At 43.2% G+C, this 71,827-nt stretch overlaps 1 protein-coding gene and 1 long non-coding RNA gene across 4 annotated transcripts; one reads left to right on the top strand and one right to left on the bottom strand.

The window, feature by feature from the left end:
- Nucleotides 1-42,911: 42,911 nt before the first annotated feature.
- On the top strand, nucleotides 42,912-62,831 carry PITX2 (paired like homeodomain 2). Of its 3 annotated transcripts, XM_063107872.1 has the most exons (5): nucleotides 42,912-43,194; nucleotides 46,976-47,031; nucleotides 47,485-47,625; nucleotides 58,958-59,163; nucleotides 61,570-62,831. In XM_063107872.1, exons 2-5 carry the CDS (start codon nucleotides 46,986-46,988, stop codon nucleotides 62,131-62,133), a joined length of 957 nt encoding a protein of 318 aa, XP_062963942.1. In that variant the 5' UTR covers nucleotides 42,912-43,194; nucleotides 46,976-46,985; the 3' UTR covers nucleotides 62,134-62,831. The 3 variants fall into 3 exon arrangements, with proteins under 3 accessions (XP_062963942.1, XP_062963943.1, XP_062963941.1); XM_063107873.1 differs by lacking the exon at nucleotides 47,485-47,625 and having other exon boundaries at nucleotides 42,920-43,194; XM_063107871.1 differs by lacking the exons at nucleotides 42,912-43,194; nucleotides 46,976-47,031; nucleotides 47,485-47,625 and adding an exon at nucleotides 57,163-58,064.
- A 3,929-nt stretch (nucleotides 62,832-66,760) lies between these two features.
- Nucleotides 66,761-69,606, bottom strand: LOC134385617 (uncharacterized). Its single transcript, XR_010024420.1, has 2 exons — nucleotides 69,194-69,606; nucleotides 66,761-68,072 (listed from the first exon to the last, which is right to left on the bottom strand). It is a non-coding gene; the product is annotated as an uncharacterized LOC134385617 (long non-coding RNA).
- Between the last annotated feature and the right edge of the window lie 2,221 nt (nucleotides 69,607-71,827).

Here is a 71,827-nt window from a genome sequence, read left to right as displayed (position 1 = left end):
GAATCTGAAGTGGGCGTGGGGGAGAGCTATGGGAAGAGCTGTTGAGGAAAGAAAGAAGGAAAAGAGGAAGAGAATGAGGAAGGAAGGAAAGAGGGAAGAAAAGAAGGAACAAAGAAAATGAAGGAGGAAGGAAAGGGGAGCAAACCACACAGATACCCTTACTAGAATAAAAGCTTTTGGTCCACTGAGATAACCAACTACTGAAAAACTTGCAGAGTGAAACACATAAAGAAAGGAACACATCCTTAGCCTGTACTTGGAAGTTTGTATGTCAGGCCCAAGAAAGATCTAAAAAGACATAGCACAGTCCTTTCTAACATAACTGAGTCATATGTTGATATTGGTTTCAAAACCAATAGCATCTAAAAGTAAAGAAAATAATGAATACCAGAAAGGGAGGGGGTCTTCAAAATACACCCTAGAACTTGAAAAGGGAGAGGGAGAAGATAAAGGTTGACTAGACATGAGTGGAGCCAAAAAATCACCTTTCCCTGCTTCAAAAGGCATCAGAGAAAGGAAAGGGGGATTGTACATTAATGGAAAAAAATCAACCACTCTGATTAAATGTTACATTTTTTTTTGACTCACTCAAATTTCAGGAGGCCAGGGGGAGGGACAGAAGGGTATGTTTTTTTATTAATGATTAATCTCTGTTTCCCCAGTTTCTCAACTTGGTGACATTGTTGAACTTGGGGGAGGGGAGCATGGAATTAAAGTAGCAAAAAGTATGTTTTCTCTGATTCTACAGGATATTATCCTCAATGAAAATTTCCCTTGATTGCTTACTTTTATGTACCTACTGAAATCTCTACTTGGGAGGGTTTTTCTTTTATGATTTGGCCCCTAAACATTCTTTGTCTACTTACTGTGAAGAGTCCTCAAATAAAGGAAGTTACAGAACAACATTATTATCCTAAAAGCAATTTATAATAGATAAGGCATTCTCAGTTTTGTCTGGCTTAAAAAAAAAAAAAGAGTAATGCTTCTGAGATGATCACTTGTTAAAACATTTGAGAAAGAGAATGTCATACTCTAAAAGAGTCCACTCTTCCCATATGACGGAGAAAAAAAAAAAAAAAAGCCTAAAGACCCAGCAGGAATAAATAATTCTCAGTGATTTATTTACAAAGCTGAAGTGTATGGTTCTGAACGAGATATTTCCCAGAGCTGCAGCAGCAAGCTTGACACAACAGCAGATCCGTTTCAATCTCCCAAACTACTTTTCCACAGACATTTACCTCTGTTTTCCATGCTGTATTTCCTGCTCCAAGGTCAGTAACTTCTTTCATTTATTTTTTCCTCTAACCCATATGCCTATTCTATCAACCTAAACCTCTGAGGTCTCATTATCAGAGTCTCGGTGCCATTTAATCACGAGTCAATCCAAACACTAATCTGTATTTCATCACTGACATACTGCCTGTCCCAGGTAAGCAACTTACCTTCATTCATTCATTCATTCATTCACTCAACATGTATGAAATGAGAAACTACCATATGCTTGGCATGGTGCTAAGTACTGGAGTGCAAAGGTTTACAGGACTCAGTTTCTGCTCCTCTTCAGTGTGAACCTTTAATGACAATACTGGTAGCAAGTAGTTATAAAAGAGGAAAATAGAAAGTAAGGGAGCAGAGAGGAAGGAGCGACCAACATTAACTAACCCCTTTCTCCAAAGGGAACATAAGTTTTCCTTCAAAGGAAAATAACTATTCTTAAGTCCAAAAATGACTATAATATTCTTATGTGTTATTGAATAAACATTTACACTCCTTAAGACCTGGGTCTATAAAATCAGCTTCTATAAGAGGTAACTTGAAGAAATTATCTAGATACCGAGACAGCTATTGGGGGAATGGAAGGAAGGGGATTACCTAGGGAAGAGAGTAAAGTATATAAATTACTGAGAGACTTACTTAAAGTGTCTGTGGACATGTAAGCCAAGTTCACATATGCAACTAAAAATTAACAAGCCTCCTTCACCAGAGGCCTGACAGAGCAAATTCATGGAGACCCTTCCTAACTTGCAGCAGTATAGTACTTAATGATTTTCAAGGCATTTTTCCCCCTCATTATCTCTACTCACCTAAGGATTAATCACAGAATAAGTAAATTGAGGCACTCAGAGAAAATGTTAAAATCCCAATCTGACTGGGAAAATTTAGGATCAGAGAGTCATACTAGTAAGTGGCACACCTGGGATGAGTTCTCAAATTTTCTGATTCCTGACCAGTACTCTTCCACTAAAACACTGCCTCTGGCGTGATACTATGTATAGAAGCAGAACAGAGGAATTAAAATCTAAATATGAAAACAGGCTTTCAGACAGATAGATAAGATATATGTGATTGCATTGCATAGATGTGATGCAAATAAATTTGATTTCTAATGCCTCCAACACCCCATGAGATATCTACAGTAGGTTCTTTGGTATGCTAGAACTCAGGCTGAGAAAGAGTGAACTTTGAAAAATGAGAATAGAAACAGAGCATCTTCTCTGAAGATATTAAAGATTTGGGAGGTCAGTACTTTCTACTGGAGTTTGAAGGAAGCTCAGGGGACCATGGGAGGGAAAAAAATCAATCTTGGAAGTGATTGTGAAATCCACTCAATATTAAAGATATTTGCCATGTAAATCTGCTCATTCCCTCTGTCTCAGACCATATGGGCTGCGATAGCAAAATACCTTAGACTGGGTAATTTATAAAGAGTAGAAATTTATTTTTTACAGTTCTAGAGGCTGGGAAGTCCAAGATCAAGGCACCCAGTGACCTGGTGAGGCCTTCTTCCTCTGTGTCCTCACATGGTGGAAGGGGCAAGGCAGCTTCCTTCAACCTTTTTTTGTAAGGGAACTAATTCCATTCAGTCAGCTCCAAAGCCCCACCTCCTAACACCAGTACAATGGGGATTTGGTTTCAACACGATTTTTTTTTTAGTTTTTTTATTGAAACATATTGATTATATATATTTGTGGGGCACAGTTATATTTCAATACATGTATACAATGTGTGGTGATCAAATTAGGGTAATTAGCAAATTCATCGCCTTAAAAATTTATTGTTTCTTTGCAATGACAACATTTAAATCTCCTCTCTTCTAGCCATTTGATAACATGCAGTAAATTATTCTCAATTATAGATGCCTAGCTCAACTGCACACCTATATAACTACTAAATCACTAATTTTGTCTTTGTAAACTTTATGAAGCAAGTTTCTTGGTGCTATCTTAAGATGTGAAACCCAAAATAAAATGATCGACTATAACTATCTGTACCTCAAAACCTCTACCTAAGCTTTTTTAAAAAAAAAAAATTAATGTTAATTGATAAGGAACAAATTTAACACAAAGATTAACATCCTTAATGAGAAAAGAACTCCTAGAAATGAATTAGAAAAATCTAAGAAGAAACTTGGTGAAGGACATGAGCAGATAAGTTACACGCCCCGTAGAAACACTCGTTTCTAATAAGTGCACTCTAAGCTGTTGTTGCAGGGAGGGTGGGAGGAAGAAAGCGGAGGCGAAGCTAAGGCCCTCAGCCCCCATCTCAGGATCCCAGGGGTGTCCGGCACCCGCTCCTCTGTGGTAGCCTGCCTGGATGCAGGTGGCGGTGGTCAGGGCTACGGCCACAGCTGTCATATCAGGACCGCGGGGGGAATTTTGGAAGGACACAAACATTCAGACCATAGCACCCTTCAATAACCTGTGAAGGTTTTTCCCTGGGTAGCAGTAGAAAATATGCATGGAGGCTAGGATTCACTTCCCACCCACAACTGAACAGGAAGAGGAAAAGATGCCTCCCTTGCTGCAAGTAGCTGGTGGTGGCGATGATGAAGTGAGTTCGGCTATCGCAGACGTAAATTGCATTGGGTACTGGACCAAAAGGATTGGGGGATGCACCAATGGAAGGAACTCTATCCCTGTATTTGTGGGATACCAGTCTGGCTTTTGTAGTAGACAAATCCAAAATAACAGTGTCTTAAACGAAATGGAAGTTTATCTCTCTCTCAAGTGGTAGTCCAAGCAGTCCCACAAGGAAAGGACGGCAGTTCTGTGGTGCCAGGAAGCCAGGCTCCTTATTTTTTGCTCAATCTGGCTGCTCCATCTCCAGGCCTCCCACCACATTCCAGTCAGCAGAGAGAGAAAGAGGAGAAAGAAAAGCACATCCTCTCCCTTTGAGGACGCAATCTAGAAGTTGAACAGAGCATCCCGTTGTTACGTTATTGACTAGAACTCCATCACATACATACACCTAGGTGCACAAGAGGCCCAGCTGAAAATTCTGCTTCCACAGAAACAGGAGAGGGAAGATATCAGAGGACAACCAGCTATGTCTGCCACAGACCCAACCCTAAAAAGTCATCTGTGACAAGGCTTCCCCTTCTTCCCTCAACTCAACTGCAACTATTTTGCAGCACTTTGCTGTAATTATGAGGCCCCTGTTCCACCTGAACTGCATCCCCATTTCTGAGGAACTAAGTCACTGGCCACTCCTGAGAGGGCAAGCCACACAAGCTGAAGAATTGCTTACAAAGACTCTGCTCCAAAGTGCATAGGCTCATGAATATATTACTGATATTTTTTAGCACTTACTGTCATCTTAAGACAAATGTAAGAACTAATTTGTAACTAAAAGAAACATTACCTATGAAATAGGGAAATATCAATGCATGAAAAACATATGGTCTCTGCCCTCTATTAGAAAAATCATGCGCTTTTTGGCATGGTAAGAATATTGTATCATTTTAATACTTGAGATACATTTTAAAAAATGATGAAAGTATTGCTGTCTGTTTTAAAAAAATAGTTTGAAAGTGATGGTTATGAGCACATTTCTCAATTCTCTCTTCATTTGCCTATTCTAAGCGGTCACAACATTACTAAAGGAAAATGAAACCAAATCGTAGACTAAAATGAATCATACCTGGTTCCAATCAAAATTGCCTTGAATGTATGCATGCAAGTACATTTGGTTTAATGCTACTCTCAGCAAAGTTACCAAGAAGGACACTCCGTGTGACAGGAAATTTGAGGTTCTCACCACTGTCCAGAGCATATATACATATCATCCAGTGGTTATGTTACATTGGAATGGTGCTCTCAAACATCTTGTATAAGGCAGCATTAAATATGGGTCTGGAAGTTACTTAGAAAATCCCTAAACTGAGTTTATTTGATGATTTAACAATATAAATTGCAGAAGAAGAGAGAATCTCCTGTAGAAACTCTTCCATGATGTAACGCTACAAACAGCCATCCAGAAACAAATTTTATCCATTGAGTAAGATCCCCTTGGCAGGCCATCTCCCAAGAGCGAGCTACAACGTCTGTAACATCTCCAACTCTGGGAGACAGATGACATTCTCCAAATCCTGGAGGAACTGTACTTTCCCCTGAATTTAGGGTAGAAAGCATCATCCTAAAGCACAGGCCTGCTCAGCTTCATTACCACTGCCAAACCTTGCAATCTCCCTTCCCACAAATATATGTACTACCTCACACACACACAGACACAACAATAACCATGAAGACCATTCATTTCTAATAAGAAGAATAATTATACTGCTCACTGATACTTTGGGGAGTCAAATAATTAAGGCTATCACTAGGAGTGATGAGAAACTTTACCTTTTGCCTTTCCACTGGAAAATGAAAAAGGCACCTGTGGCAGAGACTGGAAGCTGCTTTCCTTTGACATCCTTCTTGGCAGCAGAACTCTGATGTTTAGCTGGCTATATTGCCCCTCAAAATAAAAGATTACATTTCCTGGCCTCCTCTTAGCTAGGTGTGACCATGTGACAAAGTTCTGCCCTGTGAGAGGTTAAGTGGGTGATTTCCAGCAAAACTGTTTAAAGGAGATAGATGGGAGAGCTCTCTGTCCTTCTGCCTCCCAACTCCTGACTTGCAGAGTGGATCTGATGACTGGAGCTGCCAAACATGAGTGGCTCAAATAACCATTTTGGACTATGAGGTGATTTTGAGAATGTTAGTCATGCCTAGAATGATATCTTAATTAAGGTGAGCTAAGCTGCTGCAGCAAAGAGAATCCAGACTTGGTGACTTGGAAAACAGATTTCTTCTCTCTTATACAATAGGTCAAAGTAAGGGTTCCAGGTACTGGGTAGTTTTTCTCCAGTCATTCAAGGACTAAGGCTCTTGGTGACTCTGTCATCTTTGTCATGTGGCTTCCAAGGCCACGCTAGCTATCACCATCCAGCCAAAGCCAAAATGGAAAGAGTGAAGGGCTAGGACCAGAGATCTCCTCTTAGAAAAGTGAGGAGGAAGCTCCCCCATCATTTCTGCTCACATCCCATTGATGAAAGCTTCATTGCATGGCCACATCCAGCGGCAAGGGAGGCTGTGCGAAATTCAACTCCTAATTGGACAGCCTATTGCTATGGAAGAGGAGGAAAAACAAGTTTTAGCAAGCAGCTTGCAGTCTCTGGGCTGATAATAAGGCAGGATTATAGAACTCTGGGCCCCTGGTGGCACCTTGGAGTATCTACTGCCTACAACTGTATTTCTTTTGAGAGAAAAATAAATGTTTATGTTATGTAAGCCACTTTTATTTTGGCATTTTTTTGTTTCTTTGCAGGCAAACTTAATCCTAAAGGGTACAAATTATCAGATTTTACCTGTAAACATAGGAACATTTCGGCTTATGAGTATAAAATACATATTGGTCAATTAAATAACTATGATATTTAAACTGCGAAGGATTACTCTATCAAGACACTGGAGGTCATGATTATAATTTTCAGTTAGCTTTTAAAATGGAAATTTTCCTGATTTTCCATCATGTTATTGGTCCTTTACTGTGCAATACACCAGGTAATTTCTCAGTGACCTAAATATTAATAATATTGATGTAAAAACTGAGATTTATTTCGAACAAAGGAACAAACTCTAGACTTAGCAATCATCTGGTAGATGACACTTCTTTAATCCAAATTATATACCATCTACTCAATTCTCCATTTGAATTACAGTTTTAAAAATAAATCATTTATCTAACTGATAAAGTCATGTGTGAATTTTTTAAAAAGAAAAAAAAAGATAGAAAACAAGATACAGGTTTCCCATGTAGAAACATTTGTTAAGTAATTTCAAGTAATATATTTCATTTGATAATGCAGAACTTTTTTCCTAAGATTAATAAAAATAGCATTCAGATCTAAGGGAATCTCATGCTACCTTGGAATAGTTTTTTGTTGTGTTTTGTTTTTTTGCAATTTAATTGTCTCTATGTATCTTTATTGAGCTGTTTACACTTATTCTAACCATGTTTTATAAAGGAACATGTGTACATGTAAAAGTTTCATTTGGGAAATCATGAGTCCTTCTTAAATAAGAATTCATTAAATCAGATTCTCCTCAATATCTCAGTAATCATATTAACCCTTTGAAATGATTAGGGCTGCATTTAGCACCACACACCACAGCAATACAGAATTGAAATGACTTTCTGCTTCTTAACTTCATGGAGATTTTTAAGTATGGGAACCAGGAGACATGGGTTCTGGCCTTCCTGACTACAACTCGGCTCTCCAACCTTGAGCAAGTTCCTCAAATGCTTTTGACCTCATTTTTCTCATTTATTAAAGGGAACACTTAAATAATCTCAAAAATCTTATTCACTCTTCTAATTATTCTTCCAGTTCTAAAGTTCCCCTGACCCTGCGACTACAAGGCCAACCTTGTAGCAGGGACTGCAAATAATATACCCTCAGTAGTAAAACTTAGGAACATGGGAGTAGTCCTTGCATTAGTCAGAAATGATTACACAATTGTGTAAGGCATGAGGCTGTGTTTCACTCCCTCCATGACAGCTTCTAGTAAAACTGATAGTTACCTTTTACTGGGGGTTGATTATTTGACAGGCACTGTGCCAAGTGAATTACATACAATATTTCAGTTAATCCTCACGACAACCTATGAGGGTGATGATCTTATGCCCATTGCACAGATGAGGAATCAGAGGCTTAAAGCAATTAAATAATTTGCTTGAGCCACACAGAGTGTCGACCAGAACCCAGGGCTGCTCAGCTCCACGCATGGACTCTCCAGTACAGTGCAAGAGGCCTGCAGGCGGCCAGGTCTTCCTGGCAAACTGCTTGCCTGCCCCCACTCTTGGACATGCCCTCTGAGTCACCCATATTTAATTACACCATGAAGTCTCCATAGTAAACATTCTTTGTGTCCCTCCCGACTCCATTCCCTCACTTCTCCTAATAATAGATGCAAACATTAATTGAGCACTTGCCCCAGAGTTCTGCTCCTTAAATAGATTGTCTCATTTCATCTTCAAGACAAGCCTCTGAGGTACATACTGTTAGTTCCTCCATTTTACAGGGAAGGACACTGAGGCACAGAAAAGTTAAGTTTATTGCCCATGCTTCCCAGCCAATAAGTGAAAAATAAATGTTTGAACTTAGTTCTAATTCCAAAGTAAATAAAAATTTATAAATGCTGGTAACATTCTAAATTAACATGTGTTGAAACTTTACAATGTTCTGGGCCCTATGCTAAATGCTTCACATAAACTATCACACGTAATCCTCACAACAATCCTATAAGATAGGTATTATTTTTATTAATGTTGTTATTCAGATAACAAAACCAGGCAGTCTTGGGTAACTCACGAGAGAAAGTCAAGCAGAGATTGAGCTGAGTGATTACAAAGTCAGCCTTTAATATCAAACACATTGCTTGTTAGAACTACTAGTGTGTTCCCTTGACAAATTACTTAACCTCGCTCTACCTCAGTTTCCCCATCTGTGAAGAGCGTGTGTTATGAGGATTCAATGTGTGAATATATATAAGGTGTTTGGAACAGTCTCTGGCACAGAGTAAGAAGCATATGACTATTAAGACAAAATTAATGGAAGCCCAAACTTTGCCTTTTACTAACAAAGCTGCTATATCTCTCTGTGCCTTTGTTTCATCACTTGTAAAATATAAAAGATAACAGTACCTACTTTGTATTGCTATTTTGAGTAGGAAACAAGTAATTACACAGAGAGAGTACACTAATAGACATGCATTAGAACATAAGTGCACATAAGTTTTCAACAAATGTTAATTTTCATTGTTGTTATTATGACTATATCATTATTATTGTTTTGACCCTTTTCTCATTTACACAAAAAATCTTTCTCTGCCTTAGGAGTGATCAAGCCAGCCCTGCCTAAACCCTTTTTCCTCAAAGAAGCAGAAAGAATGTCTAAGGTGGTCAGCAATTCAGATCATTTCAGCCGAGCTGTACGTGCAGGTCAGAGAACACCTTTTTCCTCAGAACTCACTCCCAGGAGGGCAGGAATGATTGTCAGTATCTGGGTATGAATGGCACTCCCTGTCTTGAAATGTTTTCTAAGAATGCACCTGACTCGCATGACTGGAAGGCTCTCGGGGCAGGGCTTGACATCTACTGTTTTGATGACTCCTGCAGCATCAAGCTATAGTCCAAATTATTGCTTGGTTGACTGACTGTTATAACAACTGAAAGCGCAGGCAGCCCTGCTCCCCAGAGGCACATTGCGCAATGGTATACCTTATAGGTGCCAGAGCCTGACTGCCTGGGTTTGAAGCCTGCGTCTTTCATTTTCTGCCTATGTGAACTTAGACAACTGACCTCACTTCTTTGTGTCCCAAAAATCTCTAAAATTGGAATTAATCATGTCTTTAAAAAAGTATCTGGATGTAATAAGTGCTCAATAAATGTTAAGTTATTGATTGGCTAGCACAGATGACTCAAAGTTGTCTGGGTTGTCCATGACTTTATAGTCATATGGTGTGTCCCTATCTGATTATAGAACAGAAAGGAGCTTCCCTCCCTTTTGTGAGTATAAGCTATCAGTCCAACAGTTCCCATGGCAGCTGTGCCCTGCCCATCACTCTAGCAGTGAATGTGTGCCAAGCATGCATACCTCCATGAATCATTTTGGCTGTTAAGAATCATTCATCAACATGACCTTCTCTTTCTTCTCCAGCCATGCTAATAAGGCTATATCACTTGCCACCCACACATACAAACACATGCAAAAAAAATTAATCTTGCAACAATTATATTCTATAGATTTGTCCTTGGGCACTAAGAAAAATATCTGTTCCCTGATTCTGAAAATAAGCATTTATTGAGTGTCCCATATCTAGACACAGGGCTAGGCACTTCAATTATAACAGTGAAAATCCAGTTTTAGACCAGAGTTTATAATCTAGTTGAATGGGAGACAAGGGAGGTGGAGCAGTTAGAGAAGTAAATACGCAAACATGAAACCACGCGGTAAGCAAGCACACAGTTGTAGGCAGTGTGGGGGTGGGCAAGAGGGTTGGGGAGAGTGGGTTTTCAAAAACTAGGCACCAAACCAAAAAAATTAGAGGTTCAAAGAAGGCTTCACAAGAGAAAGTAGACTCTAAGCTGAGACTTCAAGGAAAGGTATGTTAATTCACACAATTATTCCATTATGTAGGTGGAGAAACTGAGGCTGGAAGACACTGGTCTGAAGTTATAAAAATGTATGAGAGTCTTAGAAATAAAATACTGTCTTGAAGACTCGTTCTTTGCCTCCAACATCACACCATACTCCCTCCCTCTAAAAGATCTAAACATTTTAAGTTTATGAGTCTGACAACTTCAATGGCATTCCTTAACCAGGCTATAAAATTCTAGCCCTGCCACCACAGAGCTGTTTTTTCTGAATTTCACAAACTTAGAGATAACACTGACTCTAGTTTTCTGGCCAGCAACAGTAATGGAGCCCAGGACCTCGGTTTATATTTGAAGACTAACTTTACAACTGCAAAAAAAGCTTTTGCCTTGAAATCCAGGCCAGGGAGTGAGGTTGAAAGAAAGAAGATTTCTTTGAGACTGCTTGCTATGGGAAAGCTAGAACTTTCCAATCATTTTGTAAATCTCAGATTTCCCTTCAAAGTTATGTTTTTGAAGAGTTTTGTTTGTATCAAAATACTATGTCATAGCAATATCTATATAATAATAGAAATGCTCTATCTATTCAAAAATAAATATTCCATGTGAAAAAGTTAAGTAGCTGTCATGTAATTATTTCTCATTCGATACTGAATATTCAGCAAAAACAAAGAAGTTGGATCAACATGTCAGCTTTGCCCAAAGACGGCAACATATAACCATAACTTATAAAATTGAGTTTATAAGTAAGATTATAGGTAAGATTTTCCCTATATTTCACATGTATGCATATGTTCATCCTCTTGGCTCTGATAATGTTGTACAAGCATTCAGAAACCAAGGCTTTATGTGCCATGAGAAAACTGGTTCAACTGAAATATTCAGTGAAGATCCTTTGCCAAGCATACAAAGTCTATTGCTCTTACAGCCAAATCTGGCTTACTTTCACTCTTACAATCATGTAATTTGACAAATGAGACACTTCTACCACCCCCCTAATTCATTTAGTTGGACTGATTCTACTGTATCAGCCCAAGTTTATAACAAAACAGAGAAATTATTATTAGAAGAGAGAAATATGTTATTTTGGCATAATTATAATCAGCAACCTGAGGCGTGCCAAAGTTAAGTCAATAAAGGTTATTTATAAAGCATGAGGTACCACACAGTACTGTTAGGAATAAATAGAACCCAAGACTTCAATTCCTAACTTTAGCTAACAATTCTTTCTCAACTGACGTAATTACCCTGAAGTTCTGGAAACAGAATAGTGAGAAGAATATCATCAGCAAGACTATATTTTAGATTCTTTATTGAAAAAGATTTAGAAATGAAATGTGATAATAATCAGATGTTTATTCCTGCAAAGAAGAATGGAGTCATATCAACTTTTGCTTTTATCACCTGGCTGTAAACACTCCATGCCTGTGGAGCTGCATACAGTCCAAAGAAAGATCTAGGCCAAAGTGCATGGGAGTGCAGAGATCTTGAAGCTAGAAAGCACGTTCGCTCAGGGTAATTTTCCTCTTTATACAGTACCTTACAGTTTACAAAGTTGGTTTTAACTTGACCACTACTCATCAAGGGCCTTGTACATGCTGGCATTGCCCCAGATGCTCTGGTGTCAGTGTAAACAAGGTAATCAAAGTCCCATCCCTGCCGGATTAATTAATCCTTGAAATAAAGCCACAGGAGGTAGATATTATCCCCATTTTAAGGATAAGGAAAGTGAAGTTTAGCATAATTACATGATTTTCCCAAGATCACAGAACCATCAGGCTGAGAAAGTAGTAAGAATCTGAATGCAGGTTATTTGACTCGCAGACCAGTGTAAAATAAATAAATCACTCCACCTCCAGGGGGTGCCCTCAAGCCCTTTTGTGGCCATTCTCAGAGCTTTTCCTGTTTAAACCCCCTATTACCCAAAGAAGAGCCGCAGCAGTCAGTCAAAAAAAGGATGGACAAAAGGAAGAAGGCTCAGAAACTGGAGACGAGGATGGGGTGGAAGGGAATGCTGTAAAGGAACGGGGTGTAGGACTCCTGTCCCAACTCTTCTCATACCTGAATAAGGGGGAAATTGAGTTTGTCATTATTTTAAAGTAGCTGTTAATTGTGATCCTAATGTGTTAACACTTGTTTTTTAAATGGGTTTGGCTTCCATCACATTTTACAGTTGCTCAAAAAAATGTTTATCCGGCTATGCGCAGAGTGCAAAAGTTACTTCTAGATTCAAAATAATTTAATATTCAGCCAAATATTAACTGGTAACAAATCCCATACTAGTGATTAACCTGTAGGCTGTGGTTCTCCACAACCAGTGAACATTAGAATCACCTGGAGAGTTTTTAAACATTACCAATCCCCTAGGATCCTCCATAAGCTAATCAAATCAGAATGTCTGGGGGTGGATATTGGTGTGCATCAGAGGTTAACTTCTGCCTTGCAGTCGTTCTCAGAGTGTGGTCCTGGAGACCAACAGCATCAGCATTACCTGAGAACTTGTTAAAGACATATTCTCAGTCCCCATCTCAAACTACTGAATCAAAAACTCGGCGGGGGGTGGGGGGCAAGAAGTGTGTTTTTAGAAGCTCCCAGGTGATTCTGGCACATGTCCAAGTTTGAGAACCACTGGATTAGGATATTTTGTCAAAGAGCTGTTGTCTGCCTGAACACCCAAAACAGCTCCTAAGCCATTTCATTCTCTAACATTAGAAAAGATAAGTTACTTGAAAAACATACTTTACATTTAATAATATAAGGACCACAATAAATAAATCCAAACTAAAAGATGGAGGAGAAAAATCTCTATCATTTATTTTTTCTGTTTCACCCCATTTTTCATTGATTTTTTTTCCCCCTTCTGTTTCTATTGATCAAACGCTGAAGTTTTTAGAGCGCTGGCCAAATGTAAATGAGTTCCCTTTCTCTTTAATTGCATGAGACACATGTGAGCACAGAAATATGAGTTACAGATTTAAATATATTAATCTTTATGAGAGCAGCATTCTCCAAGTATCATGCAACCCTCACATGACAGTCTTGGGTGCCACAGGCAGGCATAAGTTGTTTACATTAGCAAATACATTTCAACAAAAACACATGTTGGCAGTTAGCACTCCCACAGCTCCTCATACAAGCCATTATGTGGGGAGCTAGATTTTCTTAGAAGAATTTGAATTTGAAAAGTGCCTTTTTTTATATTTGGTTCCTAAGAACCGTATGAAGAACTCAATACATTTTGGCTATGTTAGATTTTCAATTCTCCACGTAATAGAAGGAGTTAACATTACTGATCCAAAGCCATAAAGTAAGAAATTCCAAGCTCTCCAGGACACACTTTGAGTGAACATTTTAATATGAACACTTTTGGGGGGAAAGGCGTGGAGGGAACTTATCATTCAGAAGCCAACTAAATTGTTCACAGTCAGTTACAGATCAAACTTCTTACTCTACTCTTTCCCTCTTCTCACTGCTGCACTTGACTAGAAAAAGAAAGAAAAAAGAGAAAGGGCTGGCCCGTGGCTCACTCGGGAGAGTGCGGTGCTGATAACACCAAGGCCATGGGTTCGGGTCCTATACAGGGATGGCCGGTTTGCTCACTGGCTGAGCATGGTGCTGACAACACCAAGCCGAGGGTTGAGATCCCCTTACCGGTCATCTTTTTAAAAAAAAAAAGAAAAGAAAAAAGAGAAAAAGTAGCCAATAAAAAGAGCCCATCTTGTGGAAATAGGGATATCAACAGTCTGTCATGTGCAGTTCTAAAGAGCTAAGGGATGTCATTAAGGTGACATAGGGTGAGGACAAACAAGCCATTTCCATAAGGCAGAACTAACACTCAGCTAGTGCGGTCAACGTGTTGGTACAAAATGTAAATATTTCTACATCGACCAGTAAATAGCTAATGTTCTGAGCTGCCACAGTGTCACTTCACTGCCCTGGCCACCCCTGACAGTTTCCCAGGCACTCCTGTCCTCCGCAGCTCTATCCTGCAGCTGCAGAGACAACACCAGGCTGAGCAGGGGCTCCTGGGCCTGCTGAAACATTGCAGCTGGCACCTCTTCTGATGACCAGGCCCATGCCACATAGCTTGATGGGGGTTTGGACTATCACTCTCTATGTCCATCTAGGCCTCAAAAATCAAAAGGAATGAAATAAAGTGTAGGTGACTTAACAAATTACTAAAGTATTTAATGTGTTAGCTTCACACCAATATATTTTTGCTCTGAGGAAAAAAAATGCGCTTTAACATATATACATTTTAAAATGCAGGAGGAGATCCCTCAGATGAAGCCCTGTTCTTCACAGTCACAGTGGCAGTGTTCGAAATGGCCACATGACCATAGTCATGGTCACAGTTGTGCTGACATCCGCCCTCCAGTCTTCTCTCATTGCACACATCTCCTAACCAGATAGTACCATGCACCACCAGACTGCAGGTGGATTCTTCTCTTGGAGCAAGTATTTAAAGTGGTTTGGAAAAATATATATGAAAGTCACAAGCTTTAGAGTTTGAATGTGAACACTTGCACAATCTCTTTTTTCATCCTCGTTTCAAAGCATTTGTTTCTGCTATGCCGAATGGACAGTTTTCCCAATGCACGTGTCCAGACCGGCTATTGATGAGCCGGGGGTTTCCTCCTGACCAACGATCGCCACGCAGAGAGAGAGGAAGAAGCAAGACAGAACATGGCACTCAGCACTCAAGCACAGTGCATGAACTCCTGCCCAACAAGAGAGCCCGCCTCTCTGAAGCAGGCCAGCCACAGTCAAACGGCCCCCACCTCCCAAACCTGCTCATTCAGTTTTGCCTGTGGTCTGATCCACACCCATCAATTCTCTCCAGCTCTGCCAGCTCCCTTAGCTGGAGGCTTCACCAGTTCCTTCACTTCCTGTTCCACCCTTGACCCCAGCGTCCCACAGCTTCATGCCCTGAAACCTCAGGACAGTCACTCCCACACACCCTGCCCCAGCTCCTGGAAGCCCCACATGAGCGGCCCCTCCCCCCCACCCCAGACCCCTGCTTGCTGAACAGGGGAGGGGAGGGAAGGGGGAAGGGAGAGGTCCAGTTTTGTGCACATCACTATGACATTTTCACAAGGGGAGTTGCTGACCTCAGGAGCATTCACTCCCTTCACCTTCTACTACATTTAGTCACTACTTCTAAGCACCAGCTCTTTACAAGTAACCTTCTAAGAGCTTTGGAATCTGTGCTTTACCAGGGCTTAAATAATTAATGGAATTAGTGGTGAGTCAGAATAAACTTAAAAGAAAAAGACATTTTAAGAACAACTGCAAAAAAATTAAAAGGATTCAAATAAATGTAAATATTTATAGTTTTCAGCATGGAAAAAGTGACTTTACATGCATGCCTCTTTCTTATGTAGCTCCTAATAAAGAATTTGTATTCAAAATAAAGCCCAAGCGTGTGTGTCCTATGGAAAGTTCAATTTCCTTTGGGGAGCGTTATTCATTTTTTGTAAATTCTGGAAAATTGTATTAATTTAGTGCCCAAGACTTTGTTTTAGCCATAAGTCCTCTCATCCAAATTCTGATGAGGTTTACTATGTAAAGAGGATTAACTTTAACATTTCATTTAAGCACTCTAAGGATTATATTATCCATAAATGTCAGTAAATAAGTATTATCTTTATCCTTTGGTATACAAGAAGTAACACTCTTGTACCCCACTTGCTTTTTCAGTAACAGTTGGCAGGTTTTGTGTCGGGTGAGGTTTTTCAGTAACCTATGTGTGACCAGCAATATAGGTCAAAGATCCGTCTGGCACTTAAATTTCTTTATTTTTTTTTCCCCCATTTACTCTAGGCTTATGAAAGTTCTGGGTTTTAGTTAATCAGCCCCATAGCAGTAAAATTGACTTAATTTTCACCAGAAGAAGACATCTTAGACCCATGTTGCTGGTCAAGCACCTTTATATAAATCCCTGCTGGTGAGAAAGAAACACTAAATTATATTTACCTTAGCAGCAAGAAGCTTAAGTCAAGAAAGCTTTGCTTATCAATTTGTTCTTTACCAGAAATAACTTTTTATTTTTTGCTTCTTCCTAATTTTATTATCATATTCCCTGTTATTTGTTATTATGACTCTATTAACAGATCTGGATATACATTCATCAAAACTAGTGCTCTTGAGAAATTCACTATAAAATTCATCTCAGACTACTATCCTAAATCTCACCTCTACTCAAATTACAAGGATAGTAAAGAAGGCATTAGATCTCCAATATCACCCAAAAGTCTTACTTTCTTTATCTGTCAATTATTTCATTTTGTAGTTATAATACAACATGAACGTCAGGATTTTGCTTCACTTAGAAAATGCTTTTAGAATCTCCAGTGACCTTATGTAGAAATATATGTATAAAATAAGATAATGTGTTAAAGTTGTTGCAAGGCGAAGAACTGGAATACCTAAAAGCAAAAGAAGATAGATTTAAAAATTACCAGTGCTCACTTGATTTCTAATGTTCCAAAACAGTTTTCACTTTGGAACATGGCAAAACATAAAGATCTACTTCTTCATGAATTGTGTTTAAAATTGAAATAGATTTCAATCCGTTCCCCCAAAGTTTATAAATAACAATAGCTACCAATAATTGAAGCACGGTATCAGTCACCTCTTTTATGTCACCTTTGAGCCTCTATGCATCAAGTGCCTCTGGGACCCTTGACCACTTTCTTTGCTCCAGCTGCCACCTCCGCGACCATCTGTGCAGAGGCTCCTCCCAGCCACCTGGGCTCTCAAGGCCTCAGCCCCACCCACAGCCCCTCACCTCTCATGCTCTGCACACCTCTCACCTCTCATCATGCAGTGTCCCCACAGCCCTGGAGCAGGAGAATGCCAAGACTTGTTCATCACCATACATGAGCAACCTGGAAAAGGAAAAGTTAATACCCAGGGAGTGAACCTTTGGCCAGTGGAGACTAAGAAACAGTAAATAAATTGTTTTCCCTTTGCCATTCCCGTGAACTTCCCCAAGATGCAGCAATTCATGTGTCCTTTCTGAAGACAGTGCCATGAGATTGTTTATACGCCAAGTAGACACAGGTGTGGTAACTTCGTTCTTCCTTTGTCACTCTTATTTTCTTTACTCCTGTTTCCCTGCGACTGTAATCCTTTATCACATCCTTTTATTTAAGAAAGGTGTTACATAAGCTTTTGCCTCAGTAGCTCTACTTTTGGGGAAACTTTGTTATATTTGTTAACTATTTCTGCATAACACAACTACACAGTCTCAGAGGCATATAACAAGAAGCATTTAATTCTCACTCCTTAATTTGCAGGTTGGCTGGGTCAGCCTCGCTTCAGTCTGCAGCTGTTGTAGTGGCTCTGCCCTCAGCTGGGGGGTTAACTTGGCTAAGCTCCTTACTGCAGGCTGGGCTGTAGTCAGCTCCACCTCTGCATATATTGGTGTATTAATCATAGAGCTCAGACTGAAGGAGCAGGAGGTGCCCAGAGGAAGTTCTCATATCAGTGGCGTAAGTGCAAGATGTCATTGCAGCAGCACAAGCACCTATCAAGTCCCTACTTGTGTCATATCAGCTAACATCTCATAGACTAAAGCAAGCCACATGACTGAGTACAAGTAAGGAGGAGGAGAGGCTCACCTAGTGAGCAACTGCAAAGTTACATAGCAAAAGGTGTGGGTATAGTGAGGGGTGAAGAAATTAGACCAATGATTCAATCTACCCTATCTAGCTAAGGTAAGCACCCTTGCTATGAATTTAACAGGTTATCTTTAGATTACAGATGCAAAAATAACTATCCCAAGAGATTTAAAAAAAAATTTTTTTTAATAGATAAATAAATAAAACTTTCCCAAAGTCACTGTTATGATGCCAGGACACTAACATAAGTCAAGTCTACCAAACTCAAAAGTCCACTTATTCAAAATTGCAACTGGATGCCCGCAGTGATCCAGGAAGTATGCAACGTATTAGGAATACCAAAGTTAATTAAAAGTATCATTCTGACTTCAAAGAAAGCACAGGCTCGTGGTAAGACAGAGAGGTATACAAGTACAATACAACAAAATAATTGCCATAATAATGGAAGTATGGGCAAGCCTTAGTGGGAGTGTGGGAGACAGGGTACCCAAGAAAGAACTCTTGAGACAGTCAGGAAAGCCCTCACTTTTCACATTTCTCCACCACAGCAAGCGACTCATTTCCCAGCACAGCCTGCCTCCTACCTAACCATGGTATTTACTCCACAAGAACATTTGCACAGATAGAACTAAGAAATTCCTGCACAGTAACATCCTACAGTGTAGGAATGCTTTGGGTTTATTTATGGGATGATAGAAATGTGGACATTCCTTTTCCAGTTGAGATCAGTTTCTTGTATAAGTAACAAAAGATAAGGTAGACCTTTCTGACACTCTTTCTTGTTTTCCCAGAACTCACGCTTACATCACTGTCTGTAAGAACAGTCACAAAAATTACTCTTTTAATTTAAAAGTATAATGCTGCTTATTCAGTATAATTTCAATTTATGGCAAAGCATTCTGCATTTTGCTACACAAAATATGCTGCAGATATTTATATCAAGATAACTTATATTATAATTTATATTTTTTTATCTTCCTTTCAATCATTGCCATCTTTGTTCAAAATATTTAGTCATAATGAAATGATTAGTGGCAATAAAATAAAAGAAGATATAAGAAGAAAAGATCATGTTCTGTTGTTAGTCACCCCCAATCTGCATCAGGGGTTCTCTATCTTGGCTGTGCATCAGAACAGAATTTGTAAAAATACAATGTCCAGGACACATCTCAGCCCAAATAAATCAGAACTTCTGGGGTGAGGTCTAGACATCTACATTTTATAATAATGGTTACCAAAGCCTGGGAGGTAGGGGGGTGAGGAAGAGGAAAAGTGGTGGACTAATGGGTAAAAAACTATGCTACATATGCTCAATGAATCATTGTGCAGTATATGTATTTGTTGAAACAACACACTGCACCCCACAAATACATACACGTAAATGTTAAAATATTTTGAATAATTTTTTTTAATATTGTTTTAATTCATTCATTCAACAAACATTTACCAAGTGCCTGCTATGTCCCAGGTATGGTGCTACATGTAGATGAGAAATAAAGAGTGGTGAGCAGAAATAATAGCCTCCCTTCAGGGAGATTATGGTATAAAAAGCAGACATTAAACAAGTAAACAAAGACTATTTTAAAAATTAAACCAAAATATTACACATTATCATCAGTACCATGAAGTAAAATCCTCTCTGAAGACACCATGTGTAAGCTGAGACTTAAAGGATAAATAGGAGTTAACCAGACAATGGGCTGGGAAAGAATATTCTAGGCAGAGGGAATAGCACATGTGAATGTGTTGAGACAGAAGGAGTCTAGCTTGTTCAAGGAACAGAGAAAAGGTGCCTGCCTGTGACTGAGGCAATGTGGCATGGGGGTGGTATGGCTATGCTGTGAGGTGGGGCCACATGACTAGGACCTTAAGGTCTTGTTAAGAACTATGTATTATATTCTAATTACAATAGAAAGCCATTCAGGTATTTAGAAGTAGGGAGAGGGACAAGATCCAGTTCATCTAGTTAAAGTGGGAAGGGGTGTTCCTCCTTAACCCTCCAGGAGGCATTTCAAGAGCAGAATACTCACAAACTAGTGACTCTCTAATTTATGGAAATACAGCATATATCTGTAAATCACACAAACACACACACAATGCAGTCACCTGACTAAAGTTCATTTTTGCTAGTGGTAGATCCATTCAATATACTTACATAAGCAAGTCAATACTCTTCTGTACTGTTTATTTTAATAACTGATTTTTAATACAGTGTTTGCCATTCTGCAAAATTGATCAATGGTGTTTGTAATCACTCTCTTTTATTGCCAAACCTAATTGCTGGTTTTTGTTACTATAGAAGCTGAGTTCCTTCTGAAGAGAATGAAATACTTCATCCATCTGCCCAGGAAAGGCAGTATCATTTTAAGCAAAAGCTGTTAATTTGATTTTCATTGATGAACATTAGCCAGTTGATAAATCTTCAAAAAGAAACTTATACCTACATCTGAGTGTGATGGATTTCTGATATGCTAATAGGACTGGTCCTGTGAAAAATCTTAGCAAGATACATAGACTCTGGGAGAAAATTACTTTTTTTAAATGCCAGATTAATGGTTTTAATTACTTCTTCCAAGCTTGGCATAAATACAGTGCCCAAGAAGAAATTATTGGTATATGTTTAAATCATCATTTCATGACTTAGATGAATCTCTTACTTATTTATCAAAAAAAGTGTTATTCTTTATATTAATTTTCTAGGGTTGTCATAACAAATGTCACAAACTTGGTGGCTTAAAACAAAAGAAATTTATTCTCTCAGTGTTCTGGAAGCCAGAAGCCACCCTATCACAGGCTCAAAGGGAGAATTCTTCCTCGCCTCTTCCAGCTTTAGGTGGCTGCTGGCATTCCTTGGTTTGTGGCAACATAACTCCATTCTCTGCCTTTGTCTCCACATGGGTTTCTTCCTTGTGTCTCTCTGTGTCTCAAGACTCCCTCTCTTTTCTTTTCTAAGTACATATTATTGAAGTTAGGGTCCATCCTAAATGGAAAATAATCTCATCTTAAGATCTTTAATTATATCTACGAAGACTCTCTTTTCAAATAAGGTTGCATTCACAGGTACTAGGCATTAGAACATAGACATATTTTTCTGGGGGACACAATTCAACCCACTACACACTCGTAAGCTTTATAATTAATACTATGATTGGCTACAAATGAGAGAAATCTAAAAATAACAGCAGCTTAAGCAAAACAAGTTAATTTTTCTCTCAAGGTAAAGCTCAAGTAGAAAAGACAAAGTTGGTATAGTTTCCCATGCTTTCAAAGACCCAGACTATTTCTATCATTTTGTTTGTGTGAAGATGGTCTCTATTCCTAATTTCACCTCATGGGCCAAGATAACTGCTCTATCTCTAGCCATTACTTCTACATCCCTGCCACCTAGAAGTGAAAAGATAAGGAAAAGAACAGAACTTTTCCTGTAAGAAAACTTCCTGGAAATTTTTCACATCATTACTTCTTCCATATTAGTGGCCAGAATTTAGTCATATGGCTAACCTAGCTGCAAGGGAAGCTGGGAATTATCGTCTTTATTCTGGGCAGACATTTGCCCAACTAAAATTCAAGAATTTTATTACTAAGGAAAAAGTATAAAGCAATGTTGAAGAACACCTAAACATCTTTGCCCTAATAGCAAAATAATCTCCCAGAAATGTACTGAAGAATTGAACATCCTGAATTGCTAAGTTGATAAAGAATCAGTACTTGCATAGACCCTGAATTTACTCTAATCTCTAAAATAACCACACTTTTAGAATAGCTGTCCCTTATTTTTTTATTCTATTCTTAGTACTATCAATATGTTTTTGTGGTCTTTATAGAATTCTGTGATGTCTCTACCAAATGCACCAGCTAAAAGTTTAGTAAACTTATTGACTATTATAAGAGTCTTACTAATTCTGATTGCTACTCTATTATTAAGGTAATATCCCAGTATATAGTATAGGGATAACTATCAAAAATGATAGGAATGAAGGGTACCACACAAGCAAAAGAGCAAGATTTAAACAATGGAAGATTGCATCCAGAAGAAAGAAATAAGTAGAAGCTTCCATTTCAAATAAATAAGCAGCTTCCATTTCACCAGGAAATGAGCAGTCCATTTCACCTCAGTCTTTGGTAAAAGAACAGCTATCAAACAACAACAACTTAAGGTCAGTGTAGGTAGGGATCGGGTGACATCCAATCTGAACTAATGAAAGAAATGCTTGAGGACTTCCTGTCATAATAATATTCAAAGTCCATTACAGACCATGACATTAACTAGAGGTGAAAACTAAGCTCTAGGAAATAGAGCTTATAGGAAGAAGGCCAGGAAACAAGCCCCAATAAGCTACCTAGAGTAGTGGGCTGCCCCAACACTCCACTAGAGACCAGAAAGCTAAGACAAGAAATCCAAAAACAAAAAAGATCTATTCAATAGGTAGACTGTCTGAGGACTTTACCAAGAGTAGACTCAGAAAATCCTTGTCACTTTGAAGTGACCGATCTGCTTTTTATTATTTGTTTCTGCTTTCTTTTGCCTTTTTCTATCTATAAAACCAACCTCCTCTGCTTGGCTCTTTGGAAAACTTATTCTATTTTATGGAATAATGTGTTGCCCAATTCGAGAATCTCAGTAAAGCCAATTGAGATCTTCAACTAAGAAAGAAAATTCTTGTCAGATACTACTAACTGACCACAGAATCCAGTACCCTCTGGAACTTTGCCCTAAGAAGCAAGAGAGCAGACATTTGCCAAATAGTAAGTAGGAAAACACGTCTTAATACCTTGACAGGTGAAGTTTCAGCACGACCCACTGGTGACATCCATTCACAACAGTGAGGACAAGTTTCAGTGAGATAAGAACTGACCACTACTTTCTAAAATACATGTATATTTATACTTAAAGTACCACGTTAATTTCTTTATCAACCCACATCTGAAGACTCTAGAGTAAATCCTAAAAAATATTGTTTTTGTGATAAAACCCACAGCTGAATCATATTAAGTTTTCAATTGTTCTGCTCCTACTCATACATCTTCTCCCCAACTGTTCTTTATTGCACTTTTGGGTTTATTTAGGGAGACAGTCCTTTTATTCTGAATCACTGTTAAAATGAGTAAATCCAAATCTCCCATTAATAAACCTATGAAGGGAAATCCTCTGAGTTAAGGCAGCAGTGAAAGAATTTGTGTGTTTCCAAAACTGTAGACAATGAAATATTGTTTCAGTGTCATAATTTGAAAGTCAGATTCTTAATACCTAAGACACTAAAAAAGAAAAAGTGGCTTAAGTAGTACTCCCACCACTACCAAAAGTGGTGGAAATAGTTATATGATAAAAGATAGAGAACTTTCATCTATTATTTGATCAGACACCAGTCATCCAACTAGCTGTAGCTTCAAAGATTTATTACCTCTCAGAGCATCTTTTTCTTTTTCTTTTTCTTTTTTTTTTTTCATATCTATAAGAAGGGGAGCAAAATCTCCTACAAACACCATAGAGTTAGTATAAAAGCCATATAAGGAAACAGATATGATGGCAACTAGTACAGTAGAAAGGAATATATAGATGCAAGATGTTTGTATTTCTACAAGCATGAACACTTTTCTCCGTCCTCTAGGTGTATTTTGCCCACTCAGACTCACCACAGGACCAATGTAATTTTCAGGGTGTTGAGAGGATTTTGTTTTATGTTCATTGTTATATAGTTCATGTTCCCATTTCATCTTTCAAGTCCTTATCTTGATTCTTCCGTTTGTTTGCTGAATTTTCATGTTGCTTGCTCAAGAATAAAGCTCTCCTGTTTATGATCCCTGCACTGCACAGCTTTACTCATTTTGCAGCATGGAGCTGTTGGTGTCTCCTTAAAGGCTTCTTTCAGGGGAGCACATGGGCTTGAAGAAAGAGTGACTGCAGATGTTCTTTCATTGCTGATTGACTTAAAAACTGAGACTTGAGAACAAGTCTGTTTAATTGGTGCACTGGAGGTAGAAGGAGCACGGATCTTCAGCCTTGCACCTTGCACTCTGCCTTCAAACATAGGGAAGCATTTGAAGCATCTGCTTAGACACAGATTTTCTTTCCTCAAACAAGACTCCATCTACCCTGGCTGAAGTTCTCCCTGACGATAATTATGTTGGTGTTTTTGAGAGACCCCGCTATGAGCACTGAACCAATAGGAAGTAAGACAAGAGTCAATGAATGAACAAAAATATCAGTTTTATTACTGATCCAGTTCAGGCTGCAGGACTTAGTTTAGCATAAGAACAAAAAGGGCTTGCTCACTCCTAGCTTGAAGACTACTTGATTCAGAACAGCTCACCTGAGGGAAAGTTGGAGACTACGGAGCAGACACACTTACTAAGGGCACTGTCTCCACTCCTTTAAGTGGAAAGTTTAAAAAGGGGTGTAGGGGAGAGAGACACCAAATCTCCTTATGCTTACAAAATTTAATAGAATAGCCTCCACAATCAAGGAAATTGGAATAATGTCTGTCACTAGCCAAGCTGGTCACCAGGAGGAGTAACAAATGAGTTAAAAGTTTAGGAGTACATAGGGCTGATCTCGCTTCACATAAACCAGAAACGAGAAGATGTGTTTCTTCCTAGTAAATAATAATAGCTTACATTTATTAAGTTTTCACTATGTGCCAGGCACTGCTCTAAAAGCTCTACCTAGATTAACTCATTTAATTCTAACAACAAGCTTGTGAGATAGATACCATTATTATCTGCATTTTACCAACGAGGAAATTGAGGCACAGAAAGGTTAAGTAACTGAATGAGAAAAAAGAAAATCATATCCAAGCAGAAGTCTCACCAGGAAGCAAGCAACACTGTATCACTTGTAGAACTTCATGAGAAAGTCCAGCCCAGGTGGAAGAGTTCCTTTTCTTCTATATTTAGGATTTCTGCTCCCAATATGCCTAGGACTATAGGAACACACCTACACACAGTACTGCTCATGAATTGGGCTGGTCTTGATGGGGTGTGACAAGAAGGACAGCAGGAATGTTCCTCTCTCTCCGAAATGTCTCTCTCCCTTAAGCTATTATGGATCCTGCACAAAATCCCCACTGACTTCTGTCCTCCTCAGGTTAATGCATCCAAGACCAGTGGTAACAGATGAGTGTTATTTACACAGAGCAACAATGGGCTACAATCAGCCTTTATCTCTTTGTAACATATTAATGTGGAGGTGGGGGTTAATGCTAGAAACAGAGCCCCATGGAAATGAGACCAAGATCAGAGGAGGTTTGAAGAAAGAGAGGAGAGTCCTCAGGGTGGGTGGTTGGTGAGAAAGGCTCATGGATGTCCAGGAAGCCGTGTGAGGGGCCCAAGGACTGAAAGAGTATGAGCACAAAACAGGGAATGGTCTGTCCCTCCTTCACTCTTTCACTTTATTTTATATGATGTTCCCAAGTCTTTCTCTGTCATTTGTTAAAAGGTCATCATTTCCTGTCTCTATGACAACAAAAACACTCATCTGTCCCTGAAGCTCTTCAACTGTCCACCCCCACCAGCAGACACCCACCCTCCCTTAGATTCCATGAAGTCAGAAATGATAGAAAGAACGTCATTTCTATGCTCTCTCTTACCCCATGCATAAGTTTCCCATGGCTGTCATAACAAATTATCACAGACTGGGTGGCTTAAAACAACAGAAATACATTCTCTCCATTTTCAAGAGTGGATGTCAGGAATCAAGGTGTTGGTAGGGCCACAATTCCTCTGGAGGCTCTGGGGTAGAATCCTTCCTAGCCATTTCAAGCTTCTGGTGGCTGCCAGCATTCCTAGGCTTCCTTGACTGGTAGCCACATTACTCCAAGCTCTGCCTCTGTCTTCAAATCACCTCCTCCTCTTCTATCGGTCTCAAATCTCCCTCTGCCTTTCCATTATAAAGACATTTGTCATTGGTGTTAGGACCCACCCAGACAATGCAGGATGATCTTCTTATGGCAAGATGTGACTTAATTATATCAACAAGGATCCTTTCTCCAAATAAGTTAACATTCACAGGTTCCAGGGATTAGGAGGTGGACATATGTTTTGGGGGGCCACCATTCAATTTGTCCACAAGAAAAAGACAAGAGAGAAAAAATGGGAAACTATAGTGAACTAAAACAATGTTTTAGAACCCCACCCACCTCACCTCATTCAGAAAAAATATTAAAATGATAAGTTGTATAGAGATTCCGTGAAGAGAAGGCCGGAAAATAGCACCAGGTTCCAGTGCCAGCCATGTTGCCAGCAAGGGCCTGTGATCTAGTATGATTCATTATCCTTTCAGGGCTCCAGTGTTCTTATCTATAAATGAAGAACATGTTCCAATGTTCTTTGAGTACCCTTCCAACTTCAACATCTTATGATTCTACAGAAAATTCCAAGCATATTTTAAAGCCCAGCATGTACACAGTTAGAAAACAGACAAAAGTAGTGTTATCACAGCTAGTCTTTCATTCAGCAAATACTCTTGAATGTCTTCTTTTTCCCAGGAAAAGTTGGAGGCCTCAGTATATCAATAAATAAGCCATTGAATTAATTAATACAGTAATCCCCAGAATCTTTCAGTGATGCCAAAATCAAAAAGCCCCCCCCATTAGACTGTTTTATACAGAGTCTACTCTATAAAAAATGAAGAAAAAGGAGAGAAAGAAGAAAAAAACCTGGCATAACTAATCTGAAGCAGAGCTGCCCAGTGGCTGTTCATAGCTGTGTGAAACACACCCAATTTTGGACTATCCTAGGGAGACATTGTGGTGGAAAGAAAAACGTATGGGTTCTGGATTCAGTTCAATCTGAGATCATTCCCAACCCTATGAGATCTTGAACAAATCACTTAACTTTCCAGAACCTATGTGCTCATGTGGAAAATGGGAAAACTATAAGAATATATGTCCCATGGGGAAATGGTGAGGACCCACCTTGAGAAGGTATGGAAGCATTTAGCAGCAGCTGCCTGGCATGTGTTTCCTTCTGTTTGCCCTACCCAGACGAAAGTAAACAGATCTGACCTTAAGCAAGTTGTAAAGTGTTTGAAGTTCACTTTTCACCTGTTTTCCTGTACTTTTCTTTTCCTTCTTGATGGCAACACTTCCAGTCAAAGAACTTGTCATTTACAGCTGTTTATTGATTAAACTGAAACTATTTATAGCAAGATGTTACCTGGAGCAGACTTCTGATTATTTTGTCTCTAATTATAGGATGTATGCCAAAGTCTATTTGGATATGAGCAGAAAGATGAGGGGAGATCTGGGGGGTGGGAGCAGAGAAGCTGATTCTAAAGTCTCTTAAAATGAATCTAGGCCCCCTTAGCTGACTCAGGAGGGGAACCTTGTCCAGACTTTTTAGAAATACAGCTAAGGACCAAATAAGCAAGACTGAAAGTTAGAATCTTATACAAATTTGCTGCTAGAAGTGATTTAAATAAAATAATAATGGGGGAGTGCATATTCTTAAGATAGGGAAGCCTATTCCATTACTACATTCACCTTTCCCAAATTTGTATATTGTGATCACTTTTTCTGTCTACAAAATATCAAGATGTATAATGAATGTTTTCTGGAATGAATTTGTGTTACGTTAGTATTTGGTGATTTTTTTCATGCCCAAGCCGTCCTCATAATTGTAATCTAAGAAAACATCTGTATGGCTCCTAACTAGAATTATGAAGTTCTCAAAAAGTACATGTGCTAGAATTATGTTCTTCATTAATAGAGGTAGTTGAAAGTGAGTATGAAAGTTTGGGCTCTAGAGTCTGGCCTAGATTTGCATCCCAGATTGTGACTATTTGCTCCCTCTGTTTTTGTAATACCTTGTAAGAGTTACTGTCCCTCTTTAAGCCTTAGTTTTCTCATCTGCAAAATGAGAACAATGATAGTACCTATGTAGTAAATTGCTTAGCATAATATACTCACTATAAATGAGGTATAATCACTGTCCACAACATATATGTATGAAAATAAAATCTTATTGCTTCAGTCTCAGAAATGGGAGAAGCATTAGTCTGAATAAATAAAATATTTAACTGCAAAATGATTTTAAAGAAAATAACATAAAAGAGTGCCACAGTCTTTATTGCCTGGTAAAGAGCCTGGTCGTCCAATTAATCAATAGGTATGACATATTTGTAGACCCATGATGGGCAATTTGATTCCAGTGTAGAAAGAAAGAAAGAAAAAGGAAGGAAGGAAGGAAGGAAGGAAGGAAGGAAGGAAGGAAGGAAGGAAGGAAGGAAGGAAGGAAGGAAGGAAAGAAAGAAAGAAAGAAAGAAAGAAAGAAAGAAAGAAAGAAAGAAAGAAAGAAAGAAAGAAAGAAAGAAAGAAAGAGAGAGAGAAAGGGAGGGAGGGAGGGAGGGAGGAGGGAAGGAAGGAAGGAAGGAAGGAAGGAAGGAAGGAAGGAAGGAAGGAAGGAAGGAAGGAAGGAAGGAAGGAAGGAAGGAAGGAAGGAAGGAGAAAGAAAGAAAGAACAAGGCTGCCCACAGGTCAGCCCAATTTTTACTACTATCACAATTGCTTAATAGGCCTTTTTTAGTTCTGATTATTTTCATCACAAAGACAGTTTGTCAATTTGATTAATTTATTCTTCCATTCAACAAATAGCAATTACTGATATCAAGGGACTGTGCTAGGAACACAAAGATGAATAATATTTAACCCATGGCCTCTAAAAGTTTACATGCACAAGTATGTACTGCACACATGCAAGATATGTAAAGCTTACATATATGTAAGTAATCTAGATAATCATTTAGAAATTTAGCTAGTTCCATGTTTCCCATATTTTTGATGGAAATAATTACATTCACTCCCATTTTTCAAGATTATTGGCTGGAGGAAATCCCACGAGAGCTGCTAGTCCCAGCATGTTGGATGACACTGGTGATGCTGAGGCCCAGCAAGACAAACCAAGGCCAGCCCAGTCCCTGGAGAAGGTGCCCAGGTCACCACTTCCACTAACTCATATTTGCATCTGGCCCTGCTGGTTTCTGGTGCAGGAACTGAGTGACCCTTTGTGTTCAAGCAGGAGGCATGGCCAGCAGGCGCGATCTTCAGCCCAGACCAAGCCCTCATTATACAAATGGAGTGTATGAGCCAGGCCCTGCTGACAGTGGACATACTGGACTCAGGGAAGCTAGTCAAAATCACCATCTTCACATGAACGCATATACAGAGTCAGGTGAAGAGCATGCTTCAGAGCCTGGCAATGTGACACCAAGAACATTGTGCCTGAGCTGAGAAGATGAAATGACTTGAAGGTCCGTGCATCAGGTCCCCACCCTCCCCAGCATCCTTTTGCTTAATAGGCCTAAGTTGTATCAGGAGGATCATGAGGACAGTCCTGCTTCTGCTACTAAAGTTGAAGAGGAGCAAGTATCCTTAAATTTCTGCATTCCTTTTTCTTGTGTCATGATGGATAGTGGTTTATTTTGATGCAAGTGTGAGTGTGTAGAAGTGGTCTAATAAAGAAATGAATTTCCTTGCTTTTTGTCCAATAGCATAGACCTTTGCTCACTTAAAATAAAGCAAATTTATAAAAGAAAAATAAAAATATATATTATTGGTTGACTAAGGTCTTTAAAACTTTGACTAAACAGCATATGGAAGTATACAGTTTATTTTGATGATTTTTATTTTGACATTACATTAATACTAAAACTATTTTGAAAAAAATAAAGACATAGACAATTGATTAGAAATTTTGACCAATTCAAGTGAGCTCTCAGGGTTGTCAATTTGATTCATTTATTTGTCTCTATCTTCTTATCAACTTATTTCTTCTCTATTACAAAAATTAAACTGGACCAGCACAAATAGCTCAAGTGTGCAGCACTCAGGAGCCTGACCTAGGTTACTATAAGTACACTTGAAAGAAGATAAAACTGCCTTTCTTTAAAAATACTTTCTAATTTAGACTTTTATTTATGTGCCGTCTCATTCCTATATATGGCTTTTTGTTTTTTGTTCTTGTTTTATACGAGATGAACTCTTAACAAGCGGTAGCTATTTCACTTAGCAGTGTTCTCTTCATTATGACAGAGTACAGCAGTTTAGATTCCTAGTTGCTTTTAGTATAAATCAATTATAAAAACAAATAGTAAAAGATACTGAATATAATCCAGAACAGTTAACGTTCATACGGAACATTATATTCATATAGAGAAATAAAATTTCCATAAAATTTAAAGTTGTTGTATTTTCAATATAGAGTAATTAACCATCCCTTTTGACATAGAGTATAAGAATGAATGAAGAGAGATTTTTTTTTTAAAAAAAGAAAAGAAAGGGGATTTTCACTTCCTAGGACCATAACAATCTAGTGATTAGAACTGACACATGATATGTCATCTAAAAGTATTTTAACCTATCCTTTTGTACTACCATGACCATGTTGCTTATTTTTTTTAATTGGCCAGAGACAAGGAGGTTTTCATTAACTCTCACTAACATTATTCCAAAGAAGAGTCAGCTTCAGATAAAGCCATATTCTTTTTTAATTATGTGTAACCATACCAAGGTGTTCTTGGGGAGGAAAAATAAAAAGCTCCCTCATAACCCTTACTAAGAATCTTACCATGGGGAGTTTACTCTTATTTAAATTAAGAGTCAATCCTTTATTAAATATATTCTAACTAGCTATTACTATTATAGCAAAATTACCTCTATGAATGAAGAAATTAAGGATAGGAAAGGCAAGGAAAGTCTCAGCTGGATTGCCTTCATCTTTTAGAGTTCATCAACACTTCAGAGAATGCTTTGTAAAAATAAAAAATATTGTTTTCACACTTTAGGCATTATCCTGTACTGACTGAAGTGTGCAGTTAAATTTTGTACTAAATCTTAAACAAGGACTACATGAACTCACTAAGGAATGAGACATCTTTGATAAATAAATTGGAAGTGTTTAAAGAATTTATATGCATTCTCTAAATGAGTCAGAGGGTTTTGCCATTTAGATTATTATTTATCCTATTCTTTATTTGTTTTTGTTGTCAAAATTATAAGCAGATAGGACTTAAAGGAAATGTTGATATATAATGTATGTATATATGTACATAAATATTTATACACACATTTATACAGGGTGGCCTATTTAAAATCATAATGCTTTACATAGACCTCCTGTTGTGAATATTTAATCATATATTCATTTTTCTATATATACAATACAGGGTATAAACAGACAGAATATATCCATAATTATGTGAATTTTAAACTGTCTTTTTAATGAAAAAAGAGCTAAAAATTAAATGAAACAAAAACTATCATAAAGTTTAATTATTTTAATTTTAAGCAAGATAAAGAGATCTTATTTAGCTTTTAAAAATTTTTATGACAGGTCATTTGTATTTTTTAATAGGTATGAACTCAAATATAAAGAAAAAAATTCTGTTAAGATAACCTCAAAAAAAGTCCATTAATCAAAATAACGCTGAAAATCAGTCAATGACTTCAAAAACTTTTCAGCTCAATAGTAACATTAATTGACAGAAATCTAATATTAGTAAAGAATATGTGGCTATTACATCATAATCCCCTTTGCTTTGAAAGGTCATCAGTTGCTTTGAATGTCTAGATTTATATCAATTTCACAATTTTCAGGTGTCTGCTTATAACCTAAGGTAGGAAATCAGACATGATGAATCAATTAAAATCAATGAACTTTACCCATATCAGTAATTAATCCTATTTTGGACTTAATTTTAGAAATTTCTAGTTTACAAAGAAATGTTGATTTTTATTTTTTCCCTACTCTTCAACTCCATTTTTTGTCTTTCACTATGTATAGACCATAGCCAGGCAGACATAGGCTAATGACCCAGTAATAAACAGACTGCAGAAGTAGGTTTCTATGGGGCAGCAAGAACTCCTGCACATGGTAATAAAGGGGAACCTTGAGGGCTACCATGGCTTCTACCCCAGACTCCTAGCTCAAGCTCCTCTGTCCCAGCAGAATCCTCATTCCACATGAGCAATGTTAGCACCAAACCTGGCACTTCTGGGACATACCCTCTTTTGAGAAACTCTCATATATATGCTTACCAGAATAGATCCATATTTGCTGACTTAGTAGTAAAGCAAAGTGAGAGCAGCCTTGAATCTGGTCCTCATTGTTGTCTTCTTTCAAACCCTGGGAGTCCTCTGAGGTCTGGACTAGCTCACTGATTGGATTATAGCTTTTCAGTGAAAGTATCTTTGGAAGGGCCTAGAAATAATGTATTTCCCCAGTTTTATTGTCTCCCAAAAGATATGTTTAAAGGAAAAAAACTAAGCCAGCAACATTTAAACTAAATTACTGCATTCCTTAGCATACGAAAGATTGAAACAAAATTGTTGGGGAGATGAGGAATTAACTTCACCTATAATTAGAAGTAAATTTTCAATTTAAAAAATGTAATACTATTTAAATTCAATCTGGGAAACAAAAGACAAAAAGCAGTCTTCTAAAGTCAACCTGAAAACGATTCCACTCTATTATTCTCTCTTCTTCCCCCAGTCCTGAACTCTGCCATATCAGTTTAAGCAGCTCTCTTTTCTTTCCTTTTTCTGTGATTATCTGCATATAGTTAAAAGGTTCCATTCGTCTTTCTTTTTTAACTTAGCTTATGCCCTTTAAAGATCCAGAAATATTATTTCCATCATCCAGAACTCAGCTTAACAACTTACCACAAAATGAATCTATCAGATTAACTAAATCATCTTATTGAGCCACAATCTAGAGCCTGCCTCTGCTTCTTTCTATTTTAGTTCAGTCTTCACTTTTCCTTTCTTGATTATTTCTTTCAGCTTAACATTCTTGTGGATTTGGAAAGGATAGGTATGAGAAAAGGGAATATGACATGTGTATCCTTTCTAAAATATAAGAAAACAATAAAGAAATATTTCAAAATGGAAAGCATTATTTGTGTTTTTATTGACTTTCGAAGATCCTACTTGATTTTTGTAAATCAGAAACCAGGAGAATGATACTAACGCTTTGGGAAAGAGGGATGAGTTGTTAATTGTGGCAAAAAGAATAAAGAATTGTGAGGATATTGCTCTTGGCCCATCCCATTCACAGCTACTCTCCTGTGGAGAGAAGATAATACAAAAATGTTCTCAGTAAATGCATTTCTGAGAAAAAAGAGAAGATACTCCAGGAGAGAAAAGGAAAGCAAATATCAAAAAGGAAAATAAGAACCCTATGGCTTTCTTTAATTGACAAATAAAATTTTTATATTTTTATAGTTTACAACATAATATTTTGAAGAATCCTATCGCTTTTGATCTGTAAATCACATTCAGGAAACGAACTTCTCAAGAATTTTTGGAACATAAAAATTTGAAAGAAGAAAGAACATTTATACTCAGATAAGAACAGAACATGGAGAATCATAATTGTTTCAAGATTGCTCCTACATTTTCCTTCAGTAAATTTAAACATTTTTCACTGAATCAACAGTTTATTGAAGTCAGGCTTGGGAAACCACCTAAATATACCCATGAGAAAAGACACTTCTAAACAAAAAGGTAGTTGTTATAACCTCAAGAGTGATATGAACAAAATGATCTACATCCTCCAAAGAGACAGCACAAATATCAAAAGTCATAATAAGTAGAGGCGATCCCCTCAGGACAGAAGGTGTGCTGTGTATACAATTTCCAGATAAGAACAAAATCATGACACTTAAACAGTAGCAGCACTGTTAGTTACATGTGATATTTGAAAAATATGACAACCATCTCAATCTGTTCAAGTAGCACTCATGGTAAGGGTGAAATTTTATCAACATTGGTTAACTTACGGTGTATTAGAAAACTAGCAAGGAGATAAATTGATGGATTAAAAGATAAACTACTCACAGGAGGACAAACAGAAGGACAGATAGAGTTACAATCAAATGTGTGCTTTACTCAGGCAGAAAGATATAACCAGCCCCCAACAAGTAATGTCTCTGCTAGGAAAATGCTGAACATAGAATTTTCTGATTTCGTTTTTAATTTAGTTCTTCCAGCGTCACACTGCATAACCAAGTGTAACTCTCAAAAAGTCTCCATTGCACTGTTTCTCATCTGTTAAATGAGGCTAATAATATTTTCATATCTTTTTTTAGGGCAAACGATATATGAAATATTTGGAGAACTCTGGAAAATATGCCCTCTATTAATTAGAGCTATTTGATATGACATTGTTTTCTTCAGTGAAGAGTTCAGTTAACAGACAGATGGATATACCGTGTAGATGTAAAGTTATGAAGCATCAGCATTACCAATGGACTTTAGAAGCCTCTTTGCTGAAAAGGGTAGCTAGCTGTCTTCTGGAAGTAATTTTAAAATAGGCTGAAGGACAGGGGCACCCTCTAGATCCTTTCCAGACCTTACTTTCTATAGATCCTAATTACTCTTTCCCATGTAGAAAAATACTCGCTATGAGATCTGCAAAGCAGAGATAGAACATAAGGCTCTGTGTGCCCTCAATGCTTACTTTCAAAAATACCAAAGCATTCTGAGGGAGATAGTCGTGGATTCCTGTTACAGCACAGGTTGAGATCCCCCTTCAGATGAACTCACCATTTTCTTGATATAACCCCACTCCTCCATGTCACCTTATTCCACACACAGCACAAAAAAATAAGAAAATTCTTGCCAGAAAACAGGAAACTGGATAAATTCTTCCATTCTTCTCCCATGCTTCCTAAAACTGAAAAGCCATACATATATGTATCTATTCTTTCTGGAGAAGTCCAAAATGGAACCAATTTTGCATCATTTTCAATAATGAGACAAACTTAAATTGGAAATAACCTTTGGAATCAGTCACTAGCCTGTTGTGGTGAAAGGGACCCCATGAAAGGCTGCTTAGTGTTCTCCCCTAATTAACATTCCACCACCAACAATTAGCATGTGGTCCAGTGTTGCTCCCACAGACTGTGTCCTTGAGATCATTATCTTTCCCTTGCATTTGTCTCCTGACAGCCCTCCACACAAGATTTCTTCAGCACAGGCTATCATTTCATTTAAAATTTCAAATGATCTTTCTACAGTAATAGAGATGCAAACTAGGCAAGGTAGGTGATGATAGGTAAAAATCTCATTTCTCCTTTGAGCTTGGCATGCTTTAACACAATAACCAGATTCCTAACAGGTTTTTCTAGATTTCACTCTCCACTCAACTTGCATATTCTTGCGATATAGATGTTCTTATTACTCAGTCTTTATTTTCATCTCTCTTCGGTTCTAGGATAAAACTATTTAAACCCAATTCAGAGATTTTATTCTCTCTTGGAATCTTTGGGAAAGAGTTTTGATACATTGAATTCTTGGGATCTTATATTAGGCTCAGACCAATCTGACAATTTAAGCATTAATTTTCCTATGGCTCATAAATATCCCTAAACTTATCTTTATTTCTTAAAATGAACTGCCCAGGATAAATACTGGAGATTGGCTTTCTGCTCTCTTTCATCCAATCATTTTGCCTTTCCGCCTCTCTAGCACTTAAAACATTTCTGACTTTCTCCATCCTCCAGGTAATACATTTGCTCTTCCTGTCTCTGCACTATCCTTTTGTTTTTTAAAATGTTCCACATGGAAGTTCTATAATTTTTCTCTCAGAGGATTCTGACCTTCCAGTTCTGGTCACCATCAGTTCAGTATACTATTTAACATTTGGGACTTTGGAGTTAGACAAACCTAGATTCAAATCCCCATTGTGCCGTTTAATGACTACGTGACCTGAAGTATCCTACCCACTCTGGACTCCAATGGTTATAAGTTTGTGCTTTTATCAGCTGGGTAACCTTGGGCCAGTGACACAATCACTCAAACCTCACAGTCTTCATTTCTAAAATGACAGTATCTACCTTGCAGTGTTGGTATAAGGAAAAAATGTGATGATCAACACAAAAGTGTTTAGCGTCATGGCTAAATAAACTAAGTACTCTGTAAATATTAGTTATTAATACTAATACAAATACTAATTCATATTATCAGATTCATTTTGTACATAACAGGTTTCCTGACTTCACTTTGTTCTCAACAAATACTATTATTTCTAATACCCGGGCTACATCACACCTCCTTAGGCAAAGTCTTTCTCTCATGGTCCATATTAAGTTCAGAGTAGAAAGCTGGAGAAGCAGAAGCATTGCCACATTTTACACAGTTGAAACTATTTAAACTTGTCTACATTTGAGTTCTGCTGAGCCCTTACTTGTCCCCATCTCTCTTGTATGTTCCAGCTTACTAATACAGCAGCTTTCTCCTAAATACATCAAAGCCTAAACATTGAGATTATGATAATAAGTATGACAGCCACAGCTACAAAACATAAATGAACTAGAGATTTTCTATGAAAGCATATGATGAAGACCAAGAGCGGGGAACTGACATACACACCGAGTGTTTGGGGATCCCACAGTTGGGTAATCAGTGCTCCAATTAAAGAGAAACTCGGGTGGAGCACGTGACCACAGCACTCATTACCTCACTGAACCCAGGCTGAAGTGGCTGCTAATTTCCAATGTCCCCTTTTCCTTCCTCTGTCATTGTTCTCATTCCATCCCTCCAGAAACTGAGAGTTCATCAATGAGGATATCTTACCAGAGAGAAGTTGTTCCAGTTGCTACAAACTCCTGCTAGAAATTCCAACTAAGTTTACAAGGTACATTTGTAGGATGGTGATGAGTAAGTCATAAGCATCCCAAGTACCAATCATTATACATGAGCTGAGCATTTAGATTTTTTTGTTTATGGTGGTGGAGATGGTGGCGTCCTCTCTGAAATCCAACCCACTCTCCAAAAAAGTAGGAGGAATACAAATAGTAATACAAATTGTTTTTACTTCCAACAACTAAAATGGAAGTTCTGAAGGAGGTAAAAACTGGGAACTTTCACAATAAACTAAGAATTTTTGTTATTTGAAAACCAAATTATGCTGGCAAAACCGGCTATTTTAAAATCAGCATACTAATTGAATTCGCCTGTAATGAACGTGGACCCAAACAATGATGTCAGGCCTGGTAAGGATTTAGAAACACTAGAAGATAGTCCAAGAAGACCATACAAGAACAATATTATATTCCTAAGCTTACTTACAGAAATGGTTGACTCAAGGGAATTATCCAGTTCAGGGTGTCTCCATGTCTTCATTTTCTGAATTTGCTATTAGAAGTTAAAAAAATTCTAAATAGCTGCTTTTAACGGAAATTCATATTGGTCCACGTAAATGAAATATGTAAAACAGTTTGTGTCTTTTTCATTCCCACAATGATAAATAAAGTTAAAGCACCAAAAGTTATAGACATTGGGGGGTGGGGGGTCTTCTTTTCATTGATGAACCCAAGGAATTTGTCCTCTCTAATACCAATAACTATGTTGACATATTTTTCTCTGTCTAATTCTGCATATATTAAAACAAGGTGGTTACAAATAAAACCCAAAAATATAACTTGCATTCTAATGAAATAATCCTGACATCATTCTGTTTTGTACTGTGGCTTTGCCAGTTATCCCATAATGCAGATTCCTGTGGCCCTCCTCCTTAGAATGACTGTCTTACTATAAATGATAGCCAGAGTTGATTGAGGAATCCTGAAATTGGGGATTCTGATTCCTGATGCAATCTATAAATCAATCTACTGCATTAGTTCCTCCTTATTTACAATTTAGGAAAGGATGTAGGTGGAGGTGTTTGGGGTACATGAGCACACATGCTTAAACTGCTTTTAAAAAGAAAGGGCAGGAGAAAGTGGTATCCAAGTTAAAATCAGGCAGGCATTTTGGATTTCTAGAGATGAACTGAAAAGGGAACATCTGTTAGATCCCCTGGGTTTGAGGCCAGTCTGTTTAAGTCTTCATATCTCTGAGTGTGTGCACACAGTAGAGAGGGTGGAACTTTCCATCCTCAAATCTGAAAAAATTGAGAGATTTCGGAGGGCCCAGATGTGCCAAAGGTCAGAGGGATCAATATACAGGCTCTACCACCAAAGGGGGGGGAAGGTCGAATAGAAAACCACTGCGAAAGGAAAGCCACTGAGAGAGTTTCTGAATAATTAAAAAGTTAAGAATAAGCAAACTCGATTTCCGTGGGGGAAGGAGGTCGGGTGGGGGATAAAATAAGCAGTTGATGTGGTAATTAAGAAGTTGGTGGGAGTTTGGGCAGGTCACCTCCTTTCTCAGATCAGAGCCCCATCAGAAATTCTTTCAAGTGTCCTTCTGCGTCGCCAAAGATGACAACAGCAAATCAATAAGTGCTTGAAATGAAAGGGGATGTTGGCTAGCCCCCAGGCTACAGATTTCCCGCCGCCAGCCTTTTCTGAACTCCTATAGCGTGCCTTTGCACCGCGTCTCTTAAGAAGAGCTACCTTTTATTCCTATTCTCAGGACGAAGGTAAGTGCTCAGTTAGCATATCTATTAAATGTCGGCTCTGGTTCCAGCTCTTGGATCGCGCGGAAAGCGCGTTGTCGCCGCTCGCCCAGCCGGCCGCTGGGCAGGGGGAGAGGAGAAGCTTGGCCTGCCGGCCTGCCTGGCCACACACCTCCCGGGCTGGACCGGAGTCTTCCAGGGGTTAGCGTTTCTGGGTTAGAACTGTAAGGTCCCTGTCCGAGCAAAAGGCCTGAATGACCACGACCATCGGAGCGCTCCTTACACTTCATTTATTTACAAACAAGTACAAAATCATTAGCAGTCGAGAAAGACCCGTGCTCTAAAATCAAAGCTTGAAATCACCGAAAACTCTGTTTTGAGTTCCAGATATTGGTCTGTTACCCTTCCAATATTCATCGCTCCCCTAATACGTCTTGATTTAACAATCTTTCCAGGGCCCAGCATCCCCCGGAAGTTTTAATTAGGTAGTCCATTAATGAGTCAATACAGACATTTATATACTCTTTTAGCTTAAGTGGTTAAGTACTAATTTCAAAATAATTATAAAACACCAGAATAGGCAACGCATAGTAATTTTAATTTATATGCAAATCAACCGGTTCGCCTTAAACGCCTTTTATTTATTTACTTTAACAATTATTGTATTGTAACATCGGAGGCATGGATCAAACATCCTAAATGGACAATTCGGAAACAAGACCTGGACTGGGAAGAAAATTTAGAATAGCCAACAAATCAATAATGTTTGAGGAAGTTAAACATCGCTAGCTATTGGTATTTACATACTCGCTTGTTGTCAGATAAGGAGCTGGTAAAATTGCTTGCCAGGGTTGAGATCATAAACCAAACTGAAGAAAGTAAATGGTAGCACGCATCCCGTCACAGCAGGCTCTAAAATAATACTGTACCTTTCCCAAATCCTGACTCTTGGGTGAGAGGCAGTTGGCGGAGGTCACCACGTATTTATCCTCCGTTTTGCCAGGCTTTGATCACAAAACTTTTGTCCTTCCTGAGCTTCCCAATTTGATTGTTTTAACAGTTCTGTCACTTGCTTCAAAATATTAGGAGTACAATTCAGAATCTCGCTAAAAATTCTCTGAACCCATTTAGCCAGTACCGCTCCTCCTGCGGTTAGTTTTCTCGGCTATGTTTAATTATCTGTGCCCTCCACACATTAAATCAGATAGTGGAAAAGTCAAAAGAAATGGTTGAAGGAAATGGTCCAATGCACTGGTTTACTAGAAGGCTATTATCTTTAGACATAGTTCAAATTTTTGGAAAAGTAAAAAACAATACAGTCTTCGGGGGGGTGGGGGGTTAAAGATATTCTAGAATGGTGAATTTTACCAGCGGATCCGAACTGGAGTTGTTTATGTAAAAGTGTAACATCCTTGAAATTCACAGATACGTAAGGTCAGTGTCTCCCCGCCCAGGCGATCTGGCCCTTAAGGAGCTGGTACCTTTGATGCTACAATCTTGTTTACATCTGCAGGGCAGGGAATTGCTTGCTTTGCTTGGGCGCTCCCTCCACCCCCTTCTAATTTGAAGTAATCGGAATCTAAATACAATCGCCACGGTCCACTCTTCCATTACTACTTTGACGAGGGAAAAACCTGAAATCCACGTCTTAAATCGGCTCGGTGGTTTGTAGCCTCCCAGCACCCTGCCTCTCTGCTGCATGCCTAATGTATTCCCTAGTGATTCTGGGCATTAATTAGTTGTTTAATAGGAGTATGACTAAAAATGTAAAAGAAGGATTAGGAGCGTGAAACGTATGTCCAGCTCCTTCCACACACTCGAGGAGGGAATGAGAATCACTCTGTATCTTCTATTTCTCCAGGAGCCATTTGCATTTCCCACCAGCTGCTCACTTCAGCTGCATTGGCGCTGGGCGAAGCGGGGACCCAAAAGCTCAGCTCGGTGTCTGCGGCGGCGGGGACTGGGGTTAACTCGCCCCCGGCGGCGGGCGAGACTCCAGACAGAAAGGGCGGGGGGTGCGGGGGAGAGCTAGGGGAACTTGTGCTTCCCCGAAGCCCCTTCATCCTGGCCCTGGGTTGCAAACCTCTGAATCTGAAAGGCGGAGGGAGTTGCACGCGCATTTCTGCGCGTCTCTGCAGCGCAGCTCCTTTCCCTTGCCCCTTGTCTCTCCGCGCGTCTCTGAATTTTCTCATTCACTTCCCACTTTTCCGTGAGATTCCCCATCCTCGCCACCAGCTGAAGGTGAGACCGTCCTGCTAGGGGCATCAATTAATCTCTAAAAAATGAAATGGGAAAAAAAAAAAGAGGGGAACCATTAACCCATTGCTCAGGGGGATGGGGAAGCAGTAAAAATTGTGGATGGGAAGAGATGAAAATGTCTTCCTTAGACTATATTATCCGGTAAGCCGTGACTAGAGTTCAGCTGTGGGACTTGTTGAAGAAATTTGATTTTCTTGTCTCGGCAAAATCTCAAAAATCAGAAATAAAAATTCTCAGAGACAGAGAGGAAATAGACATTAAAAACAGCACTTGGGGATTTTTTTTCCCCTCATTTCTCTCCCCTTAAATAACACTGCTTTGAGTTTCCACTGGGTAAAGAGAAAAAGTGTGAGTTTTTACGGATGTTACGTGGAGGTTGGAAATGGCTTAAAAAGTAGATCTCTCCTCAGTTTTCTTCGTGGCTGAAGAGGCTAACCCTTTCCATAAAATGAGTCCATCTGTCGACTGTTAGCTATTTCAAAGTGAAGGGATTTAGCACTCAAAACAAATTGAGCAAGTTTGTTTGCCTGTTTTTACTGCTAACTCAAATGAATTCAAAACACGGAGTAATTCAAGAAAACACATAACATGTTCCAGACAGCCCCCAAATGTAGAGAAAACCCAGCAACTATGTGGTGACCCTGGCTAGTTTTAAACGCCAGGCTTTAAAAAAACGTATATATTTCATGCACGTTCTCCCAACGAGTCATTATATTTCTCTAAAATTTCGTGACTTGGTACATTGAATTAGGAAGAGCAATACAACTTTTAGAGCGAACTTTATTCTCTATTGGGGACCAAAGCTGAGGGCTCTTTCATGGTGGGCCTGACCGAGTTCTGCTCCCATGTAGGAATTAATACTGGCGGGAAAACCCAAACCTACGGGTATGGCTGTTTTCTGACATTTTCCAAAAACATACATTAACAGGACGCCCTTGAGATTGAAAGAACTTTGTCACATATGTCTGGCAGAATCCTTCGCACCTGGTCCTCCAGGCGAATCATATTTATAGACCTTCCACCCAAAGGCAGGACAGAGCCAAAATATCCTACCAAAATACATGCCCTTGCTCGAGTCAAGAAATCGGAAAATCAGGGTGCAGAAGTAGGGCATACTTTTTGGGTGAGAATGGCCTCTCTAACTTCACATGCTCTTTTCACTTTTAGGAGCAAATGTGGATTTGAGGGAAGCTTCTTCCCCCACCCCCACCTCCATCCCGTGCAATTTAATCCCATCCGCGCTAGGAACCTTAACCTCGTCATTTTAAAAAATGAGATATCCGTGACCCGGGGTGAACTTGTTGAGGGTAGGTACAGCATAGGAAATTCTAGACACCATGAGCATCTGAGCCTCGTCCAGCGCAGTCCTTTCATGAACACTGGTCAGTGCGTGGCCATGCCCACCTGCGCGCCGACACCCAGAGCGCGCCGGATCCACCCGCCTTGACCCCGGGGCGGTGCCCGGGCCGTGCTGGGCCAAGCGTCCCGGCCTTCCCCAGCTGACTAGTCTAGCTCACTCGCTGCGGGTTGTTGCCCTCCCACCCTCTCCCCCTCACTCACCCCATTTTTCCAGATTCCTCCTCAGTCATCCTCTCTCCTCAGTCATCTCCCACCAGCCCACCTCTACTCTGGCTCACCATCGGTCCCTCTCCCCACAGTCGCTCATTGCTGTGACCTCTTTCCTCAACCTTGCAGGCCTAAAAGAAGGTCAGTCACGCACACTCACACCCACACTCCACACGCCTCGCCCCATTAAACCCATACATGTTGTCCTTTGTTCCATTTCTTGGGCCACTTTCCCTGTCCCCTACTCCCAACCCATCCAGATTTGCAAGCCAGGAGTGAGTTTCTGTCTCCCTGGTGCCCTGGCCTTCCCTTCTGATTTATTAGGGCTCCTGGTTTGGCGCAGATTCCTTTTTCTTCTCCTGCATCCCAGCCTCCCTGCCTGTCCTCTCCACAGTGGGAGCGCGTGCTCCTGCTGCTCGGTCGGCTCCTGACTAAGCGCCCTGCCCAGTTCTCTCTCCTTTCCCTTCCCTGGGCTCTTTCTCCGGCTGCGGATTCCCTGGCCCGCCGGCTCGGCTCCCCTCCCCTGCCTCGCCTCTCGTCGCCCCTGCGCGCTCCCCCCCGCGCTCGCCCGAGCCCTGTGCTCGCTCCTTGATCGCCCGCCGCTCAGCCGGGCTCGGCCGCCCGCCCGCCCGCGCGCCCGCGCGCCACTGTGCAGTGGAGTTTGGTGGAATCTCTGCTGACGTCACGTCACTCCCCACACGGAGTAGGAGCTGAGGGAAGAGACAGGGATGAGAGGGAGGGAGGGGAGAGAGAGTGCGAGACCCAGCGAGAAAGCTGGAGAGGAGCAGAGAGAAACTGCCAGTGCCGGCTAGATTTCGGAGGCCCCGCGCACCCGTGGACTCCCTCGGAACTTGGCACCCTCGGGAGCCCTGCAGTCCCCCTCGGGCCCGGCTTTCGGGTGCTCGCCGTGCCGCCTGAGCCTGGGCTCGCTGGAAATCGCCCCGGGAAGCGGTGGGACGCGGAGCCAGCAGCTCACTCCCAGTAGCCGGTAAGTGGAGGCCATCTCTCCCGCAGGGATGTGAGATAATGCGAGTCTGGAAATTTGTTCCACTTTGGAGAATCTTCACCGGAGGTGATTTGTGGTTCTCGGGGCTGCGTTTCCCCTGAGGTAACGCAGTTGGCAAACAGACTTTGCAAAGCCCTGTTCCTTTCGCCCCCAAGTCACAGACACTAGCAATCTACCGGGTGCCGAAGTCGAGTGGGAAACCAAACGATGGCTGGCATTTAAAACGAGGTATCTTCCCTTAAATCTTGGTGCCAGCGCTGCAGGGACAAATCCTCAGGCCGAGGATTAGCATTCTCAAGATAATGGGCCGGGTACAAAGTTTCAGCTACTGGAAGATTAGCCCCCTTCCCATTGTTACCCATTGGAAAAAAAGATTCCATCTTAACTAGCAGTTAGTGACCTCTCAGGCCCAAGCGAATTACCTGGCAGCCGGGCCTAGATGCCGAGATCGCACAATTTCTTTGGATTATAAATCCTTTAAATTGATCACCAGTCAACTCCAATCTTGCACTTCAAGAGATATATTCTAAATGGATGCAGGGGAGAAAACTATTTTCCAGCTGGCGACTAAGAAAAAAAAATTGCGATTCTAAACCTGAGAAATAGTTTCTCTTTTCATTCCAATTTCATCACCTTACTTTCCTAAGCAATTTAGTAGTGAAACCATCATAGAGTGGTGTGATTTTTTACTCTCTCGTGCAAGGTCTCTGTCTCACTAAAGTAAATGGAAAAAAACGTATTGTTATGAATTAAAATCACAGGAATTCATATATTCTAAAATATCTTTATGAAAAATTCATCTGATTTAGAGAGATTTTCTTGCATCTTTTAGACCATTAATGAGAACTAAAGATGCTTTTATCTCATGAAATATTATTTTGGGGAAAAACCATCTAAATTCAAATCCCAATAATGTCAAGGAAACAAAGCATGTAAGCAAAATAAATTGAGGCTTTTTGCTTATGTAACATAAAATATACATACAAAATTTCCCTAAAAATTAAATAACTACCTCATTTATGCAGTGTTTTACTTGACCTCAGCAAAACTACACTTAAATCATTCAGGTGCTTTGTTCCTTAAATTGAGCATGTTTGTCTTCAAATGCTTCTAAAGCATCGATATTAACTGGTTTGAAAGAAGGCTTACGCATGGTAAAATACAGAATTGTATTAATCAGTATTTTAATTTCCTTAAGTGATTACCCACTAAGAATTAATTTACTGGCTAATCACATCAATTTAGTTCATTTAAAACATATGTTCTTGTGCTGTTTATTTTTTAACTTTCCATTTAAAAATTTGTTATGGGCTAACAAAGTGAATGGAAAGGCGGAAATGGGAAGGATTTGGAATTATTAGAACTATATTTTTTTCCTGCAATTTTATTCTTGTGGCAGTCATCAGAATTATTTTTAAGCAAATTGTTTTATTTCTTAGGGCTGCTTTCCTGCCTTGCCCTCGTGGTTCTGTATGCTCCATTAGCTGTGAGGTGCTTTTAGCATGCTCACAATACAAAACTCAAGTTGGCCAAAACAAGATTGCCTTGCATATACATTCCAACCAGGACATGAACTTCTGGGGTGAGAACAATTTCCCATCAGGAAAAGTCAGCATCTCAATTTGTGAGATTAGACACTGAAGCCAGTCCCGAAGTCTGGCAGCCAAATTTGTCACACAAAACTTGTCTTGACAGAGCAAGTTTAAGGATCAGCAGGCTGGAATTGGAGGTCTCTTTTAAAAAATTATTTTCCCCACTTATTCAGACTCAGTTTGTCTAGTAAAACTCGTCATTACAGAAGCATAAAATGCAGGTGTCAGGGCTCTTTTTGACTGAGAAATAAATCACCATGTCACAAGGACATGTAGGAGTGAGCTAAGGAACACGCCTTGACCTTCTTTTCAGTCCTTAGAGTGGAGCCCTATGAGTTCTTCAAGATTTGTTTTGTACTGCTTTGTTTGGTCTTCAGCCCTGAAGCATGGAGGGTTGGTGGGGAGAATGTGTAATAATTGACTGACTTTACACGATAGACCCAATCTTTTCCTTTTGTGTATTTTATTCTCAAAAAAAATTAAATTAAATTAAAAAATAAAAACTATTTGCAGTTACCATCTGCAGTGTTCTGGCTACTGGCTAATAATGCAGCCAGTATAGACACATAAAAAAAAAAAAAAAAAAGATTATCGAAATGATGATGACATGCAAATTTCCCCTGAAATTATCATAAGTAAACATTTGAAGTCTGGACTAATAAAATCCCATCTGTGTTACTTCATATCGAGTTAGTAGAAAGCTGTGATAATGAATTTTGTAATATCTCACGAACAGACATCTCAATCAGAGACTAATCCTGTGATTTTACTGCAGAATCACTAAATCTGGAGCCGCCAAACTGCTACTTCTGGGCCCACGGGCCCACAAGGATCCGCAGAGTCCCCTCCCGCGTCCTCGCTAGCGAGTGGGGGAACTGCTTAGGGTCCCCATCCTTGGATCCCCACATTACCGCACCGGGCAGCCCTTCTTCTAGGCAGCGACTTTGGCCAAGTCCCCCCGGGGCCCAGCTTGTTCCAGGAGAGGCCGAGAAGCGGGTAAACGCGACTCAGGCCAGAGCCAGGCCCCGCAGCTCTCTGCCCCGCCTCTGCCCCTCCGCCAACTCGGCAACGCCCGCTCCCACCCCCAGCCCTGGACTCGCGCGGAGGGCGCCCTCCAGACACTGGCGTACCCTGGTTAGCGTGGACAGAGGCAGACACTGCGAGCGAAGGAACCTGGGAGCCTGGGACCTTCTTTCCTTTCTTCTGTCTTTAAAGCAACCGCGTCTCTTCTACCCACCCGATCGAGCCCCTCTCCGCCCACGTCACCCGGTTTGTTTGTGGCGGAGAAGGGGACGCGCGATAAGCGCTTGCCTTGCTGCGTTGTGGTCGGAAATTTGAAAAACTTTTGGCTTTCCTGGGAAGGGAAGGGAGAGAGTTCGCCCAGAGCTACTTCTCCGTCCTTGCGGGCAGTAAACCACCGAGGAACGTTTGCTCCGCTTTCCTCAGTCTCGTTCAGTCCACCCGGTTTCTCTCCTCTGTGATCTTAAATCATACTTTAGGGTAAATAAATGGCCCGGTGAGTATCTCCAGGGAAAAGTGTGGCTAAATATGGGAAAGTGGCTTCTGATGGATGAGAGGCCCGAAGTCAGCTGGCTCCTGGAGCATCCTAGGTCCCGAGCTCCTTCGTTTCAGAATTACAGAAAACTGAGAGACGCTGCGGTCTAGGACAGAGGCAAGTTAGCTCTGACGTTCTGCAAGAGTTTACTGACCTTCAACGAACGGACAACCGCTGTGCTGAATGGTGCTTCGCACACATCTCCCCAAAGAGAAAAGTCCTCTCCATCCACCCACCCCCAAATTGGGTATCTACTAATGTTGCCCTCGTGTTCGGAGGGGCTCTTAACTCTGGGCGCAGACACCCTTGTAAGTAGTTGCACAGCCTCCCCACGACACAGTGCGTTATCGGCTTCTGGCTTCTGGGCCCATTAGCTGCTCTCTGGAGAGAGATCCCCTCTTGGTTAACATTCGGATGTCCTGGACAAAGGCCAGTGTGGGGATGTTGCTGGGCAGCCAGAGGCTGTCAGGTCCAATAAACACGCCTGAAGCCCAGCACACAGTAGGGGCCTAACAGCTACTGTTGATGTTGACCGCCCCACAGGTAGCCCGCTCTGAGTCCTGCGTGCTCGACGGCCGCCGCTTGTCACAGCTCTCCTCCTCTTCTGTTTTTGCAGATAACGGGGAATGGAGACCAACTGCCGCAAGCTAGTGTCGGCGTGTGTGCAATTAGGTAAGAGCCCGCTTCTCCTGCCGGGGTAACACGAGGGTGGAGAGAGGGCACCGGCCCCGCGGCAAGGCCCTGGCAAGGGGCGCTTCCCCGAGGGGCCAGCCTGGACAGGAAGGAAATCAAAACCAGGACGCCAGTGGCCTCTCCCTAGCGGAGAGAGGGGAGACGGTAGACAAGGAGGGAGCAGCGCGCAGCGTCCCACAGCCCCCGGGCTACTCCCCGGGTGGAGCCGAGGGCAGCCGGGGAGGCGCGGAGAGAGTACGCCGCCCTGCGCCGGGTTCCCCAGAGGGTCCGGGGATGCGAGTACCGCCCGCTCTTTTCTCTAACCGGGTCTTTGCTTTTTGTCCCCCTTTCTCTTCCGTCCTGCCTCGCCCCCCATCCCTGCCCCCGGATCCTTTCTGCCGCGGTCCGGGGCGTCTCTCTCCACCGCACGTGGGTCGGGCGCGCGCGGCTCAGGCGTGCAGCCGGCGGCCGTTGAATGCCTTTTCTCCAAAGACTCCGAAATCAAAAAGGTCGAGTTCACGGACTCTCCTGAGAGCCGGAAAGAGGCAGCTAGCAGCAAGCTCTTCCCGCCGCGGCAGCATCCCGGCGCCAATGGTAAGGCCGGAAAGAAGCTCAGGCCGCGCGCTGGGCACCCGCCTCCGGGACTCTGGGCCTCGCGTGAAACGCAAGCAGGCGAGGCTGCCAGACCCGTCGCGCCTGCTGCTTGAACTTAGACACTTGGCCTCTGGGTGGGAAGGGAAGCAGCCGCCCCAGGGACATTAATTCCTTTCCCCAGTTATACTGCACTCCTGAGACCCAACACCTCTCCCTCTTGCTCTTTCCCTGTGGTCTGAGCCCTACGCACGCCACAGCCTACACCTCCTCGCCCCTAGCTGGAGTAGAAAAGTGATCCAACAGCGACCTCTGTCGCTCGCCATGTCCCACTGCGCGCAGCACCATCAGGGCCCACCCAGTCCCTGAGGCTCTCAGCCATGCCCCACCCAGGCTTGTGGATGCGGTGTTTTATCGCGGGAGGCGAACACAGGAAACTTGTGTTGGCGAGGGTTCGTCTAGGTGGGTTGGAGCGGAAGGAGGGTGGCAGACAACAGCCCTGCAGAGCAGCAACTGTGCGCAGCAGAGGGTAGAATCGAGTGTCCGTCCCTATCGACCTGCCTGCTGTACTGGTTGCCAGGCCTCGGATTTGGGTGATGTCCTTGCTTGATTAGCTGGTTTCACTCTGGACGAGTCAAGGGACATTACTGCGCAAAGTCTGCAGGCTTGTGTAAGAAGTTAAAACGTCACCAATCCACTGCACAGGCCTCTACTGAATTGAAACTTGTCCTTGAGAGAGAGAGAGAGAGAGAGAGAGAGTGTAGAGTGTGTGTGTGTGTGTGTGTGTGTGTGTGTGTGTGTGTGTGTGTGTGTGTGTGTGTGTGTGTGTGTGTGTGTGTGTGTGTGTGTGTGTGTGTGTGTGTCTCTCTAAGGGATGGGAGGAAGGAAGGACAAACTTTCTTTCAGAATACATGGAAAACTTAAATTTACTGTTCCTCTATTCTTCGGGTTTTCCAGGCCCCGTAATAAATAAGTGCCTAGCCTTAGGAGGTTGTTGACCTTTGATAGCGCGAGGAGATAAAGCCCCCCACGGCCCTCAGTCCCTAACCCCCTCCTTCCGGATTAAAGTGTAAGGATACAAATGTAATGTGTGCCAGAGGGGGGCGATTTAGGACCCCCGGCAAGTAAACAGACCGTATTGCTAAGAAGAAAACAAAGGCCCTGCATTGGGTTTCCCTGTGAATCTGAGAGAAAAGCGTCATTTGTTGAAACAAAATGTCTAAAGCAATCTGGAGCTTCAGGGCTCCAACACTGCACAATATCGTGAATAGTGCCGGGCCAGTTAAACGCTCACTTGTCTAGGATTAACCTCATGGGGTTAAATGGGGGCAATGTAGAGATAACGACAGGTGATTTCTGTCATTAAGATTGTGTTAAATTCTTCGTCTGTTTGATAATCGGTCGTAAAAATAAATTATTAGACTGGAGTATGTTTGGGATATGGTTAAAAATCAAGAGCAGCGATGACTCCCGGGGAGAATGTTTTGTGCGGGCTCAGCCCTGGCTCCGGCCAGACGAGGGGAGCTCCCCAATCTCGCTTTGCACCGGGCGGGCCGGCTGGGCCGCCAAGGCTGACATTTCTCGCGGCACTGGGAGCTGGAGAGACGCAAAACGTCCCCTCCGCCCCCACCCACACCCCGGGTTTCATTGACCCGGATAATGGTTTCTGAGGACTGATGACCTCCCTGCGAGCTGGGGGAGGCAGAGCCTCTTCGAGGAGATGGCTAGTGTGGGATGGGGTCCTCCTAGGTGGGCAGGAAGTGACTGAGAGCCGAGGAATCCTGTCCGCGCCCGTCACAGGCTGGGTAGGCGCCCCTGGGTGTTCGCTTTTTATAATTAGCAAATAAAGAACGAGAAATAATGAAAGATTGTTTTCCTAACCATTACTTTCAGGCCTGGATTATTTTAGTGCGCGTGAAAGGCTCTTCCCCTACATTGTCGATGTGTCTGTTTTCTACCTTTTGGACCGAAAAGAAAAATTGCTGCCCAAACATGTTTAATGCCATTAATTAAGAAGAGGCATGTGATGGTTGAAATGCTGAAAATCTTGATTTTATTGGCTTTTAGGGAACTGGTAGACAAAAAAGAAATGACACACATGAGTGGGCAAAGCTTTAACGATGAAGAAATGTTGCCAGGGTACCCTTTACTGATTATAATTTATGGAATATGCAAACTCCTGGCCACAATCCGTTCTTAAAACAAACGGATTTATATTTTGTAATTTTTTTTTTACAGTTTCTCTGTGGTTTTAAAAAGAAAAAAACTGTTTACAAAGACATGCGATTTTTTTTAATGTCATGATATTCTGTTATTGGCATTATCCTCTCCTCCTCTGCGCCCCCCTCCCCGCCCCCAAGAAAAACACCTTGTCCTCGTTGAAGACACTTTGAAAACGCTCCGAACAGGCAAAGCCAAACTCTGAGTGGCCTGGGCCCTGCGTCCCTTTCCAAGTGAGTCCCCGTTTCTATGATACCCATTGGGCGAACCCCCAGCCTGCTCGAACCCCGAAACGGGAGGGAGCATGAGGGCGACTGGAGACCCCCAAAGCAGGGGGTTGAGAGAGGGTTAAGAGAGGAATGGCTAGGCTCGGCGGCGAGGCAAGTTAAGTAGCTACCCAAGAAAGAAGGCGCAGAGTCCCGCTGAAAACGTCCTCCCAACACAGAGACCTTTGGCTTTTCTTGCTTTGGGGGTCCCGGAAGGAGGCTCCTTTTTGTGGAACTCATAGAATGGTCTTGACCTTCAGGAATGGGATGGACTGGCCCTCCCCTGTCAGTGACTCAAAAAGTTTCGGGGCGGTGGCTCTGGGTTCAAGGCTGAAATCAGACCGCGCTGCCGCCCCTTTGGCCCTGACATTTGGCTTTGCGTCCCGGCATGGGGCGGGTACTTCGCCCTACCTCCCCCAGCAGCGCCATTAATTTTGAAATAGCTTTGGCAGAATGGACGGGTTGAGAGGGTTTGACCCAAGTCTCTGGTGTGTGCAGGCTTCCTCCCCCTGGGAGCGAGACTCCAAAGGCCCTCGGCCGGAGTCACACCTTCTCATGCCGCGGCAGCTCAGTCCCTTCAGAGGACTCGGGTTAACCCTGGCTGCCTAGGCGGCCGCGGACCGTCCTCCGTCCCCCCATTCATTCAATCAGCAAATGTTTGCCGAAGATATACTAAGTGGATTCCTAATGCACCCCCTATAAAGCAAATAATCCGGTTTTCCTTTGCCGTTATGAAGCAACTTTAATGCTAACACGAATATCAGCGAGTTCAGACCACACCATCTCTAGCAAAATGCAAAATGGTGGTGTATGGGGCGGAGATCCCGGCCCTGAGCGTTGTCAGAAAGAAGGGCATGTGTAGAGGGGTGGAGGGCTCTTACTGTGGCTAGGGGGCAAGGGACAGGTGCTTGCCTAAGGGGGCATGAAGCTCGAGGAAAAAGCAACCCAACAGGGGAGCTGGGTAAGGACAGGAGTTTTCCGTTTTCTTTTCTCCACCCCTGGCCCCCCAACACCCCACTACCGTCGTCAAATCTGCAGTTTATTGACAGAAACTGCTTCTTTGCTTTGTGGTTTTCCTCAGGATAAATAATACCACTGTCCACAGGCAGTCAGTCCTTGCGGATCCCCGCCCGCGAAGGTGGTCTTTGCAGGTCGCGTTCCCCGCTACTGACGCGGTCCGCCCTCAAAAGTTTCTTAAGGCTGGTTTGGCTGTTATTCCGCGCAGCCTGCTGTTAATATATGCAGCAGTTGTTAGAGCGACTCCGGGGAAAAGGAAATGTATAACGAAAGCTTATTCGTGAGCAGGAATATACTAATGGAACAATCTGATGTCTTCTTAATCCTATGTAAAAAGCTTTGTCGTCTTCCTAATATTGACTGAATGGGTAATTAATGGCTCTTCATCTAGGCGAATACTCTGTAATCCAAGATAGGCAAAAGACAACAAGCCCAAGGTAGAAGACAAAAGGCCCAACTGCAGCCCCATTCCCCCCACTCCCCCCGGGATCTCCGATTGGGAACATTTTCTCTTAGAGGAGAAAAAGGCAGGAGTGGGAGAATATACCTATCATTTCTGGACTAGACTTAACCACAGCACCTGGCCACCAAGCTCAATTCTCCAATACCCCATCTTTCCCCCTCCCGTTCTCCAATACTCCGCCTTTCCCCCACCAGTCCTTTTCTTTGCGTTTCTTTCTTCTTAACTACTCTAGAATGCACCTCCCCCCATTATGGTCCTGACCAGCACCCTTTCCCCCAATCCCCCAACTTTCGTTAGGGAAAAAATGGATCAGACTCCTTTCTGATACAGGAGGAGATGCCTTTCTTTTACAACCCAATGCAGAGTGTGAGGACTAAGGTAGTTGGGAGGGGAGGGAAGAAATTAACGGAAAGAGAGAGCATGCAAATTGTGCATGTGTGTTAAAGAACTATCAGGAGTGATGGAGTCAACTTCTTTGTGAAGATCTGACAGAAAGAGTGTCCAAGATTCTCGCAGCATGTTTTTAATAGGCTGACATTTTAATTTAAACCTTTAGAAGTGATATATTACTTGGGCTACCGCAATGAGGTGGATTCCTTTTTTCTTTTTTCTTTTCTTTCTTTTTTTTTTTTTTTTTTTTTTTTTGTTAGCTGACAGCTTTTAAAATATTATTTCGCTAGGGAAATAAAAGCTTCATCTCAGATTATAGGTGGGTATTTTTGGATTTATGTGATTTATGGTCACCATGACAACTAATGCTGAATGTTAGCTACCAGCATGTCTGCGAGAGAGAAAACAGAAAGAAGGGAGAGAGATAGAAAAGGGAGATGGACATGAGCTGGAGAGCAAGGAAAAAAGAAAGACGACTGTTTTAATCCAACTGTTGTTGTTTTTTAAAAAGTGACTTCAGTTAGCCTGTTGCCACTTCCTTCTCTCTGGGCCTGGATATCTACATTCAATCTCATATTTTCCCTCTCTCTTTCTCTTTCTCTCTCACTCCTCCGCCCCCAACACATATTTATATATACAATTCTCTTTATTTTACTTAATTCCATGAATAGTTGCTTTCCAGAGATTAAATAAGTGCCTAGTAAAACTGTAGGGCTCAAATGCAAATGTGAGGAGGCATTAACAGCATTATCATTTTCATTTAGTGATTTCAGCAACAACCCCCCCATCCCCCGTCCATCTCTCTTCTCTTTCTGGGCCAGTATGGGGGTACCACCCACCACCATCCAAAGACCTTCCTCCCAGCTAGTTACTCCAGATCTCAAAAGATTGAGTGACTAGAGCTGGTGGGACGGAAACATGGGTACCATTAACAGGGACCTAGAGAAGGTGGGTGTTGCTCAGTACATCTATAGTCTTCTGATTCAGAAAAGAACCTTCACCTTTTAACAAACCAGCACTTTTTTATTCCATTTAAGGAATGGGAAAAAAAATCAGCCACAGCAAAGCTTTTAATTTCTGAGTCCTTTGGTTTCATGGCTATGTGAGGAGGGGACCCTTTCCAGTTTGGTTTATATGCAGAGAAAAGACAGGCAGTGGAAGAAAGGAAGGAAGGGCCACTTCTTGGACAGAGTGCAAGGTCTCCATCTGACCTCTGTGCCCTACAACACAAGCTTGTGCACACACTCACACCCATCACATGGCTCTGAGCTGAGTCGGCAAGCCTCGTCCTTGAGCTGGCCTGGGCTGGGCAGGACTCCCACCCCTCTTCGGCCTGACAGCTCAGGGAGACATTTAATTGAGCCATCTTCTGGGTGAGATCTGAGGACTGATTCTTTCCAAAAGTCGGGGATCACTTGGATGGGTCCTAGCCCATACCCAGCCCACTGCTACCAGAGTTTGGCCATGCAGCTCAATTGTTCACTGAGATGGCCAGAGGGACTTTGCACAACTAACACTAGAAAGTGTGAAATTAAATAAGACTTTAAGACTGGTAATCATTGGCAAATACTAGCTCAAAACATGCCTGACCCTGTGTCACACATTTTTATCTTTGAGGGTCTTTCTTTGAAATAATAAGCAAGAAAACCAATTGAGACAACCCCTGAGGTCTCCCAGTCTCAAAACCTCAAATCCACACTGGACATTTTTTCCTTGCCCCATGGAAGCCATGCAGCACTTCCAGTTTCCCTGCACGGAACACGCCGATCTTTACTGGATTGAAAACTTCTGTGATGGAGGCTAAAGTCATAGTAATTTCTAGAACCAATCAAGAAAACTCCAGCCAGAGGTCACAATAATACCAAACTCACAAAATACATTTAACTTCTTAACTTCCATCTCTTTCCTTGTCTATGCTGCCTATGCCCGTACACCCAGAAGTCTTATATAGATTAAATCTCCAAAATTGCCCACCACCACCATCACCAAGTTTTCACTGAAAATTGTTTCTTAGTCCCCACCACACCTACTTTTTCCCCACCTAGACTTTTCATATTGGTGTTTTCCTGCCACCGCCAAGGGAATCCTGTTGGGCCTGGGCAGAGTGTCACTCAATCACGGCTGCACAGAGTGTGTAAAGTAATTAGGAGATTAGAAGAGTGTTGAAACTCTGGCTGGAAAAATGCAAAGAAAATCTTCACTTTGAATCAGTTGTTTAAAGAGTGGGGGGAATGGAGGAGAGATATACATTTATATATAACATATTTATATATAATGTATGTGTATGTTTATATATGTATATACAGAGATATATGTACATATATATGGTTTTGTTTTTACTTCAGTCACTGTTCTCTAGATAATCATCTTTATTTTTCACTTGGCTTCAATGGATCCACACAATTTAAGATTTCTTATCTTTTTAGGCTCTTAGATCCCCAGTGCTTTCAACTCTCCCACACTTCAGCACTATGAGGAGCTGTCACTTACTGTTGGGTTTTTCACCCACTTTCGAGGCTGGTTAAGGTCCTTCATATATGTGTATTTGCCATGATGCAAGTTCCATCAGTAGAGCAGAGCCACCAGAGCTTAAATCAAAATTCTATGGGTTTAATGAGAGATGGTCTCAGAAATCTATATGGCTCTGCAGAGCTTCTCAACTTTCCAGAGTAAAGAGTTCTGAAAAACACCCCAAGCCTCCAAACATTTTTTTGCAGCTCTAGGGTTTGAATCTTGAAGAAACATGGAAGGAGATGTTCAAGGGATATGCTCACTACAGTGAAGAATTTTTCATTCTTTGATGTGGAGTCTCTTCATGAAAGGAAGCTTTAAGGAGCATGGTATGGTGAGGATCACAGCTATACTGAGATTTTAAAGAATGAACTGGAATATGATTAGTAAACACATTGAGCAGAAAAGAGCTGGATACGTATTGACTTAGTTATAGGTCATTGGCTGGAAGTGCAATGGGAGGAAATATTTACTTTACACATATACTTTATGATCTTGGGGGAATTAGAGGAAATTCAATAAGAAAATGGCTAGAAACATTTAAAACCCTTATTTAAAAGACTTAAGCAAATTAGAGTCTTATCAGATTAAAAACCACTACAAATGTAAGAGCATTGTCTTCAGTGAAACGCTGTGGGGTCTGAGAAGGAGATTCTTCACCAAATCTCAGGGATAAAATGCGTCATTTAAGCACCAGATAATGAGCAGAATGTAAATTAATTTAACCTGCTTTACCAACAGGCTGCTGGTGTAATATGTATAATTTAGTGATAAGATTGCAGGACTTAATATAGCCGAATGTATGAGCTTCAGTGAATGCAGACCTGTCACATGGGGATGTGTTCTGTTCGGAGCAGGTGTGTGTATGCGTGAAATGGGGTGAACTGGAATAAAAGTTTAAAACCAGAAACGCTTTTTTAAAGCTTACTATGAAGAAAGTTTCCCATTGTAACTAAATCCTCATAAAGTGGGATGATACTGGTGGAGAAAGACTGAAAAGTAATTCTCATTTGCTTCCTTGCAAAGCTCTCAAGCATGTTTAAAGTGGGGGAGGAGTTGCAGATAGGGTTTAGAGGTGAGGAAGGGCAAAGGAGAGACACATAGGTTGCAAATATATTTGTAGTCGCTTCATCCACTCTGTTCCACACTGAATAAGTTTCCCAATTTTGTGAACAAGGACAAGGAGGGAGTTTTCCGAAGATACCTTGCACTGTCATTGCAAATCATTGATTGCAATGTTAAGCAAATACACACACTCTGGGATGATAACACTAACTCCACAATAAAACAATCGCCAATGCAAAAACCCAGAAGAGATTAGTTTGTGCTCACTGGCTGACCGAAGCCGGGGGACAAAAGGACTTTCAAAATTTATTTTGAATATGTTTGGATTTCTTTCTTTAATTTTTTTGGAAATTAAATTTCCTTGGAAATATTGCTGTATAGAGTTGATGTCACCAAACGTAATTTTTTGTTTTGTTTTGTTTTATATAAATGAATAAGGCTTTGCTTTTCCTAGCTGAGTAGTCTCCTAGGCTTTTTCCTCTTAACCCACACCCTGCCGCCTCTAACTGCGTGGACTTCAATAATTCAAGACAGCCTCGAGCTCCCTAGGAAAAGAAAATGACTGTTAAAAATTATCCTTGAAATTGGTTATTGGGCAACATTCTTAATTGTATGGAAATTCATTAAAGCATATTTTATATATAATTAGCTCAAGGTTGTTGATTCTACAGGCTTTATGGATTTGAATCTGATTGATAATAAAGTAAACAAGAGAGTCGAATTTAAAGCTTGGTTCTCTTGGGTTAGGACGAGCTTAATACAGTGTACAAGGAATTTGAAAGATGTAGGATATGTGTCTTCATCAATGTTAAGTAGAATGGATAAGCTTTCAGCATTTTGAAAACGCTGGGTTAGAGTTTCTGTTCTATTGTGTGTTTTCTGTCTGGGGACTAATAAGCATTACAGAGAACGTGATCTGAGGCGACTTTTTATTCTTGTATAAATCCAGAGTGAACCACCAAACAGTTGTTCGTTTAAAGTCAAGGTAATTTTCTTTTGACGGGTCCATTTGCTTCTCGGTTTCTAATTTATTAGGCTGCCTTTTCAGGGCTCTGTCTTCTTTGCAATTAAAGTAAAGCTTCTTCAGATTAGCGCAGCATTCACTTGACAGGCTGTTTGGAAAATTTAAGATCGGAGAGGTGATTTGTTGATGTTTTTAAAATTTTCTAGTTTTAAGTAACATGTCTTCTTTCTGTATGGGGCGGGAGGGAAGAGCGCGGGGGAACTCTCGGTTGGAAATAGATGTGAGACACAAAAGGAAGGGAAGGGGGTGGGGGAGATGCCTTGTTGATCCTTGTACCTTTCAGCCCTCGACCTTTACGCTCCCTTCTCCCAATTCTTCCACTCCCAGCCTCATCTCTCCACCTCCCAGTCCCAACTAAAAGCCGGATCGCCTTTGGCTGGACTTCAGCAGAATTCCCAGGAGTGTGCCTGTGTAGACGCGGTGGGCACCGGGAGGAATTAGCCCGGCCCCGCACTGCTGATAGGTGCAAAGAGGACAGTCCCCCGGCCGGGGCTCTAGGCCTCCTGATTGGTGTGGAGCCACGTCACTCCCGCCCGGCGAAGGGTCTGGGAGAAGGCGGAGGCGGAGAGGTCTGGGGAGGGCCGCGGCAGAATGACGTCTCCGCACCAGGAAGCCCGCCTCTGGTTTTAAGATGTTGGGCCAACAGGGAAGCGCTGAGCCGCAGATCTGGTCCGTCGCTCGCTTGGGTGCCTTGAGCTGAGCTGCAGCGAGGCCGCGCTCCAGCTCGACGGCCCGAGGGGCTGTGCGTGTGCGCGCTGCGAAGGGTGCACTTAGAGGCCCACGCCACTGCTGCTGCTGCTGCCCGCTGCCGCCGCCGCCTCGGGGGATCTAATATCAGCTACCTGTCCCTGTCACTCTTGACACTTCGCTGTCAGGGCTGCCGCGAGGGGGTGGGCAGAGAGCAATCGGCGTTAGCTTTCCTTATTGGAGGGGTACTTGGGGGAGGGAGGGAGGGAAGAAGGGGGTCTTTGCCCACTCTTGTTTCGCTTTGGAGCATGGAAACCTGCTCCCTATAGACGCTCCGAGCGGTGCCCTCCTGCCCCATGTCTCCGTTTGCCGGTTGACTTTCGGCCGCTGGACTCTCGCTTGAACCTTCCGGAGGACACGGGGGCGGTTTGGCTCGAGGACTCGGCGGGGGTTGTGTCCTCTGGCTCTACCCACAGCGGCCACTGAGGGGAAACACTGCGCCTAGAGCGCGACCCGGAGCAGGCAGCAGCGGCCACGGGGGCTCGGCGGGGCGGTAGCCCAGGACTCGTAGGGAGGCGCGCTCACTCATCCATGAACTGCATGAAAGGCCCGCTGCACTTGGAGCACCGAGCAGCGGGGACCAAGCTGTCGGCCGCCTCCTCGTCCTCCTCCTGTCACCATCCCCAGCCGTTAACCATGGCTTCGGTTCTGGCTCCTGGTCAGCCCCGCTCCCTGGACTCCTCCAAGCATAGCCTGGAGGTGCACACCATCTCTGACACCTCCAGCCCAGAGGCCGCAGGTAAGGTGCCGCGCTGTCGCGCGGACACTCCAGCTCAGCCGCCCCGCGCCGCTCGGTCCCTCTCGCCCCCAAGGAAGTTGGCCCCTCCTGGGGAAGGCGTGGTGGGAGTGGTCGTTCTGCTTGCTTTCCGCAGAACTTCCGGGAGCTGGGATCCCGACGAGCTCGCGTCGCCCTCGTTTCTACCTACACCGCCCCGCGCCTCGTGCGTCGCGAGCGGCGTGTGCAATTCTCCCGCCCTCTCTATTCTTACCCTGGTTCCTCTTCGGTTTGGGGGATCATAAAAACCCCAGAGCCCGATTTGAGGACGTTCAGAGGCCGCCCTACCTCTGTGCTTGTTTTCCTCTCGGCTTTCAGCTTCCGAGAAGCTCCGCTCGTTCGAAAAGTAGGTCGAAAAGTATTTTTGAAACTACTCAGAAATACTCTTCGCGAAGAGGAGTTTTTTTCTAAAGGGCCGGCGAATTTGGGTGTCTAAACGGATCCCAACATCTACTTTTCCTAGTTTACCGAAACCACATCGAAATCTGAGCTTTCTGCAAAGGGGCTCTGTAGAGCGCGCGCGTGTGCGAGTCCCGGGAGATTCGGTGTGTCTGCGCAGAGAGGGTATAAATATACTTGAAAGCACAGGCTATAAAAATGAATGTGCCGCCGCAGTGAGATAAACATGTAAATAAAACGTGCGACGCTGGGGGAGGGGAGTAGATGGGGCGCGCACACCCACAGTCTCTCTGCACACCCTACAGATGCAGCGCTCCCCGCGGCCCGGAGCCGCTGCGCACATATTCCTCCAGCGCCAGCAGCGCAGCTCTTCTACCCCCTCCGCCGCCCGGCCCAGTTCGAGTTCGCGGGCTGTAGGTGGGCATGCTGACCGGAACCTTTGTGTGTTTTATTTTCAGAGAAAGATAAGAGCCAGCAAGGGAAGAATGAGGACGTGGGCGCCGACGACCCGTCCAAGAAGAAACGGCAACGGAGGCAGAGGACTCACTTTACCAGCCAGCAGCTGCAGGAGCTGGAGGCCACTTTCCAGAGGAACCGCTACCCAGACATGTCCACGCGCGAGGAAATCGCCGTGTGGACCAACCTTACGGAAGCCCGAGTCCGGGTAAGAACCAGCACGGAGCTTGGAAAGGCTAGAGGGAGGGCGTTGTTGAGGTGCAGGCCATGTAGATCAGGAGTGCGTGTGGAAGGCTGCGCCGCCCAGGAGAGGGCCGCTGGGCAGCAGCTTTGCAAAGGCAGAAGGCCTCGCGGAAGACCGAGTTACGAGGTTACAACTCCTCCTTCCGCGGCCCGGGCTGCCGGGCTGGCGCAGGCGCCTGGAGCTACGTCCGTTCACCGGACCGCGAACCCGCGCTCTGGCAAGCTAGGCCGCGTGGGTATCCCCCTGCACAGGGCATTGTGTGTTGCCTTGCAGTCTCCAGACAAGAGCTAATACAATCCCTTCCCGAGCCGCGAATAGTCTCCAACCTGTGCGCCTTTAACAAGGAAAACCCGCCAGAGACACGCAAGTGTTGGCCCTTGCTGGGAACCTTTCGCTCCCGGCCCTAGTCCCGCTTTTTCTCTCCTCGGCTGGCGTTCTTTACAGCCTTTGCGGTTTTATCGGCCTTTCAGGTCTCTCCCACACCCTATTCCCTGTTTTGCGATCCCAAGAAGCAGAGTCTTAATACAAAACTACGATTCTACCAGTCCTCTTAGAAAGAAAAAGAAAAAAGACTTTTCTGTTTGGTTTATTTATCTTCTCCCAGGAGTTGAATTTTTTGGAGATTGATACTCCCACCCTTCCTCCGAATTATAATCATAGTTTTATGAAAAGGGCTTACCTTAACTTTGTAGCAAATCTGTACTTTATGGATTGGCAAAAAAAAAAAAAAAAAATGAGCTTAAATAAATTACCCAACAGCAGCATCCTGGTTTATGCTGATCGATGTAAAATTCAAAATTTGTTAAGATTTTGAAAACAGAAAACAGCGAAGCAGCATCCAGAGGCTTTGCTGTCATGAAAAAAAAGAAAGAAAGAAAGAAAAAGAGTGCTCTGAATAAAAAAAATAAAGTTCCCAGTTAGAGGAGAGAGAGAACATTAGAGAATAATAATGATGAAAAGATCAAAATGAGCTTCCAAAGCAGAGGGAAGGAAGACACTCTAGGCGGTATCTGTGCAGGGTGTGAAGCTATGCTGGTGGATAAAAAGAACCGGGTTGAAGTTGGAAATGGTTTTAGTTTAACTGCCCAGAGCTGGGGCCGGGTGGTTTTGCGCAAGGTCAGTCTTTGATTAGCTCTCTTTGGCATCAGGGAACGGGCCTCGCACGTAGTCTTCTCGCCTGGGCAAAGTATAGACTGCCGAGGGTAGAAGTGGCAAGTAATTAAAATAAAAACACAATCGTAGGTTTTCTGGAGTCCTCTGGAAAAGCCCTCCCAACCCCCAGCCACCGCTTTTTGCAGCCCCTCCTTGGTCCTCTGCAGCCTCTGCTCAGGGCTCTCACTCCTTCCAGCTGCCTCCTTCCAGGACGGCTGCTTGCCCAGCCAAGTGGGAGTGAGGCATGCTTTTTATAGTAGCCGGGTGCAAAGAGGAAGGGGGATAAAAAGGAAATCGAGAATGAAAGGAAAAAGGAAAAAAAGCGGATTAGGCGGCTGGGCCCGGCAGAGAAGTGTAATGTGAAACATCACCGGTGTCAGCTCGGAGATCTTGGGCCAGGTCTCGCTCTAATACACAAAAGCCGCCGTCTGGGGCGACAGGAGGGCCCGATGTGGATTGGGAGTGGGGTTGCGGCGGGGCCACCGGACGTGGGTGGGGGGTGGCCAGCCTAGACGGCCGCCTGCAAAGCCAAACGACCGGGCTGGGCCCTGCCGGAGCTGGTTCCCGAAGTTTCACGCGCCAGACTCGTGGAGATTAACTAGCTGAGGGGAGGTGGTCTTTTGGTTTTTATTTGGCTGTTTCGCTTAGGCGAGGAAGGGGTGTCGCGACCCTGCCCTTGTTGAGGGAGCACGTTCCAGGGGGTAGGGGGCGACAGTGGAGGTCCGAGAGGAGAGGAAGGAGCTGTGTGGGAAAGAGAACTCTCCTCTGGTGCCCTACCAGCCCCTTGTCCTCATTACTGGGTCTGTGGCTTTGGAATGGAAGCAAGTTTGCTAGGTGGCCCGAGAAGGGTTGGGCGGAAAGCCGGCTGCCCCACGTTTATTTTACAGTAAGTGTTTTTGGACCTGGAGGAGGGCCTGGGTTAGTGATCAAGAGGCCTGCCGGCCGCCAGGCGTTCGGCTGGGGTTTGTGGCGCAGCTCAGTGTCCTGGCTCGCAGACCGGCGCCGGTAGGGCCTCCCGCGCTTGGCGGAGGCTGGGAGCTGGTAACCGAGTGATGGCGTGGGCAGCTTGGGGCGGTGGGGGGTGCGAGGTGGGGCGACGAGGGGGTGCAAGTTCACACGCGCGCGCACGTGGGGGGGGCCTCTGGTGCTTTCTGGGATCAAGATTTTATTAATCCCCACTGTGGCATCTGTTTGCTCCCGTGCCCCTACCGCCCCCAGGTTTGGTTCAAGAATCGACGGGCCAAATGGAGAAAGCGGGAGCGCAACCAGCAGGCCGAGCTGTGCAAGAATGGCTTTGGGCCGCAGTTCAATGGGCTTATGCAGCCCTACGACGACATGTACCCAGGCTATTCCTACAACAACTGGGCCGCCAAGGGCCTCACGTCGGCCTCCCTGTCCACCAAGAGCTTCCCCTTCTTCAACTCTATGAACGTCAACCCTCTGTCGTCGCAGAGCATGTTCTCCCCGCCCAACTCCATCTCGTCCATGAGCATGTCATCCAGCATGGTGCCCTCAGCGGTGACAGGCGTCCCAGGCTCCAGCCTCAACAGCCTGAATAACTTGAACAACCTGAGCAGCCCGTCGCTGAATTCCGCGGTGCCGACGCCCGCCTGTCCTTACGCGCCGCCGACTCCTCCATATGTTTATAGGGACACGTGTAACTCGAGCCTGGCCAGCCTGAGACTGAAAGCAAAGCAGCACTCCAGCTTCGGCTACGCCAGTGTGCAGAACCCGGCGTCCAACCTGAGTGCTTGCCAGTACGCGGTGGACCGGCCAGTGTGAGCCGCACCCACAGCGCCGGGATCCTAGGACCGTGCCGGATGGGGCAACTCCGCCCTTGAAAGACTGAGAATTATGCTAGAAGGTCGTGGGCACTAAAGAAAGGGAGAGAAAGAGAAGATGTAGTGAGAAAAGGAAACCACTGAATTAAAGAGAGAGCTCCTTTGATTTCAAAGGAATGTCCTCAGTGTCTGACATCTTTCACTAAAAGTATTTCCAACAGTTGCAAGGACACATATACAAACAAATGTTTGACTGGATATGACATTTTAACATTACTATAAGCTTGTTATTTTTTAAGTTTAGCATTGTTAACATTAAAATGACTGAAAGGATGTATATATATCGAAATGTCAAATTAATTTTATAAAAAGCAGTTGTTAGTAATATCACAACAGTGTTTTTAAAGGTTAGGCTTTAAAATAAAGCATGTTATACAGAAGCGATTAGGATTTTTCGCTTGCGAGCAAGGGAATGTATATACTAAATGCCACACTGTATGTTTCTAACATATTATTATTATAAAAATGTGTGAATATCAGTTTTAGAATAGTTTCTCTGGTGGATGCAATGATGTTTCTGAAACTGCTATGTACAACCCACCCTGTGTATAACATTTCGTACAATATTATTGTTTTACTTTTCAGCAAATATGAAAAAATGTGTTTTATTTCATGGGAGTAAAATATACTGCATACAAATTGGTCTGGATTCTTTCTGCCCTTCTCTGTCACCTGGCCAGGGCATCTCAGTCACTGCCTCCTAAACAAACCAGTTCTCTCTGCCTGCCTGGTTAAACATACACGGCAGCGGTACTTATTTAAATTTGGTAGAAATAAATTATAGCCATTCATCACAAACTTTAAAAAAAAAAATAAGAAAAAGGGGGGGAGGAAGGCACTCCCGGGGGGGGGGGGGGGGGGAGAAAACGCTGCAAAGTCTGGTCTTGTCTCCCAGATTTTTCTTTGGCTTAAACCCAAAGGATTCCATTATTGCTTGCAAATAATATAAGAGAGAAAGGAAAAAAATTCAGAAAGTACGCCAGCTTGGAATGACTCCCAAGTTTACTCCTTTAAGGGGGTAAACCCCACATCTCCAGTAAATTGTTATGGAGAAATCTGTGTGCATGTATACATGTACAATTTATATACGTTCCTCTCAGGAGGAATACATCTATAATAAATTTACAAGGAAACACCTCCAGTTCAAAATATTTAGGACTCCACGTTTATCTTTCAGGCTTAAGTAGAGAGATCCTTCATGTTATATTGCATTACTATTTCCAAATCCTTTGGAGACATTAAAAGAAACAAAGACCATTTCTAATAACTACAGCCCTTCAGTTTCTCAAAGAGCCCAGGGGTTGAGAGGTTAGAGTGGAGTTTCCTGAGTCTTGTCGAGCAATATGTAGTTGAGGCAAAGGTCACGCTCCCGGTGTTTTGTTTTAAATAATATTGACCCATTAATTCTAAACCTGCTTGTTCCTGAAATTATACAGGATTATAGTTTGCAAACTGCGGGACAATGAAGCAAATCAAGATGAATTACAGCCCTGGCCCTCCCTCTCATCCTCTGACATCTAAACGGGGAATGAAGTCGGTGTGAGTGTTCAAAAGAACTTTTAAGCACCCGCTCTTCCTTTATCGGTGGTTTTCAGCTTTTTTTTTTTTTTTTTTTTTTTAATGTGAAATCTGATTTTGTAACAAATAGTAGCAAATACAATTTAGTCCCAAAGAATTTATTACCTTGGCACTAGGATCGTCGTTGGGGACCGGGGGGGGGGGGGGGGGGGGGGAAGTTCCGCGGTCTTTTGTTATTTTTGTCAACACCCCCCCCCCCAACACACACACACACACATAAAGTGGGCGAAGACAAACACCAAGCTGGGGAAGGGAGAGCGAAAAGCAGCCGCTGGTTTTCTGGAGCCGGCCGAGAAAACCTGTGTTTTTGCGCTTAGGTTGCTTTTATCTGACTAAAACTTCACCTAGAAGCTTTTGGAGCTCAGACACTGAGTCTTTGTTCTGCAAGGAACTGCTGCTGCCACTTAAGGAGATCGCAGATAATGTCCCCGATTTAAGATCAGTGCTCAACGCACATTAACTTTCTTTCTTCTTTCTTTTTAAAGCTCTGCCTCCGACCTGCAGCGGAGGGATCACGCGGCGGCGGGGGGGGGGGGGGGATAGATAAAAGCCCTTTGGACGAGGGTCACCTCTGTCCCTTGTTGTTCACTTGAGAGCAGTGGAGGGGAAAACGGTCCCCAAGGGCGGACTTTGGCTTCTAGAACCGCGGGGCCCATCGGTCTCAGCCTCCCCTGCCTCTGCCTGGTAGGCAGCGGGGAGGGGCGAGGCGGAGGGAGGGAAGAAGCTGGATGAGGGGATATGGGGATGGGGGCTGGAAGTGCTAACGAGACCTGCTGGGAGGATTCTCGTCTCCTGCAGGTCGGAGAGTGACTTGGGATCGCTGGGGGGAGGAGGTGGATCTCGGCCTAGTTTGGTTGCTGGAATAGAACTCGACGCGAAGAAATCAATCAATCTGCAGGAAACAAAAAATGGAAGTGGAGGTTTGGGCAGAGTTGTCACTTCCTCGACCTGAGTGGTGCAGGCTGGGGGCGGAGACTTGGGACCAGCGAGAAACCCTTTCTCTCACCTCAACTCCTTTCCCTGGACTTCCAGAAGAAATAATTTTTCTTCCCCCACTCCATCCCTGCTGGCCAGCCAGGCCGCCCGTCCCTTTTCCCTTGGAGCGAGAGAAGCCTAGTTCCAGTGCCGGGGCAATCGGTCCCCTCGCCCTCCCGCTCCCACGCGGGTCCCCCCTCCAACCATGGCTGCATCCACTACCTCGGTTCCACTCAATCGATTTTTGCTGCATGTCAACACTGATTACCGGTGAGTGTGAGGGTATTTTTTTCTCCTTCTCTAGGTCTCTTAATGATTTCTGAGCTAGTTGTGTATTAAAGTGCTTAAGGAGCCTTTAACGTAATCTATAGCATGAACACCAACCTCCCCCGCTTGAGTTCAAAAATGGTGAGCTGAGGTTAGGCCCCAGGAGCCCAGGCCTCACTGAACTTAGCCTACCGACGTCCTGAGCTCTCAGAGGGTGGCCTGGCCTGGGGCAGGACCCCAGCGCAGACGATGAGGTCTAGGGGCTTCCCACTCTCCCACACGCGCACACACACACCTGTTCCTCTCACCTTTTCTCCTCTCACTGTCTCCAGCCTATCCTGGTGTTTTTATTTTGTTTTTAAAACACTTTAAATTTTTTCCAAGGCTTCAAACCTTCCCCTAATACCAAATTCAGATTGGTGGAGCCCTGTGGAAAGGTGTATACAGCTCACGTTTGTTTAGTTTCCTCCCACTTCCTAAGTCCGAGTTTCAGGGTCTACAACTTGGTTAGAGATTTAAATTTTAAAAATATATTTGGAAGCCTGGGCCGCATAAGCGGTTTGATGAAGAGGCAAATCCTCGTTTTCAACTCCCTGCCCTGCTCTTTCTCCCCCCCCCCCCCCACCCTCTTCCTACAAGGTGCTGAAACCCGGGAGTCCTTTCAGGAGTGTAACAAAAAAATTAGTGGGAAAATAATAAACAGCGTCTTAAAAGTACCAATATTCCTCGAAAGCCCCATAAATTAACCCTGTGAAGAGTAGCGAACCCTTTTAAGGCAAGTCTATAAAAATCCAGCGCGATTTCGAAGGACAACCCTCCCCCCACCCCCACCCCCGTCCTGAATGTGACCAAACAAAGGTCTGTCCTGCAATCCACATCCTAATCCACGGGCGCCCCCGCCGCCGTCGCCGGGGCTCCCCCCTTCCGGCAGCCCACAGTCGAGGCAGGCTACGCAGGGAATCCCTGACTCTCCGACTTCACTTTTTTCAAGACAGGGAAAAAAGGAGGGGGTTGTAATCAGATCAGAGGCCTTTATGAATATAGACTCCCTATTGATTGATTTATAAACCCCCCGGCAAACTGCAGTTAATCCAAGCACACCGGGAAGCTAGAAACGTGGCTGGCTGAGGGACGAGAGGTCGCGGAGTAAACGGGAGAAATTTCTGGTAGCAGGTTTTCAGAAGGAATTTTTAAACATACCTTTCCTCCCCCAGCCTTCCAAACAATGGCATTTTAACCAAACTTGAGAAAACCTTAATTCAAGATGAGATTTAAAAAAAAAAAAAACAATGGGTTAAGTACAAACACGATTCTAAAACCTTTTAGGTTTTAGCAGATGAAACCGGGAAAATGTGACTCTAATCTTAAAAGTTTATCATCCTTGCCTCCTCCTGCCCTAACCCGCCTCCTCCCCTAGGGAGGCCTTCTCGCTGTCGACCTTCTATCCGAAAAGACAGAAACCAGAATTTATCGTGTTTGGGATGCTCAACTTCATTTACTGCTGTGCAGTGTATTTTATGCATTTTATGTAAATGTCAGTTTTAGATTTTGTTTTAAGATTAAAGAAGAATCTGAAAGAAATAAAATACCATTGAAGATGTATTTAATTCTACCTAATTACCTTTAAAAAATGATTGCTACTCCTTTTGCAATGATGCATTGTTAACAATTCAGTGGCAGTTGTGGAAAACAGTGGATACTTGAAGCTTAACTTAGCAGAAAAAAAATGGCTAAAACAACCGTCTAAATTCCTTACAATTTTTATAAAACAGTTTTAAAACTTTTAATGAATATATGGTAAAGATGTTTACATCGGGGTGGTAGTGCAGGGAGATTGCCTCCCCCCCACCCCCTTTTTCTTTTCTACCTTCAGAAGAGCTAAGATCAGACTCATTGGGTCCTGCCTGAGCAGGGTGTGTGTCCGTACCCTGTGACTTTGATGGATCTTTCCAGATCTAGTTCGCCCATCATCTTCTGGCAAAAATGTTAAAGGTGTTTTTCCCCCTCTTGCTCGCTCTTTTTCTCTCCCTACCCTCTTCCTGTTCTGTTTTCTTTGTCCACAGCCAAAGTTCTGCTTTTTGTTTTGTTTTGTTTTGTTTCCCTAATCTAGCAACTTAGAAAATGATGCGCTAATGCTGAGTCCTGATGTACCCACCTAAGGCCTGGGGTGGTTTTCTTAGAACCCCGAGACTCGCTCTCCCAATGCTTCCTCTCTCTTTCCAGGAGTAGCAAAACCTCTCCGCCTCCACCCCCAGTTTGCAGCACCGCGGGACCCCCTCGAACGCTGTTCTGGGCAGGAACGTTTATCCTCCTCGTTCTGGGAAGATGACACCTAGAGTCGTCCCTGCTGTCCCTGAGGAAGAGGTGCGACAGCAGATCGAATGTGACGTGGAACTCAGACTAGTGGCGCCCAATTCTTGGGCGCGTCCCCCCACTCTGCTTGTGTCAACAGCACCGGCAACTCTGCTTCTCTAGGCAGTTATCACGGTGAGGTTGCTGCACCCAATTTAAGCCTGATGGCCTCCTTCTCTGTCCTCCTGGACGGACTGACAGGGCCTTGTCGGGTGTCACTTCACTGGACTGCCTGAATTTGGTCGATCATGAGTCTCTTTGACAGCTTCATCCCGAGGTGTGCGGACGCGGGGGAAAGAGGAGACGGGGAGAGCGTGGGGCACCGATGTGGACAGAGGTGGGACCCTGCAGACCATCCCCAGCGCTAAAGAAGGGGCTTTGCCTGCCAGAGACCAAGGCTTCAGACTAAAGATCATTGTGTTAGAAAATGAAATAATACCAAACAAAAGAAAATAAAATAAAAACCCTCTTCTGCGGGAGCTGGGCCTCGGGTGATGTTCATTCACAGGACTCTACTGACCTCAGTGCCTCCAACCCCTGCTTGAAATCCGTGAAATCGAGGGCGTCGTTCTTATCTGATGAGGCGGTGTTTGGTTTATCTCTCTTGGGGCGGGGGGAGCCCTCCTGCAGATGCTGGGCTGCAGCTCCCGGCTCCAGCTTCCCAGCCCCGAAACTCCTTCCCCTGTGTAGTGGGGTAGCCCTGTCAACCTCCAAGAGCCAGAAAAAGGCAGTTAGGACAGCTGGCCGGGACCTTTTGGATCATGAATTCCGCGGGAGGGGAGGGGGGCCACGCGCCCAGCTCTTAAAATGACCCAAGGTGCAGCCGCTCCATCTGAGCTGCCCCCACGGGAGGCTTCCCCTTGAGCCTCATTGGCCGCCTGAACCGTGACTCGGCTAAAACCGCGTCCTACCGCTTTCCATTGACCAGACAGCCGCTTTATCTTAATGTTCATTTTTTGGCCGGTGACATGGAGGGAAGAGCGGTGGTAAGACGTTCTGCCTCCCTTTACCCTAAGGTATTTTCAGAGGCGCTTGGAGAAGCGGGAACCCGGAGGGCCACCTACGCACCTCCGGGGTCGCCCTGTTGGGTCCCCGCACTCGGCGTTTGCACCTCCCTCTGGACAGCAAAACCGGAATCTAATCTGCAGCTGCCGCCGCGCCCCCACTTCCCGCCAGCGTCCACAGCCCCAGGCTGGACATCGAAACCCCCTCGGGGTCCAGCTGGGACAAAGCGCCCTCCCTCGCGCCTGCTCTCCGGACGCCCCCGCACGCGCCACTGCTTCGTGGGCGGTCCGGACCCCGCCGGGACAAGGCCTTGTCTCTGCCTCCAGGGACGCGCGCTGGGCCAGGGCCGCGGATGCGACCGCCTCTCTGCCCTTTCAAGAGTCCACGAGGACAGTCCTGCGCCAGAGGAGGCCCCCGCCACATCTTTTCTCACCCTCCCTTGGGACTCTGCGCCTTCACTCCGGAGCGGCCATATACCTTGAGTGGGTCATTCCTGCCTGCCTCCTGCGAGCTGCCTCTCGAAGCCTGGGGGTTGAACATTAACCGGCCCGAGCTATAGAGTGGGGTAAAACGTTACATATAAAAATGAATCATCTATCTGATCCTGGGAGAGAAGACTTATGGCCATCTCTGCGTCTAGAGCAGTCCTGGCCGTGTCCCCGGCCCAATGTACCGACTCTTCTGTCGGCCACTTCCCATTCATTTGGCTCCAGGCAGCTGAGGACGGATGGGGGCCTGGAGGGATGGAGTTTACCGAGCCAACCTTTCTCCTTGCATAGCCTGAGGTTAAGGGCTTCTAACAAGCGAATTTCCTGTCCGCTTACGTTTGACGTAGGTCTGGAACAACTTTTCATCTCTTATAAAGGCTAGTGGAGGCCCCTGCAGTCTAGGAGAAGCAGCTGTCCACAGGACCGAGTAGACGCGTCGCCGGCGCTCGGGGCGGGATCCTAGGAGGCAGAGCTGGCTGGGTAGGGAGTGGCAGCAGGAGCCCCGGGTCCAGGCCTGAAGCGGGAGGGGAGGCACGTGGTGGGCGACCCAATGGGCTCGCGACCTGGCCCGGGGGCTGAGACCCCGCGCAAGACCTGGCCTGTGGTCTCGCTGAAATCCCAGGCTCCCGTCGGACCCCACCCCCCACTGGCCAGGGCCCTGCCTCTTTTCGACTCTGACCTATTTGTTTCTTTAAACATGAGTAATCGAAAGTAACAATGACACTTCTGCACTGACTTGTGTGGTAGGCCCACGTGCCCGGTCAAATACACAGAACTTCGGAAAAGCTAACAGCTGAAGGAAGAGTTCAAGACGTGCACCGCCTGAGTTCTCCTGCCCTCACCTGGAAACATTAGTGACTCAAGCGCTCAGCAAATTCCTGAATAGGGAGGTGATGCCATCTCTGTATCTGTCTCTCTCCTTCTGCCTAATCCTCCGCACCCCCCGCCCCCACTCAAGAAAAGACAAGGTGTGTGCAAGCAAGAGAGAGATGTGATTTTACATAGAGAGTTCAGGAATTGCCAACCAACATGCAGAACAATTCTTGCACTTCTTAAGAAGATTGGCTTATTTGTTTCTTATGCAAAATAGTTGATTTGTTTAAAATGCAGTGACTTGCCCATAATAATGTCTCAGTATTTTTTTTTTTTTTTTGGGACAGGTTACATCCTCCACCCCACCCCCAACATGGACCTACCTCTGACCTGTTCATTGAAGCATCAGAATTTTTGCTTACAGCATTCACCCAACTCTTTGAACTTAGGGGTGCGAGAAAGTGGCCATGGTGGCGTACATGTCTGGAATAAACTCTGCATCATTCCTTTATGCTCATGGTCGTGTCTTAACTTCTTCAAAGGCCACTGCTGCTGCTTCAATGAGTTCACAGCCTGTGTAGTAATCCTGAGAATTTCTGGCTGGGGATGGAGGGTGGCAGCACAGACATGCAGTGAACAAAGTTTTTCAGAGACTCAGCAGGCATCAAGCATGTGATGAGTACTGCATACGTGTATTAATTGGACATTATCAATTGTTTGGTTAGATCCTGGAGAAAATGGCTTTGAGTTTTAGATGTGGTTACAGAGTGCCCATCACTTCATGTAGTGTCACTGTTCTAACTTCTGTGCACACAATGTTCTATGCCATTCCTGTAGAGCAATACAGCCCAACTTTGTCATCACCCAACTTTGTGTTACCCAACTCCCCCAAGAAAAATAGAATTGACTCAAATGTTCCACCTGTTAGCTCCAGAGAGACAATGAGCACATCAAAGCAAATAAATAAAAAGAGGAGGTATGAATCACACTCAGTTGCCCTTTGGTGACTTAGAGACACAGAGAAACATAGGTGGCGAAAGTGCATTTACTTTTAAAAGTGCAGGTGGTTGGGGAGAGGAGTATTGTAAAGGGTATTGCAGCGTTCACTCAAACTGTCTTCTCCCCCACCAAATTACCATGTTATCTGACACCCTCGATCTATTTGTGTCCTGGGTAACAGACAGTTTGACCAAGAGGTCACAGACTAGAGGGCTTGGGTGACTGGAAACAAGTTTGACAAGAAAGGAATCTGGGTGGGTGGCACCGTGGAGGTGGAGAGAGGATAAGGCCTCCGTGGCTGGAGCAGCCTGGCAACCCCAAGTCTCTGCGGGACCCTGCATTTAGACTAAGTGCCTTCACAGAGAACAAGGGATTAGGGGCAGCTGTCACACAGCTTTGTGGATGAGAGACATTTATGTCTCTGTCTATATTCTTTTTCTTTCCCTTCCCTTATATCCTACCTTCTTCATTTCTTCCTTTTCTTCTTGCCCTTCTTCCACCTCAATAGGCTGTCTCTCCCCAGAATTCTAGCTGCTCCTGGATTATCCAATGCTTGTCCCTCTTTTGAATGAAGGCCTCAGGTTCTTTTTAGTGTTCACATTTCCAGATACAAAAAAACTTGTTCCACTCAATCAAGAGTCTACCCGTAACCATTTGTATTCATAAATATGGAGTGCTTGTATGAGCAATAAAGGTTTCAGGACCAATAAGTAAAGAACGCACTATTGGAACCTGTTTTTTCAGAGCACAAGAGGGACTAGGTGCATTCATGAATAAAGCCCAGGCTGGATGTCCTGGGATGGTCAATTAGCATACTCCTTTCACCCCAGGTGGGAGGACCCTTGTGATCACCAAAATGAGAAAGCTCAGTTCAGTTTACCATTCTCACCTTGGAAACTCCTCTTCTCTTGAAACTACCACCTGTGGACTTGCACGCGTTGTCAAAATTATGTGTTCCAAGAAACCACAGAATCCATCCTTTGTAGAGTTTATGTGCTAATATGAGGTCCTCTCTGCCTCTTTCCGTATAAGGGTAACTGTTTTTCTTATGCTATATCCTCTTGTTGTCAGCTCAGCAGTATTTTATTGGTGATTTTTTACTTGGAAAACATCTTCATTGTCATCCTGCAACTCTTTAATATTAGAACTTTGTTGAAA

This window comes from Cynocephalus volans, chromosome 9, assembly GCF_027409185.1.
Source record: "Cynocephalus volans isolate mCynVol1 chromosome 9, mCynVol1.pri, whole genome shotgun sequence".
Classification (NCBI taxonomy): Eukaryota; Metazoa; Chordata; class Mammalia; order Dermoptera; family Cynocephalidae; genus Cynocephalus; species Cynocephalus volans.
This window is presented reverse-complemented; position numbering and strand designations above follow the sequence as displayed.

What these genes read in the sequence shown, in the direction of transcription:
- PITX2 (XM_063107871.1), top strand. Translation starts at nt 57,857, where the DNA reads ATGAACTGCATGAAAGGCCCGCTGCACTTGGAGCACCGAGCAGCGGGG. An exon ending in CTCCAGCCCAGAGGCCGCAG is followed by an intron (nt 58,065 to 58,957) that starts GTAAGGTGCCGC and finishes TTTTATTTTCAG; the next exon opens with AGAAAGATAAGAGCCAGCAA. An exon ending in TTACGGAAGCCCGAGTCCGG is followed by an intron (nt 59,164 to 61,569) that starts GTAAGAACCAGC and finishes TACCGCCCCCAG; the next exon opens with GTTTGGTTCAAGAATCGACG.